The sequence below is a fragment of the Canis aureus genome, chromosome 3 (assembly GCF_053574225.1).
Source record: "Canis aureus isolate CA01 chromosome 3, VMU_Caureus_v.1.0, whole genome shotgun sequence".
NCBI classification, from domain to species: Eukaryota; Metazoa; Chordata; class Mammalia; order Carnivora; family Canidae; genus Canis; species Canis aureus.
Genome location: NC_135613.1, coordinates 82693198 through 82765286, shown reverse-complemented (window position 1 = coordinate 82765286; position 72089 = coordinate 82693198). Strand labels below are relative to the sequence as shown.

Here is a 72089-nt window from a genome sequence, read left to right as displayed (position 1 = left end):
TTGTGAACAAACCTTCTCCTGCTTCAACTTTTCAAGGAAAAAAAATTGTGTGGGTGCTTCTTGTGTTAATTTTTAAAAAGTAAATACAGCACCTGAACATTCATTGATAATTAATTCTTAATGTAGTCAATTCAGTTAACTAATTACATGGGCCAACTCAAATTTTTATGAAGGAAAAGGACTACTGAAAAATAATTAAACTAACGATCGGGTTTCTGTGTCAAGAGATTTAGTGTTTTCAGACCCAGAAAATGTGGGTGTTTTAAGGGGGCATAAGAGAAGGGAAAAGGATTGTTATGGAAAGAGGATCTCCCATTTTCCCACAGCCCTTTCTTTAACCCAGGCTGTTTATAAAGGCATTGAAGATAATTACTTGTCAAAACTTGGACTCAAGCAATAGCTAAGTGAGGCTGGGGAAGGTCAGGACCGCAAAGTGAGAAATAGCCTTGGGGACCGACAAAATTGTGTGGTCTGCAGAGGATCAGTGTTGGGGAGGGAACATTCTACAAATGGGCAGGGATTATTCAACAGAGGCCAACTGCTGTAACAAATAATGCCAACATTTCAAAGTACAGTGGAGCAAAGGTCTACTTCTTGTTCGTACTAATGTGCAGTGGATCCATGGCACTGAAGGGGGCTGTTCTGTCCACTGTCCCATACTGAGTTGTTCAGGACCTTGGATTCCTCCATCTGATGGCTCTTTAGACTTTGAAATTCTATTCTAGATCCCTCCTTCAGTTAGCGTCCTAACTGAAGAACAAAAAAAGAGGGCAGAGACTCATGTGAAAGATTTTAGAGGCCAGGCCAGAAACCGGTATACATAACTTTCATCCTTGTTCCATTCCAGAACTCAGCCATCCATGTAGCCCACCTAAGAGCAAAGGAAAGAAAGAAAGAGAATGACCTGCCACAGGACCTCAGGGGAGTGTGCCTAGAGGATCATCTTGAAGAACAGATACTTAGGGATTATTTTCACACATTTCAAGTTAAAATATGTCGATTAATACTTAGGAGATCACAGGTAACTGAACTTTCAACACAATTTAATGATCACATCTGAACTAAAAAATAAAGTCCACAATTTTTCTATACTCCTAAAAGGTCAAGGTAAAATAAACTTACTCCATACAAACTTAGGTAGAAAGTATTGACTAGCAGAGAGGTGAGGCTTTGGCGTCTGAGAGAACAAGCATCTGCTATGTGGGAGTCATGTGGATGGTGAGGGTCAGGACAAGGAGCTCACCTGTGGGGAAAATCCTAATGATGCCTATGCCCCTAATTCAAAGCCAAGTGATAAACAAAGGCTTAGAGTTCTTTCTATTATCACTCTTTGAGGGACAAGATTGAAGGTAAGATTTGAGGAGAGACTGAATCAGGATAGGGATGTTTCAATTTGTCCCAACTGCAGGAGTCAGAAAGTGTCTGAGGTCAGAAAGAGTAAAGGGGGTTTTTGTAGTTCCTTTATATCTTCAGATGACCTGGACTCTGTCACTTGGTAGTCAAATGGTCGTGCGGAGTGGCTGGAGCCACCTCACCTAGGACCTGGCCATAAGCGCTGTGCTTGCCCTTTGACTGTGGCAGGTGGTGGGAGGGAGTGTGGTTCAGAGCCTGTGTCCTCACCTGCTTTATGCTAGTGAGAAAACCACAGCTTGCCTTTTCTCAGAAGTGTGTACGGACAGGCCCCATTGTGATGTACTTTAGTATGGTTATGATCTCTTCTTATTGCAAGATGGGAAAATGCTTTCATAGTGTGATTTCCTGACTTTCCCCATAACGAAGAGTGTAATAGGTGTATGTGTGCATGTGCATGTGTGCGCAGGTGTATTTTTTAAGAGAATTGTAGGAAACTAACTTTAAAACAAAAAGAATTGTTGAACCATCATATTGCATACCTGAAACTAATATAACATTGTATGTTAATCATACTGGATAAAAGAAAGAATTCTCCAGTAAAAACAATGACAATGGCAACAACAAAAACATTTTTTTGCAAGGCAGCTGGTGTACATCCAAATATGGGTTATGAGGTTTTGCTCTAGTTACCCCAGTGTAGTTCTAAAATATTGTCCCAAATCTTGCCCCCCACTGACTTCTGGTTATTTGTAAAGCCCACTTTTCAAGTTGGAAGTAAAAACCCTGATTCATACCTGTTATGTCAGAAAAGCAGGAGTACAAGTGCTAGTTTAGTCTTTGTGCATATTTTTCCAATATGTCCTAGTACATTTTATTATGCTCAATCAGTCATATAAACAGGTTCTAAACTACAGGCTTACAGCCAAATAAATAATAAGATGCCAAAAAGAGTCTAAAAAGAAAGATTTAGGGCCTAAAATATATTAACACCTTTCTTTCTTTTCTTTCTTTCTTTCTTTCTTTCTTTCGTTCTTTCTTTCTTCTTTCTTTCTCTTTCTTTCCTTCCTTCCTTCCTTCCTTCCTTCCTTCCTTCCTTCCTTCCTTCCTTCCTTCCTTCCTTCTTTCCTTCCTTCCTTCCTCCTTCCTTCCTTCCTGCCTTCCTTCGTCTTAATATTATGTTCTAGATTTTCTTTGTTTAAAAGAGAACTTTGGGTGAATTTGCTTCAGATTCAAATTATTTTCTTGTATACTTTTGTTCTTGTGATAGGAGAATCTATTGTTTCTTTTTGCCCACTAGTCAGACAGTTAGCTAGCCAACCAACAAATATTTATGAAGATCCTACTATGCATAAAGGCATTCTGCTATGTACAGTAAAGTTTGAAGATAGCCAATTCAGTTTTTATATATGTAATCATATACCATACAGAATTATAATATTTGCCATATATTATATATATTTATGTATAACTATATAACAACATATATAGTTGTTATATGTGTATATATCCACACATATTTAGTACCTACTATATATACACATAGTACCTACATATATACACATATTTAGTACCTACTATATACAGTCATTCTGCAGGGTATCAGTTGAGGTGGGTTTGTCAATTAGAAATATGGGCACAGAGAATGAAAATTTTGAAAGTGAAGTGAAATATCTCAGTCAAATATTTTTCAACAATTGCTTGCAAGTCCTTTCCCCGGCAGTCATTTTCTATATGTACCAGAGTGACCCTGCTGAGAAAATGGACCATGCAGACAACTGGAATGACTTTCCCAGCAGGACCTGGGCTTTATGCCTGTCCCTAATAATATATAAAGGAGATGAAGCTGAGTTCAAAGATAGGGAACATCAATCCTTGATAATACACATGTGTTAGAATGGTGCAAGGAGTCAGGAATGTGTGACATGACGTTTTGGGCAAGAAAATGAAAGATGTGGCTGCTGAGCGACAGGGCTCACATTACGCCATATACACTCATTTTCTCTGGAGCTGGAAGTTTAATCCACAGCTAGAGCTGTTCTGAAGGATGGGTGAGGTTTCGTAACACGTTGGGACATCTTGGCCAGTGGCGTTCTGGGATTTATGAAAGCCTCAAATCAACAGAGCACAGTCAACACTGCAGCTGAGTTTTGAAGTTAGAAATTCTAAGTCGGATTTCTTTCATTCACAGCCCTAGAGACATGGCACATATTCCTTCTGTCTGCAGCAGCTGCCCTCCTCCAGTCATCCTGCCTGGTTTGCCTTCTTGACCTTAAAGCCTCAAAGATCACTTACTTTAATTTTTTTTTAAAGATTCATTTATTTATTTGGGAGGGGGTAGAAGGAGAGGGAGAGAATCTCCAGCAGACTCTCCACTGAGCACAAACCCCAACATGGGGCTCCATCCTATAACGTTGAGATCAAGACCTGAGCTGAAACCAAAAGTTGGTCACTTATCCTAGGTCCCCCAAAGATCATTTACTTCAGAAAGTGCTTTTTCATGACTCAGCGCTTAGTTAGATGCCATCCTATGCACTCAGATAGCGCTGCACACTTACTGTAGAAGTGCATTTCCATCGTGCATTTCTTGCTTGTCTGCCTCAATTTCTGAAACTTTCCCTACCTGGGTCTGTTTGGGTTGTGTTTCTTAAACCCAGCCCAGGGCCTGGCAATAGTACACCTTCACTAATGCTTGTTCACTATCAGATGAATCAACACCCAGCAGGTCTTCCAAAGCTCTGGTCTATGTTAGAATGTGAGGTCTTCTGGGAGCCCTTGTCTCTAGTTCCTATGGAAACAGGGTGCCGCATTTCACTTAATGTAGAACATCTGAAAACAGGCCTGTGTGGGAGGAACCCTGGAATGCAGGACAATGAATGGCTCATTAGTGGCAGGGAAACTTCTCTCCATGTGCAAATGCACACACCATTAGCATCTGGCCCCAAGTAATTGGGAGACTCCAACAGATGTTGGAAAGGCTCCGCGGCCAGCTTCTCATTCACAAAAATGTGTTTCTTGGTACTTTCTTATAAACGCTGAGAAAATGGGAGTGATCTCAGTAACTGCATCCCTTAAACTGAACTAAGTCCTTCTCCTCGTTGTGCCTTCTGGAAGGAAAGAATGGGAGAAAAGATGGGCTGATGGGCATCACTAATAACACTGTATGTGTTGAGGACAGAATGAGTGTGTGTGTGCGAGAGAGAGAGAGAGAGAGAGAGAGAGAGATATTGTACTAGTTTGTTAAGGCTGCTGTAACAAAGCACCACAAGAAAGTGGCTTATACAACAGAAATTTATTATCTGACCATTGTAGAGCCTGGAAGTCTGAGATCAAGGTGTTGTCAGGGTTGGTTCCTTCTGAGGACTCTGGGAGAGAAAATAGATTCCATGCTTCTCTCCCAGCATCTGGCTGTTTCAGACATTTGTGTGTAGATGCCTTGTCTTCCTTCTGTGTTTACATCATTTTCCCTGGTTATGTGTTTGTATCCAAATTTTCTCTTTTTATAAGGACATAGTCATAAGGGATTCAGGCTCATCTAATGACCTCATCTCAACTTGATCATTTGCGAAGACCATTTTCAAATAAAGTCATATTCACAGACATTGGGGATTAGGACTTCGATATCTTTTGGAGGGACACAACTCAATCCATGACATATGTGACATGACTTGAGGCCATTTTAAGGTGAAAAGAAACTGAGGCACAGAGAAAATAACAAATATTACATTGTATTGGTCTGAAACCAGGTTCACTTGATTCTGATTTTCTGCCTTCATCTGCCTATTTCATGATTTCATACTCTAAGGAAAGAAGCTTGCTCATTCACAAAAATAACAAAGCCAAAGTAAAGTCACATGAAGTGGGAAAAGTTATCATCCATTGTGCAATTTTTCTCTTTACTGATTTATTCCTTACTAAAGTTTTATTTCAAACTAAGATGGACACTACCGACTCTAGCCAAAACTTAATGTCAAACTTTCATTCTGAGTATTTATTGAGTATCTGCCATGAGCCTAGCAGTATTCCAAGAGGAAAAGATGCTGTAGTGAACAAGATGTGTCCCTGCCCTCATGGCATTTGTGTTTGAGTATGAAGAGATGGTTAATACAAATAAGCAAAACTTATTTCATTCATTTATATTTATATCATTGATATTTGTATCTCAGGAGGAAAACAAGTAATAAAGAATGGGTGGTATTTGAGAATGTTTACCCATTTGTATGTCTATATGCTTTTGCCTGCCACACTGGGGAATGCCCTAACTCACTCCCACTTCCCATCTATATTGATATAGCACTGGGCTCCTGGAAGCGATGTATGTGCAACGTGACCATGTTCCTCTGGCCACTGTTACACAGTCCAGTAAGTAGCAGTTGGCCACATTGAGCCAAGCGATATTTTTTATCTTGACAATTGAAGTCAAGAACTAGGGAGATTCCATTGCTGTTGTTGTTGTTAGCTGTGTTTTGTGCCCAGAGTGCAAAGCTTTCACATGTACATTTGGGATAGGTCATGTGTTCAATACTTAGGTTTGAACAATCAGAGGAAACCAGCAAAGGAGTACAGGGTGGAGAGAGAAAGATTCAGATGGAGATACACATGTTAAGTAGAGAGAGAGAGAGACAGATGTTAGGAATAGAGATAGGGAGAGGGAGGGGGAGAGAGAGTAAACAAAGAAATTCCTGACAGTATTTAAGCCAATAGTTTCATTCCCAAAGTTCAGTTGCTGCATTGTCCCTGGTTTTTGTGGGCCACCCTTTCCTACCTCCTCTTCATTTAATTTTTTTTTAAGATTTTATTTATGTATTCATGAGAGACACACAGAGAGAGGCAGAGACACAGGCAGAGGGAGAAGCAGGCTCCCTGCGGGGGAGCCCGAGGTGGGACTCTATTCCAGGACCCTGGCATTATGCCCTGAGCCAAAGGCAAATGCTTAACCACTGAGCCACCCAGGCGTCCCCTCTTCATTTAATTTGAATGTGTTTCTGTTAATGTATAATCAAGGGTTCAAGTGGCTCAGTCTTTCAATTTAGCTGGATTTTAATATCTGTCTTTGGACATTTCCTTGTGATAGGTAGGTAAGTCAGCTGACATCATGTCAATACTTGACAGGTGTGTCTACAGCATACATTATTTTGTCTGCTTCAAATACAATTTATATCATTCAAGTATCTACCACTGGCTGTCCCAAAAGAAAACAAAGGAAGTATTCTATTTTTAAGTTATGTCATTGTGTTTTGTTTTAGGAAATTTTGAATTTTCAATTTACAAAAGAATTCCTTCAGAACTGTTTATGAGGGCATTGGACATTTGACCAAAAAGATACAGAAAGGCCAAAGGTTGGTGCCTCATCATTACTTGCAACTGAAGAAACCACAAAATGAAAATAAGACACATCTGAAAATATAATTATCAGTGGAAAAGCAGGATCCCATCTGTAAGTCTGTAAGATAGACACATGACATGATGCAATGTGGGGTGAGAAGATTTGGGAGAGATGTAAAGGTGAGAAGTAAGGAAGCCAGTAGTATCTCATGCGTACAATGTGCCAAGCACTCAATATGTAGGTATTTAGCTCATGTTACATGATTTAATTTCTATAACAACTCTGTGACACAGATTCAGATGAGAAAAGTTACATTCAGATCGCTTAAACCACTTATCCCAGACCATGTGACTATTAGATCTGGGACAAAAACACAAACATATTTAATTCCAAAGTCTAGTGTTTTTCTCTTTCAAATTTCTGCCTTCCAGGTTCAAATTGTGCTGCCTTGGTCCTCATTTGGAGTCGTGTACAAAGAGTGGTCTGCAGGTTCCCAGCATTGTATAGTGATGATGGCAGAGTTCCATGTACAGGTACTTCAACTTCGATCTCAACCAGAGATCCTCCACCTAGCTATGTTTGATTCAGTGTATGGTGATTTCTGTGCAAGATCTCTTTTGGAAAAAAAATATATTCCATAGGCTTATTCTTTCTTTCTTTCTTTCTTTCTTTCTTTCTTTCTTTCTTTCTTTCTTTCTTTCTTTCTTTCTTTCTTTCCCTTCCTTCCTTCCTTCCTTCCTTCCTTCCTTCCTTCCTTCCTTCCTTTCGAGAGTGAAAGAGTTAGAGGGAGTACTCACAAGTGGTGGTGGGAAAGGCAGAGAGGGATAGAGAGAGAATGTTAAGCAGGCTCCATGCTCAGCATGACAAGGCTTGATCCCATATCACTGAGGACACTGGGTCATGACCTGTGCCGAAATCAAGAGTCGGACACTTAACAGACTGAATCACCCAGGTGCCCCAATATTCCATAACTTTTAAGAAATTTGAAAGCCATAATAATAATCTAATGCTAGATCACTTTTGCCCAAGAATGCCTGTTTCGTACCATTGAGTCAGACTTAGAAAAGATACAGGGCCACCTGGAGGCCTCAGTTGGTTGGGCGTGTGACTCTTGATTTTGGCTCAGGTCATGAACTCAGGGTCCTGGGATCAAGCCCAACGTTAGGCTCCCTGCTTGATGGGGAATCTACTTGAGATTTTCTCCCTCTCCCTTCACTCCTCTCCCTACTCATGCTCTCTCTAAAATAAATAAATATATATTTAAAAAACAAAAAGAAAGAAAAGACAAAAATTATGGCTTGTGAGAAGAAAAAGAAAGCTTGTTTTTTTTTTTAAGATTTAATTTATTCATGAGAGAGAGAAAGAGAGAGAGAGAGGCAGAGACACAGGCAGAGGGAGAAGCAGGCTCCATGCAGGGAGCCCAACGCGGGATTCAATCCTGGGACTCCAGGATCACACCCTGGGTCAAAGGCAGGCACTAAACCACTGAGCCACCCAGGGACCCCTGTTTTTGTTTTTAACACAAAGTGTGACTAGGGAAGTTTGGGTAAAGTAATATATATATATATATATATATATATATATATATATTCACAAAATCTTACCTGAAACGGGGACACTGACTCATATTCAACTATAGTGGTGGGGACAGAGAGGAGGTACTCTTTGTATGACCGTTAGCAAATGATAACTTTTAAAATAGATTCCATTCCTTCTGTTGAGTAAGGGTGCAAAATTACAATGACTCTGGCTTCATTCAAACTGCCAAGACTGTGTCTAAGGATAAACAATTTCCCATTCAAAAGATATGTGTAAACATGGAGGAAAAGCTGGATTTGGCAATGAGTTCTTAGAGATGACACCAAAAGCACAGGCAACAAAAGCAAAAATAGATAAATGGGACTACACCAACCTTAAAAACTTCAGCAGAGCAAATAAAACAATAAACAGAGGAAGAAGGCAGTCTACAGAATGGGAAACAAATATTTGCAGGCCACCTATCTGATTAGGGGCCAATATCCAGAATAAATATAGAAATCCTACATCTCAACAACAACAAAGAAACAAAGAAACTCATGCAATATGCATTTCCCCAAAGGCGATATACAAATGCCAACAAGCATATGAAAAGATGCTCAACATCACTCGTCATCAGGAAAACCCCAATGAGATATCACCTCACACTCATTAGGATGGCCATGATCAGAAAATAAATACCCAAGTGTTGCCAAAGATGTGGAGAAATCAGAACTCACATGGTCTGTTGCAAGCAACATAAAGTAGTGTGGCCACTGATAGAAAACAATATGAAGGGCAGCCCGGGTGGCTCAGCGGTTTAGCACCACCTTCAGCCCAGGGCCTGATCCTAGAGACCTGGGATCGAGTCCCACCTCGGACTCCCTGCGTGCAGCCTGCTTCTCCCTCTGCCTGTGTCTCTGCCTCTCTCTCTCTCTCTCTCTCTCATGAATAAATAAATAAAATCTTAAAAAAAAAAAAAAAACAATATGGAGGTTCTCCAAAAAAAAAAAAAATAGAATTGTTAATTGATCTAGGAATCTCACTTCTGGGTGTACATCCAAAAGAAATGAAAACATCATTTCTAAAGGTTTAATGCAACATTATTCACAATCACCAAGAGGTAGAAGTAGGCTAGATGTCCACTGGTGTGTGAATGGATAAAGAAAACATGGTATGTACATACCAAGGGATGCGGTTCATCCTTCAAAAAGGAGGAAATGCTATCATATACTACAACATGGATGAATCTTAAGGACATTATGCTAAATGAAATAAATCAGTCACAAAAGGGCAAAGACTATATGATTCCATTTACATGAGGTCCCTAAAATAGTGTCTTAGAAACAGAAAGTAGAATGGTGGTTGCCGGGGGTTGGTGGAGAGAAAAGACCAGTGGACCAAGGGGTACATAGTTTCAGTTTTGCAAGATGAGAAGTACTAGAGATGTCATGCAGCAAGTCACAGAGTTAACACTATGGTACCGTACACTTTAAAATGGTTTAGATGATAAATTTTATGTTACCTGTATTGTGTCACATTAAAAAAAGAAGAAAAAAAAGGTTAAAAAACAATTAGAGAAACAAGACTTGTGTATCCTGGAAGGAGTGAGATGTCAGCAAGCAAACAAGTTTGGGGTTTCAGTGAACCCACATCTGTAAAGATGGTTTGGACCTGACCCACTTTCATGGTTCTGGTTTTCTCTGTGGGCAGCTGTTCTCATTACACAAATTGCCACTGTTGACTCAGCTTGGGTCACTCTAGGTGTTGGATGTAGAAGCCAAAGGCCACGCTGCTGCCGAGCCTATTGCTTGTGCCAGGCCAGGAGGCTGAAGCACACCAGAATGGTGTTGAGAGTGAGGGAAGCTGACCTCGACCTCAGGCCAGAAGTGTGGGAGAAGCTGAGCTGACGGTGCTTTGAGGTAATGATTACAGAGTGGAAAGGGCACAGAAAAACTCAAAAACACACACATTAACGTCCTGGCTCCATCATTTAACTGTTGTGTGACCACATATGAAATGGCATTAATAACAAAGTTCATAATGAGCTTCATAATCAAAAAGATGTCTTTAAAAATAATTGAGATAATGCTGACGTTATAACATAATAATTGATATAAGAACATGTTCCTGCACTTTTCCTCCCACAATATTCCTCTCACTGTCCCTTTTTTTTTTTTTCTTTTTTAAGATTTTAGTTATTTATTCATGAGAGACACAGAGAGAGGCAGAGACATAGGCAGAGGGAGGACTCGATACCGGGACCTTGGGATTATGCCCTGAGTTGAAGGCAGACACCCAACCCCTGAGCCACCCAGGCACCCTGTCCTTCTTGTTCAGTGTCTGTGTTCCTCCCTAGACTGTGGGCTCAGGGGGTCAGGGATGTTGCTGTTCCATAGGCTGCTCATCTCCAACAATGAGCCCACAGCCTGGTGCAGAGATGCAGCAGGAAAATGCTCTGTTGACCGAAGGAGTGATGAATGAATGCATATGCTAGATTTTGGTCAAGAATCACTGAAGTGGGGATCCCTGGGTGGCTCAGTGGTTTAGCGCCTGCCGTTGGCCCAGGGCATGATCCTGAAGTCACAGGATCAAGTCCCACATCGAGCTCCCTGCATGGAGCCTACTTCTCCCTCTGCCTGTGTTTCTGCTTCTCTCTATCCCTCTGTGTGTCTCTCATGAATAAATAAATAAAATCTTAAAAAAAAAAAAAAGGAATCACTGAAGTGTAAGGACTGGTCCCTTGAGCTGCTTCCATTTCTCAAGTGTTAGCTGGTTAAATTGTTGTCTGGAGAGGACCCACCACCCCATCAAAAGCTGTTTACAGGGAATGATGCCTGCCCAGGAGGTACATCACTCCTGATTAGAGATCTACTTGACTCCCCCCTCACCCCCTGCCCCACCCAGCCTCCTGCCATCTCCAACTCGCCGATAGGATTATGACATCTAGGAAACAGCTCATGCCTTTAGAGAATAAAAAGCTCCCTCTGTTTCTCATTGCTCCTCAGCATAACCTTCCTTTCCCTGCCCATGGCCCTCATCCCCACCCTCTTCTATTCTCCACTCCCTCATCCTATCGTGTCCCTGGGCCAACTGCTTGAAGTGTGACCCACCTTCTGTGATTTATGGACAGAGTGACGCCAAGGTCAGAACACAGATTGTTTTCAGGCGTCCCTGAAGTCCCTGTGTGGTGCTGGAGATTTCCAGCCCGGAGGGACGGTTCACAGGCTATGGGGCTGAATTTGCAAGAAGCGGCACAAAGTGGCTCAGGGTATCTATCACCAGACAAGCAAAATAGTCATTGTTTTCTCCCCTCCCTGTGACCCAGGCCTGGGTGGATAGCCATGGCAGCTGTGGTCCAGACACCCTAGAAAAACACTGGATAAAGGACGACATACTCAAAGGAAGCAAAGGTGCTGTGTTGTGAGTATGGATGGTGATCAAGATTTCTGGGGTTCCCTCTCTGTCTGGGGGTTATGTTTAAGCAATTGAGTGAGGTAAAATTCCTTGTGGCATCTGAGCATGGAAATGATCAAATAGCAGATCACTCCCTCAAGTATTGAACCAGCAGCCTGGTCTAATAGGGTCCTTAACTGAGGGTCCTTAACTGAGGGTCTTCTCGAAGCTGAGCTCCAGGCTCGGGGCCCAGACGAGATGATGCTCTGCACGTGAGCCCTCAGGCCAGAATTAGCCTGCCTCAGCTCCACTTCCACTTCTCACTCTCTGAAAAACCTCAAACAGCTGTTCACCCATGTGGAGGGGACAAATTGTGAATAATAAACTGAGATAATGGATATTAACCCCTAGGGGTTTGATACGAGGCTATGTGTATATATTTTAACAGAAGACATGGTTCTTGCCTTTCAAAAGTTGGTTACAGATCTCAGCTCTTGACTCTGTGGCATCACAGAATTACCTGGGGAACTTTTTAAAAATGCCACTGCCTGGGCCCTACCAGAGGTCCCTGGGACATTCCTAAGTTTTAGAAGCTTCCCTGTGCCATTCTAATCCTTAGCCTGGATTGAGGACAATTGGTTGACAAGACAAAACTAACCCAGGGATAATTCGGGAAAGTTTATCACTAAATTTTTGAGACAACTTTCAAAGCACCTTGGTGGCCATATTCTCATCTAAATTATTCGGATGAGCTTTGCGAATTTCCTACCAACTCATTGAACATTTAAGAGTTTTATCTAGAAGCTTCTTCTGAAATTTGTGTTCACCTACTTTTTAAGACTCCTTTCTGGGGTGCCTGGGTAGCTCAGGAGTTGAGAGTCGGCCGGTAGATCAGGTCGTGATTCCGGGGTCCTGGGATCCCCACAGGGAGCCTGCTTCTTCTGCCTGTGTCTCTGCCTCTCTCTCTGTGTCTTTCATGAATAAATAAATAAAATGTTTTAAAAATAAAAATAATAAATGTAAAAACTTTCCCTTCTCACTGGTCTCTTTCCCTTGTCCACCCCCTCCTCTATGGGCTAAAAAAAACTTGAGACCTTTATCTCCTGAAGCACATTCAGATCTTTTCACTGTAGGCATAATTTCCATGAAAACCAAAATAAGGAGAGCAGGAAGGAGGAAAGAAGAATATGAAGTGCCTTGTACAACCTTCCCCACCTCTCTTTCCTCTCGGCTCCTAATCCCAGGCTCCCTCAATTCCTATTATGCCCACATTAGTGTCTCCCCAACCTTGGGCACCTGGGGACATTGTCAATTCCCCAGGTACCTTGTCACTTCACCTCCTCTTGATCCTGTCACCCTGGGACCAAGCAAAGGTGAGCTCTGACCTTGATTACTGACAAAAGCATGAACATCAAACACTTACAGGATTGTTTTATGTCAATAAGACTTTTTCATTGCCAACCTCCTCCAGCAATAGCCCACCTTCAAGCCAGGAAATTAAAACTCTTAACAAATATTAGTAAAGTAATCTTCCTGGAAACCTGGAGGAGAGGAGAGACAAACGAAATGTAAAGATGTAATTATCCAAGGCCACTGCAAGGAGAATCAGGTGTTCCCATTGCCCACTTCCCAACACAAGGCCTACTTCCCTATTTACAGAGTGCAGTGTTGCTGTAATAGCCTAATTGATTTATAATGTTTTTCTCCATATTGTACCATGTGTGCAATTAGTTACTGAAAAGGAAATGCAGCTCAGCTCACTCGCCGCATCTGCTGCTAGTCAGGGACGTACAATTTCATGCCCTATTTTCCAGATGGCTTGGTTAACATTCAGAGAAACCTAGTGACTTGGCCAGAGCTGCAAAAGAAGCTGGGGGAGCTCAGGTATAATTGGACCTGGGAGAACTACCCCAGATGGAAAGAAAACACAACACAATCTCAAAATGTAAGCCAAACATACAATACTGTGAGAACAGGTCCAAAAAAAAGGTGGAATGCTCTTTTTTCCTTTATTCAATCACACATTAGTTCATTCATATAGCAAACATTCACTGAATACTTAGGAGATGTCAGTTCTCTTTGATTATGGAGTAGTAAGCACATGGACACATCTTATGCTTTTATGGAGTCCGTGGTCAAGTGGAGGAGGCACCTACTAAATAAATAATCACATGAATGAGAATGTGAATGTGGAAGTGATACATGTTAAAAGGGAAGTACAGTGTTCTGAGTCACTGGAGTCTTCTCTAGGTAAAAGGTGTTAAATCTGAAACTGAAGAACCAGTAGAGATTAGCTCCAGAGAGGAGGGAAGGAGCTCCAGGCTGAGGGAACAGCAGATGGAAGATCTTTGGTGAATTCCAGGAATTGTGGGAAGGCTGGTGTGGCTAAAGCATAGGGAGATAGAGGAAGTAGTAAAGGTAAGTTTGGAGATTAAGAAAGAAGGAAGATTAAGAAGGAAGTAGACAGATTAAGTCTTTGAGGTTTCCTTTAAGAATTTTGTATGCAATCTTACATACATCTCGGTGGTTAGTCAGTTGATTAAGCATCTGACTTCAGCTCAGGTCATGATCTCAGGGTCCTGGGATCCAGCTCCATGTTGGACTCACATCCCGTGAAGTCTGCGGGATTTCAGGGGAGTCTGCGTCTCTCTCTCCCTTTGCTCCTCCCCTCCTCATGCTCTCTCTCTCAAATGAGTAATAAAATCTTTTGTTTTAAAAAAAGAATTTTATATGCAGAATAAAAAAAAAAAGAAAGCAAACTCAGAAATAGAGTAGAAAAGGTTGCCAGGAGCTGGAGGGTGAGGGGAATAGGGAGAGGTAGATAGAACAATACAAGCTGATCTAATGTATAACACGGTGACCATAGTTGAAAATACCACATTGCATAATTGAAATTTGCTAAGAGAATAGAACTTGAGTGTTCTCATATATATGAATGTCTGAGGTGATGGATGTATTAATTAGCTAGATGGGAAGAATCTTTTCACAATGTATCAGATAATTCCTATATATACCTTAAATATCTTACAATATTTTTAAAGATTTTATTTATTTATGCATGAGACACACACAAAGAGAGGCAGATATATATAGGCAGATGGAGAAGCAGGCCCCCCTAGGGAACTTGATGTGGGACTTGATACCAGGACCCCAGGATTAAGCCCTGAGACAAAGGCAGATGCTCAACCACTGAGCCACTCAGGCATCCCAATATCTTACAATTTTATTTATCAATCATGCATCAATAAATCTGGAAAAATATTTATATTTCTAAATGTCAAAAACCCCATTAAATTAAGGGGTAACTGGGGTTCTAACTCTTTATCTCAACTCAGGTTTTGATCTCAGGGTCGTGAGTTCACATGGGGCTCCATACGGTGTGCCTACTTAAAACAAACAAACAACAACAACAAAAACAAACCAACCTCTTAATTAAGTCTTTTATATAGAAGAGATAATATGATATAAAAATTTAAACATCTCCATGGAGAATGGAGATAAGATTAAGAGTATAAGGAGGGAAAGCAAAGATAGAAGTTGGAATCCAGGTGACTACTGTTTATGGCTTGGGCTTGGGGGAAAGTGGTGGAAATGGAGTAACTTAGGCAGTTTAGAGAGATATCCAGGAGGCAAAATCAGTAAGGTGTGATAGAGACTGGTGTGGAGAGGGGGAGAAAATGGTAAGAAGAATGTCCTGCTTCTCTCTTGAGCAACTGTATGTGGATGACATTTACTGAGCTGGGAAAGGGCAGAGTGGGAGATGCTACTTCTGAATCCTTATCATAGAGATGGAGTTTAAAACAAGAGGGTGGAATAAATCATTTTGAGGGGAAGAGTAGACCAGAAAGAAAAGAAGGTTCAAGACTAGACTTGAAAAATTCTAACTTTAGAGGTCAAATTGGAGGAAGACCCCAGGAGAAAGAAGGAGGAGTGTGTCTGGAAGGATGAGAGGTAGACCAGGAGAACATGATATCCCAGGAGCCTCAGAAGAAGACATAGATCAAGGGAGGGGTAACAGGTTTTGCTGAAAACAGCTGAATTGGCAGAAACCATGAGAACTGGGGTACCTGGATGGCTCAGTGTTTGAGTGTTTGCCTTTTGCTCGGGTCATGATCCTGGAGGGTCCTGGAATCAAGTACCACAGGGAACCTGCTTCTCCCTCTGCCTATGTCTCTGCCTTTCTCTGTGTCTTTCATGAATAAATAAATAAAATCTTAAACAAAACAAAACCATGAGAACTAAAAAAAAATGCCTATGAGGTTTAGGAGCATGGACGTTATTAATGACCTATGAAAGACCAGTTTTGATGGATCCATGACATATTTTTTATTTTTTATAAGATTTAAAAAATTTATTTGAGAGAGAGAGCACAAGTGGGTAGAGGGACAGAGGGAGAGGAAGAAGTAGACTCCCTGTTGAGCAGGGAGCCTGATGTGGGGCTGAATTCCATGACCCAGAGATCATGACTTGAGGTGAAGGTAGATGCTTAACTGACTGAGCCACCCAGGTGCCCCATGGCATATTTTCAAAGACCTAAACTCAATGCCAGACTGACACCTGAGACATTATTCATGGGCATCAGCATACTTAGGACTTTTAACTCTGAAAGTGCTGAAGGTTATAACTGATGTCTAAACAGGTAGGAGAATGCAGACTTGGACTGCATCTCAAACTTTTCTTTTTGTTTTCAAACTTTTTTTTAATTTTTTTTCATTTTCCTAAATCCTCTGGCTGGTAAGAATACAAGATGGTAGGAATGAAGGCACTAAACAGTGATGGAGTTGGGGATTGTGTCCTTTCCTTGCTAGGAGAGAAGATGATGGAGGAGGAACAACCACTGTACACATCTACTAGGTAAGACTTCAACATCTACCAGGAAGATCCATATTTATTCTCTGTCTAGACTGGCCGCTCTCAAACCTGGCTGACCATTAGGTTGACATCTATACCCTTACGTATTCTAATTCAGCAAGTATGTGGCTGATATGTTCTGAGAAGTCTAGAATTAGTATTCTGTAAGGTTGACAGGTGATTCTGCTCATCACTCAGTCAGAGGACCACTCCTTCAGTTAACTTAGTTTTAGCTTCTACCATAATGATTGATCCCTGAGAATTCCCACAAAGAGCTACGTAACCTTGCCCCCCTTTTCCTTCATTGTCTTATAAAACATGGAACGCAAAAAGAACATATTTTCGATTCACGAATAGTGCCAGAAAGTGTCAACGAGTTAATTATTTTCCTCTCATCAGAGAAAATCAGGCCTGAAAAATAAATGAAGCATAATTGTTTACCTACACAGAGCACTTGATTTGCAAAACTCTTCATAATATCCTAGAATAAATGTTGGGAGACTGTGATCAACCTCTTCAACTCTGTTTTCCTAATGAGGAAACTGAGTCAGGGAGTTTAAATGCACAGCCATTAATGGTAAAGTAGGGATTCCAATCCAGATGTTTTCTTTCCAAGCATATACTTTTATGGGGAGCTGATCACTGTACTGATTTTTGAGATGGAGACATATATAAAAGGAAGCATTTAGCCTGTATTCTGTGGAGGCCGAGAAAAATTAAGGCCATCCCACCTAAAGTTTAGCATTAGCACAAGTACAGCCATCTTAGGCCCCTGTGGATAAGAGTTGAACTTTATGGGAAAAACTGCAGAATCTCCTCAATGTCCTCGGCAGGTAATCCCATATCAGAAAGACAACAGAGCCCAAGCCCGTGGTAGAAAAGTCCCATATTAGAATGAGAACAGAGCTCAATGCCCATAAGCCCCATATCAGAATGTAAACAGAACTTGAGAAATTCCTCCACCCCTTCTGAAAATCCCCTAGACCAGCCTATAAAAAATCCAGTTGTAACCCACTTTGGGGTCCAAGTCCCTGCTCCGCTGTATGGAGTATACTTGGACCCAAGCTCGAGCTTGCTAATAAACCCTCGTGCGCTTGCATTGGTGTCAGTTCCTTGGTGGTTTCTCGGATTCACAATCTTGGGCACAGCATATTCCTTGATACACAAATATATTTATTATTACATGCACACATTATATATACATGTATCTACATGCATTTTTAAAATGATTGACTCTAGGGACACCTGGGTGGCTCAGAGTTTGAGTGTTTGCCTTTGGCTCAGGGCATGATCCCAGACTTCTGGGATCAAGTCTCACATTGGGGTCTCTGCGGGGAGCCTGCTTCTCCCTCTGCCTATGTCTCTGCCTCTCTCTCTCTCTGTGTCTCTCATGAATAAATGAATAAAATCTTAAAAAAAAAAAGATTGACTCTACGCTGAGTACAGAAAGAGAAATAATATCAGAAAGGGAGACAGAACGTAAAGACTCCTAACTCTGGGAAACGAACTAGGGGTGGTGGAAGGGGAGGAGGGCGGGGGGTGGGAGTGAATGGGTGACGGGCACTGGGTGTTATTCTGTATGTTAGTAAATTGAACACCAATTAAAAAAAAATGGGAAAAAAAATAAATAAATAAAAAAAATAAAACTATCAAATGTTATAATGAACAGCAAAAGAACAAAGGTCTCAAGAGCATGTAAACTCTTTGAAACATGTTGAAAATACTAATCTTTTTGCCTTTCCAAAAAAAAAAAAAAAGAAAGAGAAATAAAGTAGAAGTTATCATGATTCCTGCCCTCAAAAGAGCCTGCAATTTCAATGCAAAGATACCACAGGTATTGTACAATGGTCAGATAACTAAGAGCACAAGGCTGCTAAGCTAAATGCAAAATAAATACTGTGCTGATCATATGAACTGCTAAAGATCAGATGGAAGGAGATTTAATGTATCTCATGAAGCCCAATTTCAGGGCCCTTCACTTGTATGTGTAGGTTCTGGGACGGACTTCATCAGGACATTCACAATGTTATATATTTTTGTGAAACATGACAAAGGAAGGTATTTTAATTGTAAGATATTTTAACTTTATCTCTCTACTTTGACTTCAACTGCATTTCCTTCCTCCTCGTGCCCATTGGTGCAGGAGTGTGTCCCTGGATATTTTAGAGTTCTGGCTGAGGGGGATTAGAGTCGGGTTTAGTGGAATATATTTAGACATCTCACACTCCTGTATGTTGTCAAAACAAGTGATGAGCAGTCCTGCTACATGAATGACTTTCAGGATTACTTCTGTTGCCTGCTCTTCCCGTTCAGCAGCATCGCACACAGTGCTTCTGGGCTACAGGTCTTCTCCCACATGACCAGGCCCTAGGGTTCCTGCCAGAAGAAGCGTCCATGTGGCAGTTGTTAATGAGCATTTCAATTCAAAGATTACGTATAACTAAGCACTACATAAGAAACCTGAAAATTCCTTGAAATCTTACAGGTCATATATGAAAAAAACCTAACAGATGGTTCTTCAAACTTGACAGCCATCTTCAACTATCATTTTTTTTTTAAAGATTTATTTATTTGAAAGAGAGAGAAAGTGCACATACCCACAAGCAGGGAGGGGAAGAAGGAAAGGGAGAGATAATCTTAAGCAGGCTCCCTGTCTATCGAGGAGCCTGACACAGGGGCTCCATCTCACAACCCTGAAATCATGACCTGAGCTGAAATCAAGAGTCAGTTGCTTAACCAACTGAGTCACCCAGGAGCCCCTCATTTTTTTTAAAATTATTTATTTATTTGAGAGAGAGAGAAAGCATGGTATGCACGTGTGCATGAGTGGGGGGTGGGGAGAGGCAGAGGGAGAGGGAGAAGCAGACACCCTGCTGAGCTTGGAGCTCCATGTGGGGTTCAATCCCAGGACCCTGAGATCATGACCTGAGCCCAAGTCAGATGCTTAACTGACTGAGCCACCCACGCACTCCTCAATTTTTTTTTTTAAAGTCAATTATTCATACTGGAGGAAAGACTGGTGTTTCTTTCTAGTCTCTATATAGAAAACAATTGTGCAAAATTACCCTCTGAAAAGGTGATCAAAGAGGACAGCCAAAAAATGTATTAGAGTCTCTTTAGACAGTTTACGAATACACTTGGTTATTATAATGCTTGTGGCATTTGTCAACTTTTAAAAATTTTCTAAATAAATACTTCTTATTCTGAGGACTTATTTACTTTGGAATTTAATTTAATTTTTATTCATTTATTTGTTTGTTTGTTTGCTTTTTCTTAAAGAGCATCCTCCTCACACTGTATAAGCTTCAGGTCCCACAGAGAAACGGATCTGCCCCCGAGTTTAGGGAAACAATAACCACAGCAGAGGTTAGACAAAACTTCACCACTTCTAGAAAGTGGGAGAAACATTTCAGGGGGAAGCATTACAATGATTTTGGAGTGTGGAGGCAACATGAAGCAAGAGCCCCGTCTGGGAGCTCTGTGTCTCTCATGAATAAGTAAATTAAAAAATCTTAAAAAAAAAAAAAAGAGGCCACTCTGGAAGGGACACTTGGAAACTGTTCCTAGTGTCTTTGAAAGTTTCTTTGTTGATATTGTTTTTGTTTTTGTCTTGGTTTGGTTTGGTTTGGTTTTGATTTAGTCATTTAGGATTTTTTGCATCTCACAGTTGAAGAATGAAAGCATCTCCCAGTGTTCTGGGTAGGGTCACCACATAAAACACAGAGGGCCACTTAAAATGTTAACTTTAGAGGAAAAAGGAAGAATGTTTAAGTATAAATGTGTCCCATGCAATACATGAGGCATATTTATACTAAAACATTATTTGCCGTTTGTCTGAAATTCAGGTTTGACTGGGAGTCCTGTATTTTCATTTGCTAAATCTAGCAACTTAATCCCCAGGACAAAGTTGGAAATTCTGAAGGAAGGAAAACCAGTTTTACTTTTGGAAGTCTCTGATTTCAGGTCAGGGAGCTTCCCAAACACTCTCTACTTCACCAGCCACTAAGTTTTGTCCAAAGTACAGCTTTAGGATTTATGGAACCTCCTTGGTCCACACAGAGCGGAGCGAGTTAACAATGGGACAGCACTGGTGGAGGATAAACCACCATGTAACGTCGACAGCAAAGCTTTCTTCTGGGAAACACATATTAGATACTGAAATAAAGGCATTCCCCAGTGAGGTCACTATTATTAATAACTGGATGAAATTCAGGAGGGCTTCACTCAGATCCAAGAGTTGGAAACCTGAATTTGTATAAATCCAGGGGTGATTTGGTTTGGTTAATTACTAATAAACCTTATACAAAGTATTTCTTTCTTTCTTTTTTTTTTTAAGATTTATTTATTTATTTTAGGGGGGAGGGGCAAAGGGAAAGAATCCCCAACAGACTCCCCCCCCTGGTTGTGGAGCTCAACATGGGGCTCGATCTCACAACCCTGAGATCATGACCTGAGCCAAACCCAAGAGTAGGATGCTTAACTGACTGTGACACCCAGAAGCCTCTGAAAAGCTTTTAAACAATGTTTAGAACATAGCTTGAATTCCTTGACTCAAAAATAGTTTAGTGCAATTTTTTATTTTCCAAACTGATTTATATGCAATCTTGTGCTCATTGATATCCTAATCAAATATGGGTGCGCTGTTGTGTAGATAAGGTTCACTAGATTTAGGAAATAAAAGTACAGAATGATGAGTTAAATTTGAATTGCCGATAGATAACAAATAACCTTTCTGCATAAGGATGGGATCTCGTTTGTTATCCATCAGCAATTCAAATTTCAATGTGCATCCTGTGGTTTACTTGTAATCCTCTATGGGATACAATCTGATATTCCTGATTTTGAAGGCACACAAAGATGAAAAAAGAAGGGAGCATATTGTAATATTGTAAGTACACAATATACTGCATTTTATCACAGATTTCTGGCCATGGGAAGGTTTGAAGTCTCCCTAGGAGATTGATAGAATTATATTCCTACCTAGTCTCAAGCCATTCTTGGTTTTGTGACACAGTCACCATCTGTGAAAAATCAGGTATTTGCAGAGCAACTGAGAGACTACTATTCTGCACAGGGTGTGCTGCATACTAGACTTCCAATCCAGTCCTCACACCAAGGATAACTGCCCCCTGTGGGATTTCTAGCAGAAGGATAGAGAGTTCAGAAAGGAATATCTTCCAAAGTGCCATCTGTTGCAACTTCAAGGCTTCACAGATCACCTAGAGGAGCTAATATATTCAGGGGAATCTGAGTGGAAGACCGTGTGAGGTATAACGCCTAATGTTTCTGGACTACTACTTCAAGATTTAGCCTCTCTTAGAAAATGTGACTAAGTTTTATAATAGTGGGAACCGTTCAAAAATAAAATAAATTGCTTCAGAAGGGAGTGCAGTTCCTTGTGTTTGGAAGACTGGGTGAGCATTTGGTGGGCATGTTATAGAGGTGATGTGTATTTGGAGGAACATGTTTGTTCAGTGTTTTGAGTTGATCTCATGATTTTTCAGGTCTTAGTACAGGATCTAGAATCGTATAGACTTAGAATAAAACTCACAACTTTCCTTTTACCAATTTTGAGTAAATTACTGAATTTTTTAAGCCTCCATTTTTTTATTTGTAAAATGGGGGCAAGCCTAATGAGTTGTTATAAAGATTTAAAAAATAATGCATATAAAGCACATAACCCTTTATAGACCCACGTAAAATTCCGCAGTGAAATTAATTTTAGCTATTATTCAAGTCCCTTCAAGTTCTGAGATTATATACTTCCATGAACTTTGGCCAGAAAACTAACTATGGGGATTTAAAGACACCAGGATTTAGTTTAAATCCTATCATCGTAACGATCAAAAGGGTTCATAGAGTCTTTTGGTGTATTTTTTGAGAACGGGCTCGAGGAAAATGAATTTAGTTCTACTTTTCTTGTTTTTTTTTTTTTTCTCCAGCACTTCACACAATATCAGTTTGATGCTCAAGAAATAATGTTTTATGGGTAATATGATCTTCTTTGCCATAAATGAAAAATAGGGACTTTGGTATTTATTCCATAAAATGCCAGGCTAAAAATAAAAAAATAAATTCAATATATATGGACAATTAATTTACAACAGAGAAGTCAATAACATACAATGGATAAAGGATGGTCTCTCCAAAAATGGTGCAATAAACAGCCATGCAAAACAATGAAACTAAACCACTAACATCATACATAAAAAATTAACTAAAAATGGATTAAAATTTGAATATAGCACCTGAAACTATAAAATTCCTATAAGAAAATATAGGCAGTATGCTCATGGACATGAGTTTTAACAATTTGTTTGTGGACCTGACTTCAAATCCAACAGAAACAAATATATAAACAAATGGGACTACATTAAACAAACAAAAACAAAAAAGGTTCTGCATAATGAAGGAAACCATCATCAAAATGAAAAAGCAATATACTCAGAGAATATATTTGCAAATCATATATAAGGGTTTAATATCTAAAATATATCAAGAACTCATACAACTAAACAATAAAAAAAAAAACCTACACGACCTGATTAAAAAATGAGCAGAGGATTTGAATACAAATTTTTCCAAAGAATACATACAGATGGCCAACAGGCAAATGAAAAGATGTTCAATGCCACTAATTATTAGGGAAATGCAAATCAAAACCACAATGGCCTATCACTTCACATCTGTTAGAATGGCTATTATGAGAAAGACAAGAAATAACTAGTGTTGGAGAGGATATGGAGGAAGGAACCCCTATACAAGATTGGAGGAATCTAAACTGGTGCAACCACTATGGAAAACCATATGGATGTTTCTCAAAAAATTGAAAATAGATCTACCATATGATTCAGCTATTCTACTTTTGTGTATATCTAAACAACATAAAAACACGAATTCTAAAAGATACATGCTCTCTTATGTTCATTGAGGTATTATCTACAATAGGCAGGATGTGGAAGCAAACCAAGTGTCCATCAAAGGATGAATTGTTAAAGGGGGTGTAGCATATATATGTATATAATGGAGTATTACTCAGCCATAAAAATGGAAGAGATCTTATCTTTTGTGACAACATGGATAGACTAGAAGGTATTACTCTAAGTGAAGGAAGTTTGACGGAGAAGGATAAAAATCATATAATCCCACTCACAGAATTAAAAAAAAAAAAAAGAACAAACAAAACAATACAAAAAACAAACAGATTAATGGTTTCCAGAGGGGACAGGGGTTGGCCTGTGGACAAAATGGATGGAGGACGTCAGTTGGATGGTGATGGACGGCAACTAGGCTTTTGGTGGTGATAATTTTGTAGAGTATACAGATGTGGAAGGAAGGAAGGAAGGAAGGAAGGAAGGAAGGAAGGAAGGAAGGAAGGAAGGAAAAGAAGGGAGGGAGGCAGGCAGGCATTCAGTAATGAGGAAACAATGATACTTTTCTGTTTTTCAGTTTCTCTGCAAACCTGAAGAAGAAGAAGAAGGAGAAGGAGAAGGAGAAGGAGAAGGAGAAGGAGAAGGAGAAGGAGAAGAAGGTGGTTTGTGAGCTTCCCTGTAGACAAAAAATGCCTAATTTGCATTTTAAGCAACTCATAGCAATGGGATCTCACTTTTTAAAAGATACAATCTCAAACATTCTAGGTGGAAGTTGTATGATTATTATTTAGTTTTATGTACGTATTACCCAGATTAATATTTCTAACTGCCTGATAAGCTGTTTCTCAGTAATTTGCAGAAAGCTTGTCTTTTTTTTTTTTTTTTTGGATAGGTCATCTTGATTTGATCCATTTTTTTTTCTAAAATAAATAGCACTATCACACGGGTCAGCTATAATGAATATATTTGACACAGAGGCTTTATAAAAATTAGTTTGTTTCCTGCCCACATCAGGAATGTGTTGTGTATGCAAAATAAACCGGGAAGATTAGTTTATGAGAACTGTAGGTCCACCCTGAGTGCACAGAGATAAGTTCTAAAAATAAAACTGACTTCTACTCTCTTCTTCCCGCCGCACCCCTTCCCTGCACCCACCCTCCCCACCAGAAGGGCTAAATGCTGAGCAAAATTCTTGCAAAGGGGCAAGCGCTGCAGTGTCTCATCATTCCACAGTCTCCCACTGCCCCCTGTTGGTATATGGTCTCCGGTTTCCTAAAGGTGAATTCCAGACAGCTGGTTCCTTGGGTGATTTTTACAATCCTACTTCCTTGGTTATGGCTTGACATAATTTCCCTGGAGAGTTCTGGCTTAGGGTATGATAATATACCTTGGATCTGCAAAGCATTAAAAGGGAGGATATTGTCAGATATATGATCTAGCCATGGACACAGGCCAGATGCGTTTGTAACTAAAAGAGAAGGCCCTCTTGTCCTCATGTACTCCTAACTGGTTTGGCTTTGCAGTTATCTATCAGCACCTTCCCTACTTTTGCAGAAAGGCTCAGGTAATTTCTTTCTTTGGCCTTACAGTTACATTGTTGGGAGCTTGCTTATGGTCATATATAACAGGTGACAACAATGTCTTTCAGAGAAAAAAGGCCAAGAGAGCAATAGCAAGCACTCTAAGTTCTTCTCAAGATTGTTTCCTTGGAATAATTACCCACAGTATAGAGTGGGCTGCAATGAATTATTTATAGCTGGGGGCAGGCTTTGATTTATTTATTTATTTTTTATTTGTTCATTCATTTGTTCCTTTGTTCCTTCATTCTTATAATCTGGGTTGCGTTTATGGCATTACTGAAATTAAACTTGAGTTAAAAATATAATAACTCTATCTAGGCCAATCTGTGGGAGGGAACTTCAAAGCAGCCAGAGACAATGAGATTGTGCCTTATGCTTTGGCTTCTAGTTGGAAACCTTGAGGGAAAAACTGGTTGAGTTCTCTACAATTAGGGTTAGTGAATGCCAAGGCCTTAGAATTCCAAGGCAACCATTTGGTGGAGGTTCTGCACTGCCCCAACAGCTAGCTAGTCAACTCAACAAAAGCATAACTTGCATTGCTATTATGTATCTCACTCCCCCCCCCCAAAAAAAGAAACAGTTGAATTTTTTCTCCTTTAGTTATCAACAATAAATGTTGGCTTGTTAGGGACTTAGTGTGGATTGGTAGCATTGGAGAGCACTTGTTATTCTGAGTTCCAAGAAGGAAGTGGTGGACAGAGGTTAGAATTAGAAACTCTGGTCTTTGCATTTAGACTGAATTTTATTTATCTATCTATCTATCTATCTATCTATCTATCTATCTATTTATTTATTTATTTATTAAATTTTTATTTATTTATGATAGTCACACAGAGAGAGAGAGAGAGAGGCAGAGACATAGACAGAGGGAGAAGCAGGCTCCATGCACCAGGAGCCTGACGTGGGATTCGATCCCGGGTCTCCAAGATCGCGCCTCAGGCCAAAGGCAGGCGGTAAACGACTGCACCACCCAGGGATCCCTAGACTGAATTTTAATAGACAAGAGAAGGAGAGCATTTTGGTCAGGATATCTGGGCTTCTTTACTGATAAAAGGCCTACCTGTCCATCACATTTAGGCCAAATCTTATTCACTCCAAAAGACCATTCTAATCCCTCTCTCTACTCTGAATCTCTTTCACTCTTTTACTTCGTAACGGTGTGCTGTGCAATAAATATGGAAAATTCCTAGAGGTCCCAGGCCATGTCTTACTGACATTGGTGCTTTGTGCCTAGTAAGTTCTCAGGAGGTGAGTTTGAATAAAATTGTGAAGGTACACATAGCAGAAGCACAAGAACACTTCCAAAAATGCAATAGCATTGCTCAGTATGATACAAATATTTCTATGAATATGTAGCCACCACATATCAGTAGCTTTTTTTCTGCTCAATGTAATTTCTGTTGCCAGAAAAAAAAAAGCCAAAAAAAAAAAAAAAAAAGAAAAGAAAAAGAAAATTAAATCCAAGCATGTTTTTCTCCTACTCTAAAGCTCCATGCCTCTTTTTGGCCTGCTGGATAGATTACAGACTCCTTGGATGTGCCTACCATGTTTGCACTGTCTATAGCAAATTCACCTCCATTACCTCAATAGTCACGATTCCAACTCCTCCACACTTTGGTCTACTGTGAATTTCTCTACTGTTACTCATTTCTGAAGTAGCTTTCCTCTAATTTTTTTTTGCCTGGACAACTTTTCTTTATTACTCAAAACTCTACATAAAAGTTTTTTTTTTTTTTTACCCCCCCTACATAAAAGTTTTTAACTCTGTTTAAGGTCTTTCAAATCTCAAGAGGTATTAGGGTTGAGCAACTGACTCTTGATTTTGGTTCAGGTCATGATCTCAGGGTCATAGGATTGAGCCCCATGTCCAGCTCTGCACTTAGCATGGAGTCTGTCTGAGACTCTCTCTCTCCTTTTCCTTCTATCCCTCCCTCAACTTGTGCTCTAAATAAATAAATACACACATACATAAATACATAAATCTTCAAGAGAAAAAAAAAAGACTTTTCAAAGCTCCAGGGCAAAGTCTCAATTTCCTCTGGGAGTGTACATAATTTGGTTCATTATTTCATTATAACATCTACTGTGCCTTGTATCAAAATTTCCCTACTTATTTTAGTTACTTATTAGATTTAAATGACTTGAAGATAGTGACAATATTGATTTATTTGGATTTTCAAGCAGCTAGCTCAGTGTATAATATGTAGAATTATATGATGAATTAATGAATCAATAATCCTGAAGGGTAATGATAATAGCACTGGACTGAGAATTGGTAGATCCGAGTTCTAGACTCAGCTATTACTTACTATTGTGAGACACCAGGCAATTTAACACTACTGGTGTCAGATTACTAGCATGCACAAAAAGCGTTTCAAATTAGGCGACCTCAAAGGTCCCTTCTGATACAGGAGCTTGGGCTCCTGAGCAAAGTTCATCAAGGCAGGCACTCTGGAAATTCTATTTGTTTTTGTTGTTGTGTTTAAGATGTGGGGCTCGATCCCAGGACCCCAGGGATCATGACCTGAGCCCAAGGCAGACACTCAACCGCTGAGCCACCCAGGTGTCCCTGGAAATTCTATTTAAATTTCTCTTTCTGGAGATTCAATAAACTTCAATTGAGTAGTTATGAAAACTTCTTCCAAATTTATTAGCTCAGGATATATTGAGGGTAAATACCAAGTTAGTAATAAAAAGATTGGAATTTCTGGAAAGGAATGGATTCTAATCTTGACCTTCTGGCCAAGTTAGAGAGACTAAAATATTAGAAATATTGTCTATTTCTATTTACTTAAGGTTAATTAGTGGACATTGGAGAATAAAGGGACACGTCATGCTGACATATGAATAACTGAGTTGAGTCTTTTATAAACATCCATATTCAGTGTCAGATTGAATTCCACAAAAAGTCAACCTCACACATACTTTTCATAGAATTTAATCCAGAGAAATTAATTTTTTTCTTTTCAAAGATTGTATTTATTCATTTGAGAGAGAGAGAGAGAGCATGAGCAGGAGGAGGGGCAGAGGAAGATGGAGAAGCAGACTCCCCGTGCTGAGCAGGGACTCCCCCGCGATGTGGGGCTTGATACTAGGACTCTGGGATCATGGCTTGAGCTGAAGGCAGACGCTTAACTGACTAAGCCACCCAGGTACCCCAATCCAGAGAAATTTCTTAGACATTTGAACCAAGGGTCCCCAGAACAGTTAGCTAAGTTGCAAGCTTCCACTTTTGTCATATGTTATTTTTACAATGCTTCATTTGAAAGGGACCAGAAATTTAAGAAACAGAGGACTGTGGTCCCCTGCATAATCAACTTTCTATTCAATATCTAATGATGTCAAATAGGTGTATCAAACTTAGCATGACATAAACAGAACTCTTGATTGTCCCAAAGGCCCAGCATTCACTTCTCCAATAATTACTTATTTAAGCAAATGCTGTCATTGTTCACTTAGTTCCTTAGAAGAAAAACTTAGAAGTCCTTCTAAATTCTTGTCTTTCCCTCAATCCCATCATCCAATACATCAATCAGCTATAGCTTTAAATTTATTCTGGGGCATCTGAGGTGCTCAATCAGTTAAGTATCTGATTCTTGGTTTTGGTTCAGGTCATGATCTCAAGGTCTTGGGATCCAGCCCCACCTCAGGCTCCATGCTAAGTGGAGTCTGCTTATGGATTCTCTCTCTCTCTCTCTCTCTCTCTCTCCTTCTGCCTCTCTCCCATTCATGCCCTCTATTTCTCTCTCTTACATAAATAGGTAACCTTTAAAAATAACAAAAATAAATACACTTTGAATTTGAACCATTTCTTGGTTCACTTGAACCATTTCCCCCATCTCCATTGTAACCACCTTTTCCCCAGGCACCCTGATTTCTTCCCCGGATTATTGAAATAACCTGTGAAGTAGTTTTTCTGCTCCCGCATTTACTTCCTTACTCAGGGCCCTGTCTACATGTAGCAGCCAGAGTGATCTTTCTGAAGCATAAATCAGATCATCATACTCCTCCACCGAAGAGTTGCTGGTGGCTTCCAAATATACTTTGAATAAAATCCAAACTTCTTCCCATGACCTACTCATCCCAGTATTATCTGGCCTTGCAATGACCCAACCTAATCTTCTCTTCTTACTATGGTTTATTTTGCCTCATCCATGGCTTTTTTTGGTGTCTTAAATATACCCATTTCTACTTAGGTTTCATTTTACATTGAAGTCTTTCCCCACATGGCTGGCTTATTCCTATCAGTTCATCTCCATTCATGTCTTCTCCTCATGGAGCACTTCTCTGATATTCCTATGTAGAACCACCTCTTCTGCTATAGTTACTCTCTGTTAAATTACCCTCTTTTATCTCCTTTATAGTACTTACCACTTTAACAATCTTATTTAATCGGCTTATTTACTTATATGTTGTCTGATTGTCTTTGTTATAATGCAATCTCCTCGTGGGTGAAGATTTTGCCCTTTTCATTGCTGGGTGCCACACTCTTAGAACATGGTGGCATGTCATAAAACGTTGATAAATATTTGTCAATTGGCTAGCCAACCAAACCTTCCTATTATCATAATATATGAACATTAGGGAAACATAAAACAAATAGCTTATTAATAAGGATCTAGATATTCCCCCTCCCAATATATAAACCTGTAGGATTATAAAGGAAACTTGCAATATATGGATATAAACTAAATATACATGAGGCTTTTTCAAATTCTTTTTTTCCCACTCTTTTATCAAAATGATACCATAATATATATATATATATGTTTAGTAGGTAGATGGATGGATAGATAGAACCTAATAATTACTCAGGATTCACAATTAGGGTCATAAAAGGAAATAGCACACTAAAACTGAGTCAAGAGAAGTTTAATTAAGAGATCATTTATAAGAATGTGAACAGGATTTAGGAAAAGTAGGAAGGAGGGACCCCAGTGCTAGTAACACAGGGGCCATTATTATCCCTATGCCTGAAGGGTGAAGAAACAATTACCTGAACCCAGGAAGAAGTATATTGAGAGAGCCTTCCTGACAGCAGCTGCAGCTTTTCTGGAAAGATGGAGCTAACTGAATATGATCTGCCAGAAATTAAATTAGGGAAATAACGATCCCAACTGTACTCTCTTCCTGCTTGCTACTCTCCCCTGGGCAGAGCTCCACCAGAAGCCTGGAGACCTTGGATGCTCACACCTGGGTCAGCCTTGTGAGGCACAGACAAGGGTGCAGAGCATGCCAGAATGGCTCTACAGGAGCAAATAGAAGATATCTGGCATGTAGCGAATTCAAAGAGAAGAATAAAATATTGTCTCATCGAAAAGTCAACAGGCCAGGTGGGATGGAACAGCAACCTAGTATTAAGCAAGATTTGACAACCTTCTAAACATTTTCTGCCAAAGTTCGGATCCATTTTCTTATCTTCTGCAAGGGAAGGAAAGATGATGCTTGATGCTTGACTCACAAAGAAGGAAAGAGAGAGAGAAAGGAAAGAAGGAAGAAGGAAGAAAGAAGGAAGGAAGGAAGGAAGGAAGGAAGGAAGGAAGGAAGGAAGGAAGGAAGGAAGGAAGGAAGGAAGGAAATGGTAGGAGAATACCTCAACACAGGACTGAGTAAGTTATTACTTACTTTGTGGGTAAGTTATTACCCTCCCCCCACCCTTTACCTTTTATAAGCCTAAGCTGGTGAAACTGACTCACCTAGAAGGATTCCAAGGGATTCCTAGAGGGAACAATGCTGTCCAAGTGCCACAGCTGTCATGAGAAGTGGGGAGACACTTTGCCAAATTTATTGAGCTCAGCAGTTCTACCTTTTTCACAGAAATTCACATGAAAGAAATAAATAAATTTCAATAATTGCTGAAGGTAAATTTAGGAAAATAAAAATGTCAAAGGACTTTATATAACTGTTAGATATTATTAATCTGTGAGTTTCCAAACATTATAATTAAGAATCAATATCAAATTGCCCACAGCTTCACACTCTTCCTCTGATAGCATGGAACTGATTTTCAACATCTTTCCCAAGTAGTTTTTTTAAGAGACATCACAACCACTCAGAAGGAATTACTGATATGGTCTTCTCAGCATGATAAAAGAAAGCAGCAGAAAGTTTATTTGGTGATTCTTTCCTTGGCCCTAAACAGTTGGTCTCTGAAAGAAAACAAATCATGAAATTGTTAAAAATATTTGTCTGCTTTTTTTTCCCCTTGAATCTTTTCCGTTGTATTTATCTGACCCAAAGACAGTTGGGAAAGAAGATTCCAGAATAGTTTATGCAAATTTATGGACATAGGCAAGGAAGAGAAAGAGTTGAGAAGAATGAAGATCTACAAAAAGATATGGAGGGGAATCACAGGACCCAGAAAACTGGGAATCAGATTGTGGAAACAGTGTTTCCCAAGACATGTCCAGATTGAACTTGGACCAGGATTCTCAATCATGGATTTGTCTATAGAGCACCAAAAGAGAGGAGGAAGGAAAAGAAAAAGAAAATGGAGAGAAGCTTCAAAGAAAATTAAAAAGGGGAAAGCCTAGGATAGACAAAGAAAGAAGAGAAAAAGAGCGAAGAGAATTGTGTGAAAAAATCAGTCTCATGGAAGCCAGCCTGCTCAGAAGGCAGAAAGGCTATACTGGTTTTATATGTTCTGGCATTAGAAGCCAATTGCAAATAATTTTCTGTAGTGGAAATTTTATTTTTCTCTTAGAAATTTAGTTCAGCAAGGGAAATGCAAATTTATTTTGATGAATGTGTCCTTAAAACTAAAAAAAAGATACTAAAAATACATTGAACATCTGAATTATTAGCATATCCAATGGAAAAGTCTTCAGTTCCCAGTCCTAAGTTATGAAATGATCAATCTAATAATTTGCAGTTGTAAAGAATGCCATTTTTAGGAAAATCCATATATAAAAAGCTAACGGCATAAATCAAAGCCAGTCGATTGTACATAAGAATGAAGGGAAGGATATTTTTCTCTGCTTTATTTCCTCCTTCAAACCTTTTGTCTATCTATTAGTAAGAACCAAACACACACACATACACACACACAGACTTCACTGAGCATGTGCACACACACAGCTACTTCAAAATGAAGGGAGTTTTTAAGGAACTAATGTAAATTGATGGCTCAGTTAGTATGTGGGAGCTTTTGTCACATTTTCTCCACCTTGTGACTGATGAAAGTGTGTGTATGTTTGTGTGTGTGTGTGTGTGCACGTGCGGGCAGGATCTTACAACTTAATGCGCTAGAACACAACTTTGAGGTCCAAAACAAGAAGCAGATTCCTTAGACTAGTGTCTTTGAGGGGCTTTCTTTTGTGAAAGAGGAAGAAACATAGTATTCACCACCAAAGTCTCAGCCTCTCACAGCAAGGAATTGTTCTTACAAACTAGTTGCGATTGTCCTAAGAAGTAAGATTTCCTTTGCTCTGTTTGGGGAGTTGTACATGCAAGGAAGTATTTTCTGACATTCAGGCTTAAAGTCTTTTCCTTTGTTTTATTTACTTATTTCCAATTATATCTTTAGAACACTCTGAAAAATTATTTTTTATCTAGCTGGCTAGGTATGATAACAATTAATGGACAACCAAAGACTTTACTATTTTAGTATGTGTTTCCTGGGGGAATACAAAGGGATTCTGAAAGGTAATCAGCTTGATTAGGTGGAAATGCATTGCAAATATGGAACATGCTCTTTTTCAGGCTTCACACATAAAAGCCCTGTGCAAGCACTAGCTGAATTCACTGTAGGAAGACCCTTGGGTTAGCCCCAGAGGTCATATCCTATGGAGCAGCTTTCAGATGGATCCTGGGTTTGAGTAAATGTATTCAGGGACAGCGAGGTCCTGATAATTAGAAGTCACAATGGCTTGCACTTTTAAAATTATTAGGGCTAAGATACATTGATAATTTGGGTAAGCTAAATTCAGTACACATGCAGATATCTTTCCAATTATCTAAATCATTTTTCACACTAATAAATACATATGAGAGTGAAGATGGAAATTGTTATACTTTTCTGGAAAGAAATTTAGTAACATTTATCAGGAACTTTTTAAAACAGATTTTATTTATTTATTCATGAGAGACACAGAGAGAGAGGCAGAGACAAGCAGAGGGAGAAGCAGGCTTCCCGCAGGGATCCCAATGCAGGACTCGATCCCAGGACTCCGGGATCACGACCTGAGTTGAAAGCAGATGCTCAACCACTGAGCCACCCAGGTGCCCTATCAGGAACTTTTAATGATGTCCTTAGCCTTACACCAAAAATTCTTTCTATAGGAAGTTGCTGCAAAAAATGACAATCATAAACGGACCCTAAATTTGACATATTTTGTATATAATTTATAAATGAAAAATATTGAAATTAAACCAATCAACATAAAAAGATCAATTAAGTAAACTGTAGTCTATCACTTAATGGAATATTATGCAATCTTCAAAGGAATGATATTTAATGATATGACAATGCTCATAATACAGTCTTAATTTTTAGAAAGCAAGATGGGAAGGCCTTTTGAATATAATTTTAATTTTAGAAAATGTATGACCTATATCTTCATGCTAAAACAGCTGAAATCCCAACGCAGGTCCCATCTGTGACCAGAAAAGCAAACAAATTTACATTTACACAAGTGCCACATGTATCCAGAGCCCAGAAGATTATATAAATCATTGATTTTCTTTAAAATAAAGGTCCCCTTTCAAATGATACTGATTCTACTTTGGAGAGTATCTAATAGTTCCTTCATATTTGATAATCCTTTTGTCTTTAAATCTCTCCTCTTACCAAAGTCCTGCTTCATCCAAGAGGAAAAGCATGTGGTTCTTGATTTTCTGGGTGTGATAACAGGCTCATCCTGAAGGGGTAGCGCTGCATTGCTTGTGGACATTTTAGCATGGGCTTTAAAAAAAAAAAAGAATAAATTATTCATATGCAAATAAGCACTTATTTTTGCCGATTTGACCACCTCTAGGTATCATAGTCAAAACCTCCGCACACTGGGTAGGAGATGCATGAGAAAAGAGAGAAGGAGTTAGAAAAATTCTACACAAACAGACACACAAATGATTAAAGAGATAAAACTCAAAATATTATCTGTGGTTATTCCTGGGTTTGGGGATTCTGGATGACTTTAATTTTCTTTTTTTTTTTTTTAAATTTTTTTTTTTATTTATTTATGATAGTCACATCAGAGAGAGAGAGAGAGGCAGAGACACAGGCAGAGGGAGAAGCAGGCTCCATGCACCGGGAGCCCGATGTGGGATTCGATCCCGGGTCTCCAGGATCACGCCCTGGGCCAAAGGCAGGCGCCAAACCGCTGCGCCACCCAGGGATCCCCGACTTTAATTTTCTAAGTTCTACTTTCCTTTATCTTCAGGATTTTCTAAAAAAAAATTTCTTCGTAACCATAAAATATTTTTTCTTTCAAAAATACCTTTGAAAAAAGAATATCTAAATCTCCAAACTGCAAAATATTGGTAAAATTAGCCTTCAATTGAAGGCTAGTGTTCTTATACCTAACTGCATTAGCCCTATTATGGATACAAAAAAGCTTGGCGACTAGCAATTAAAATTAAAAAGAACGTGAACAAAAATATTCATCCCAGAGAGAAACTAATAGTGTTCAATATTAGCTGTGAAATTAAATATGCATGAGATATTCTCCCTTGATTCACGTCAGTCATTAAATCATTCATTCAATCATTCATTTATTTGATTTACAGCTGAGTAATATCACACTATGTTTATCAAGAAATTTAATTGGGACATATATTACATTAGGATCAAAGTCGACCTTTTGGCAACAATTCAAATTTCAGTCACCTGAGACAATTGGGTTTTAGAGAGGCAATCACGTTATTATCCTGCTAGTTAATATGGGTCTTTCTTGGAGGTGGTACAGGAGTGGTTTCTCAGAACCAACAACCTCTGATCCAAACTGTCTCCAGTAACACCAAAGACAGCCATGGCCAGCAATTCTAGACAGATCATTTTATCATCATTTATAGGCACATATTATATGGAATTCAACAGATTACATTCAATCGACCAACCCTCTTCAGAAAGTATTTTAAAGTTTAGGTAACAATGTGAAGCTTCTGGGTACAGACCTTTTAAAGTCTCTCATCACAGCTGAGGCTAAGACAGAAAAATGTCAGCTTTGCTAATTAATTGTTGCTGTTTCATCTATTTTCCAACTGACCTGGCAAATCCATGCTCCAGAAGGTGGTAAACTCTGACCATACTTGGGATGCACTCATTTTTGTTTTGTTTTGTCTTACTTCTAGCAAATTCAGGCAGTGTGAATTCAAGCTCATGATGAATGTGTCTTTCCTCTTCCAAAGCATCATCTGTACCCAACTACGTTTTGGCATCTGCCTTGACAACTCTAACAAGCAATCATTTTGACAGGAGACCATCTGTGTCGAACAATATACACAGTGTCTACATGAAACTGAAAGGCAAAGAACAGTGCCTAGGAAGAAATTATTGTCTCAAATGACCCTGGAGGTTGGTATTTAAAATCTCAGGGGAGACTCTATGCCAAAAGTTGAACATTTGAGACAAATTCCTGTCTTGAATGGTTTCAGGGACTAAGACTCTCCCTTGAGGTTTGAAACGATGAGAAAGAAACATTTAATAAACAACTGCCAGCACTGGATTAAGAAGTTGACTCTAATCCTTTCTCTTCTATTAACTGACTCTATTTCCTGGAGTAAGGCACTTGACCTTTTGGTATTCTGTCCTTTTTCTGTCTTAACTAGTTGTGTGTTTCCTTGCATAAGTCACTTGGCATTGGCCTGTCTATCCCATAAGCCTCACCCTCTCTCTCTCTTCCATGAATTTCCCCAGCTCCATTCAAACAATGGGCCTGCTCCCTCCCACACAAAATTCACTGCTCCAATCGAATTCTTTCCCTTATGTTTGGAATGGGCACTAAAAAGATTCCAAATCAAAATAACCTGTCTATTCTCTTGAATTCAGACATGAGATCTCTTGGTGGCAGCCATTTCCCATCACATGTACAAGAAAGTTAAGAAAACTATTCTGGACAAAATGGAAGAATAAAGTAGATAAATAAACAGGGAAAAAAATGTCTCAGATGATTTTTAGGTGGAATTCTAGTATCTTATTCATTCCTTCTTTTTTTTTTTCTTTAGCTAGTTTGTCATTTAGAAAAAAGGGAAGGCTAAATAATTTAATATTTTATAGGAGTTTGTCTCTGATTTGTTCCCATCTTTATATAGACTTATCACTTATAAATCTTTGGTTATCAATAAGGAAAATGAATGACCTTCTACATAATCAGATGCAGAGTTGTATGTGCTTTGTCACCCCATCCTGTTCTTTCTATTTATAATTCTGTATCTCTTCAGGCCAACGTTTTGGTTGCAGTTAAAGGAGGATACGAAGACAATAATATGTCGTCTCTGTCCTCATGGAACAGTGGTAAGACATCCATACATAAGCCAGCTCTAAGGGAAGCTAGAACAGGAAGCAGCTGTTCTATCCCAGTGATTCTGAGTTCTTGTACTTAGGTGTGATTGTGACTGCAGTGATATCAGAAATTGCAAATGAAAAATGCAATTTAAACAAGTGCTTCATGCACTATGCAGCTGACAAGACCTGACACTTTCAGATCCAAAGCAGGAAAATGAAATGTTTAATTGTTGTAATAAGAGACCTACTTGAGGTGGATCCCATTGCCTACAGCCCAAAATACATTGAAGACAATAGCAAGCTAAAGACTTGAATGGGTAATCAAGTGACAGCCTTCGGAGTCAGAACAGTGCTGGTGTTCTGGAACATCTATCTGCTCACTGTATTTTCTGTATGTGTTCAGTCTCTACCTGGCCTCTTCTATAAGTCTCTATAGAATGGTCCCTCCTCTATAAGTCTCAATTCCAATGTCATCTCTTGAAAGAAGCCTTTAGCCTACTTGATCCCACAGCGATTGTTTCCTCCTCTGAATCCAAAGGATTTGATATTAACCCTATTCATCTGAAAATCATGTGGCAGGTACCTTGTTAGGAGAATGAAAGCTACTTTAACGAATTCCAAACTTTCAGTGGCTTAACCCAAAATATTCCTACTTCTTATTTATGATGTATTGTAGATTTCTAGCCATTTGATGTCTTTCCTCTAAATAGTGATCCAGGAACCATCTACAACATGCCCCAAGGCATTAGAGTCTTCTGTGTCCATCTAACAGACCAGAGACTCCGTACCATCTCAGGCTAGAAGTGACAAACTTGTATTTTTTCTTTTATCCCATTGGAAAATAACTAATCACATGGCATCACCTGCAAATGTGATAAGAATATGTAGTGTGTGGATGGATAACTCCTTCTGAATGCTGCTCCGAATCATAGAAGTGGGAATTTGAATTTTGGTTGATAGTTGGGTTTCTTTTTCACATATTTCTTGTACTTAAATCTCTTTCTGTGCAATATTTCCCATTTCATTCATTAAAATTCTCTTTAAAAAATTTAAAAAAGATTTTATTATTCCTGAGACACACACTGAAAGAGGCAGAGACATAGGCAGAGGGAGAAGCAGGCTCCCTACAGGGAGCCCAATGTGGAACTCAGTCCCGGGATCCCAGGATCACGACCTGAGCTGAAGGCAGATGCTCAACCACTGAGCCACCCAGACATGTCTCTTTTTAATTTTTTAAAAAAGTTTCTATTTATTTATTTGAGAGAGAGCAAGAGAGACAGTGAGCCAGAGCAGAAGGAGGGGCAGAGGGAGAAGCAGACTCTCTGAGGCAGAGCCTGATGCAGGGCTTGGTTTCCAGGATCCCAATAATATGACCTAAGCCAGAGGCAAATACTTAACCAACTGAGCCACCCAGGTGCCCTCAGTCATTAAAATTCTTGATGATAACTCAATTATGTAACATAATATACTATCTCAAAAATAGTAAATGAGCACAAAACATGTTCTCATTTAAAGTGTCTTGATTGATTTGCACTCAATTGAGAAAGTACCTAAGAATTGCAGTGATGCCAAAGTGCCCCAAAGTGCCTGGAAGTTATCCTGTTATCTGATTTGAAGACTACTAAGAATAAATAGATAAATGGAATGAAAAAATTCTCTTAAAAATGTGGTATTGTGTTTTATTCAACAATATATATTTCACAAACATGTATGCAGCCACTGCAATGCACTAAACAACATGCCAGATGTTTTGGCAAACCAGATGAGCATCTTGAAGTCCCTGACCACAAGAGTTCACAGTTAGGACTAACAAGAAAAATCAGTGATAAACATACTGACTGAGAGAACCACATAAATATAGGTACAAAATGAGATTAAGTTTACAAGCAGACCAGAGAAGGAGGGTCTCTCACTTTACAGTTTAATCCGCTGTGGTGAGCCCTAGGCAGAAGTCAGGAGGCCATTCCTCATCATAATAAAGTCAGTATTACTAAGGAAAAAAAAATAAAATTGGTATGGCACAGTATCAGACACTGTCATGTACATCAGATTGTTTTCCCCCAACTAGAATCCTTTGAAACAGGTGTAATAATCATTTCGCTTTGGGAAGATTAAAAAACTGAAGCTCAGGGAAGCAAAATGAATTTCCTAAGATTATAAAGTTCATAAAAGCTGGAGCTTGAAATTATTCCATTGACTGTTGCAAATTTTGTCTTTCTCTGTTAGACACTTTCTTGGATTCCTTCAAGCTTTATACTTATTAGTATATGGAAGTGAAGTCACAATGGCAGTCATAGGGGCATCTCACCCTGTAGGTACTGAAGAATGAATGAGTCCCAAGGAATGAGTGGATGGCATGTTAGGAAGCTGCTTGTACCAGTTTAGATCACTAGGGGGCCATCAGCAAATGCTCTTTCTAGGAGTTGTGCTAACTAGTAATTTGATTATATGGTTCCCTAGAGGTCCCAAAATATGAGGAATTGAATTAAAGTCCTAATGTACTAGCTTTTCTTTGAAGCTGGGAACAGCTCTGATAGAACAGAGTTCTTTCAGAAAGAATAGAGTTCAGAAAGGACAGAGTTTACAAAGCACCCTGGAGTCCACATTTACTCCAACCATCTTGCTGATAAAAGAGCTATGCTGGATTGAGCAGTATTACAGCTACCCCTACTGGACCTTCCTTAAACTGCAGCTGGAGTTTCAATAGAAATCGACTGAAGATCTAAGAAAATTTAAAATTTTAATACCAATCCATCTTTCTCTTTAAAAGAGATATGGGAAATACACATGTGGGAAATAAGATAACTTCACATGGACAATAAGGGACAAAAAGTTATCTCTCCTTCCATTCTTTTAAGGTTGTTAGCTTTTTTATGTGGTGGAGAGATGACATTAAATGTTTAACCTTAGACTAAAAGACATTAAGGGATGTCTCTATTTTACCACTCAAAGTAAAAGTGGAATCATTGATGATATAGAAATGTAACAAATCTTAGCATCTATAAATCTGACTATTTTTATAAAATGCACTGATCTTCAAAGTAATCTGTATGTCTTTTCTTCTGGCTCAAAAATAAAGGTCAATTTTAGTCTTCAATAAGGTTGCCAGGAAAGGCTCCCTTTTTAAAAGTCCACATGCCACCCCTAGCCAGAACTCAGTTTGTGCTTCTTTTGTCTCCCCCACCCTTTTCCCTTCCAGATACTTCCACCCCAATGTTCTCTCTGTCCTCCCATAAACCTCGGGCAAACTATAGTCCATAAGCAGCAATACCAGCCACAGCATCTTGGATTTGTTAAAAGCTTTGCAGATGAGCTCAAACTCATATTTCATCTCATTCCTGAAGTCATCAGATTCAAGCTTGTCACATTCTCTGGACACAAAGCTCCAGGCATGTTTTATTCATTATCTGTTCTCATCTTTGAGACAAACACCTGCAACCCATTTTGAGGTCTGGAGACATCCATGAAGTTTCAGTCTACCATGCATAGGTTTCTGTATCTTTTTTAGGGCCAGAACCCAGCTGTGGTATGGTTCACTGCTGCCACTTGGTGGCCCATCTAAGTTCTAGGGTCAAGTGTTCATGAGGGTGTTCATGCTGCTGGGATTTGAGGAAAAAGTTGAAGCTAAAATAGGAATAATTCTTTACTAGCATTTTACATCACATGACTTAAGCTCTAAACCATCTTCTTGAAATTCTTGAGGATGATGAAGAGAAACAAGGGTAAGTGATATTGAATTGAGGGCTGCTGGCCTGATTACTCTTTTAGAGGCCTGCATACAACCTTATGATTCACTGACAGTGACCATTAGGGAGCAAAACACAGAATTGAGGTATGAAGCCTGGTTTTGTCCATACTTTCAGGTAACTGTGGACAGCTGTTCCATTTCTCTGCTTTGGTGTACCTACATTTGAGGGAGGGTAATTATAACTGATTAGTCACTTGCAAATCAATACTTTCTTTGTCAGACACTCAAAAGCAAGTATGAGATATAGATTGCATAACCTTTTTAGATCCTTAAGAACATGAGAAAAAACACTCTAAAATTAGGTGATATGGCAAATTAGTGGTAAAAATAAATGTACCTCAAGTATTCTGATTCTTAGTCTACTGGTCTGAGGGGAAAACACTGTCCTATAGAGTCTTTTTTGATGATAAAGAATTCAATATTTTGAAATAATTGAAAATTTTAGAAGAAAAATCAGAATTGGTTTAAAGTTTAGAGAGAATAATCAGCATACATTAACAAATTTTACCCCAGCTTTCCATATATGCTTACCTTTGTGTAGCATGACAAAGCTTTTTTATAACTAACTAGCTAGCTAACTAACAAACTAAACATATAAATGAAAAAGAAAAGGCCCCACAAGGTTAAATGAAAAATAACTTGCACAGAGAATCCTATGAGGAGGCAATATCAGAAGACATCATTCTCTTTTCTTCAATTCTCAGAAAAGCAAATAGCAGTGCTAGGTCAGAAATCAGTTGGTCAGTCAGAAATAACTCGGACACCAGGCCCTCGACCTTTTAGAGGGTCAATCCAGTTCAGAAAGGGATAGAGTATTGGGTTGACACAAGAATAAGACCTGAGCCAACTGACCACAAAGGATTTTCACTCTATCCCAGTCTCATATTCTACTGATCCCATGCTAGACAACATTAATTTCCTCCTCCTCACCTGTTGAAGGAGATGGACATTATACCCTAATATAGACAATAACTTCCCGCCAATAGCCAACATAAAAAGAAATATTCACAGGAGTCCAACGACTTCACAGATGTTTATTAAGAAGAGCATGTATTGGTATTTTAAGACATATAAATATGTATGAGATACGATCTCTATTGTATAGGCATTTACAATCTGCTTGCATTGTACAACTCATGCGAAGCCTAAGCCAGTAAGATCAGTCAGGCTGCCGGTTAGCTGCAGAAATCTGCACTTATTCCTCACCGCTTCTTTTTTATTTATTGTTCTAATCATTGGGCATAATAGCAGCCAAGTCATCGAAGGATGGTGCTGTGACAGGATAATGGTCTCCGGCTTTGAAAATAACGTCTCGGTTTCTCTGAGGCCTCTTCTTTGGCAGAAGGAGACCATTAGCTTGTCACATTGTCCAGCTCTATTGACATTATCTTTTAATTACCCCCAAAGACCCATCTCCTAGCAATATGTATGAGATTTTCAGAACATGGGGCTTTTTGGACTGACATCCCGATCCATTTTATCATTTAACTTCAGAAAATCTAAGAGGGGGAAGAAGATTAAAGGCTTTTAAAAATGAGGAAGAGCATTATGGGAAGACATGGGGGAAGGCTATATTCATGACAACAATTAAAGTGAAAGTGAAGTAGCAAGGGAAGCAAGTTACTCTGCAAGAATTCTAGGAACAGATGTGAGCGTGGCTATATGGACAACTCTACCATGTTGAATAGGATATCCAAGACAAAAGTCAAGCTCTGAATTGAGTGTTTTTGTAGTTTGGTATAGGGCATAATTAGAGAAGCAGAATGCTGCCAAGGCCTGGAATATTTGCTCTGCCCTCAACTGTTCTTGTGAGACAGATCCATATGACTGGGTGGTCCTTTCTGTTGGCTCCATTGTTTCTGTCAAGTGTCTAAAGTGTTATTATGCCCACGAGGTTGGCCAGCTGGTCCCTATCTCCACTGAGGACAAATAAAGTAAATAAGCTTAAACTTAAATAAGGCAAGGTAAGACATGAGAAAGCATTTTGGGGCCTTGGAAAGTTTGAGATCTGAGAGTAAGAAAAAAAAAAAGTGGGAATTCCTCTTTGTTAGTAGTGAGTTCTGTTGTGGGAAGGTTTAGGTGTCACATGGTCAGGAGGCCCCAGGCATGTGTGAGAGTTTTTTTTTTTTTTAATTTTTTATTGGTGTTCAATTTACTAACATACAGAATAACCCCCAGTGCCCGTCACCCATTCACTCCCACCCCCCGCCCTCCTCCCCTTCTACCACCCCTAGTTCGTTTCCCAGAGTTAGCAGTCTTTACGTTCTGTCTCCCTTTCTGATATTTCCCACACATTTCTTCTCCCTTCCCTTATATTCCCTTTCACTATTATTTATATTCCCCAAATGAATGAGAACATATAATGTTTGTCCTTCTCCGACTGACTTACTTCACTCAGCATAATACCCTCCAGTTCCATCCACATTGAAGCAAATGGTGGGTATTTGTCATTTCTAATAGCTGAGTAATATTCCATTGTATACATAAACCACATCTTCTTTATCCATTCATCTTTCGTTGGACACCGAGGCTCCTTCCACAGTTTGGCTATCGTGGCCATTGCTGCTATAAACATCGGGGTACATGTGTGAGAGTTTAGAAAAGAGGCACAGGTACAGTTTGTGACAGTTGAGTCAGTCTACAGGCGGATGGCTGTCTCTGGGTTTGTGATAGAAAGGGATGGATGCATGCAATAGGGGAGTCAAGCATGGGAGGTGAACTCTATGTCCTACAAGGTCACTCCTCTCTTGCTTCAGGACTGGGATTCATTCTGCTTTCATAATTTTAGTGGCTATGTGGTTCCCCTAGAGGTCTTTAGTGAGGAAAATGAGCTCTGCACAAGTGTCTTTGTCTTGGAATAGCCCTGTGACCCAGTTAGCAGTGACACCAAGGCAGCTATGTGGGGATGTGCACTCCTCCTTGTCCCAGCTCTGGGAAAGATGGCTCCCTGCCCGCGTTTCCAGCTCACAATAATATCATGGTTGCCAGTCCCTGATTAGAGGCCTCCCTGGGGCTTCACTTGTAGCCTGTCTTCTTTCACTACAGCCCCACCCTCTTCTACATTCCAGAATCCCCTCCCTCTTCCTGTTATTGTCCTGCTCCTTTCTGATAAGATTACATTTGTCCCTATGAAGAGGAATTTTTCTTTCCTGTACATTAATGTTTTTCAAAGGCACACTAATGAAAAGATCTCTATCCTAATGCCAGATAATTTATACTAAGTGTTCAGGGATCTGAGAGAGGAATAGGCGGGCCCAGAGGGTGGGGGAGCCCTGATACTCCTTTAATCACTTATGAAACATTTGACAAACTATCACCAAGCTTCAGATTCTTGTTTCCAAGTGTAATTTTGTTTTGGCTACAGGGAAAGGAATTGCATTTTACAAGCTAGAATTAATAGTTCAGCTGTGAAGGAAAGTCATGAGTTCCAATGTTAACTTTGCTACTGTGATTAGTTGCTAACACATGGTTTGCAGGCAAAGTCAGTTCAAATCTACCTCGGCTTCCTCATTGGTGAGATGGGGCCATTAATTTACCTCAGGGCGCTTATGAGGGTTAGTGAAATATCATGTCAACCGTGCTCTATAAGTGGGAAACATATAAGGCACTTTGATTACCTGGACATATAAATTGTGACTTGAGGTGAGTTGTATGAAACAGGCCCTATAAAGGGTTTTGGAAAGTTCAGACATTGCCTTCATCCTCAAATTCAGCGCCCAGCCAGATATCACTCGAGCTTTGTTTACAAATACTGTAGAACTCTGTTAGAGCTTTACTAAATGGAAAATTCTCCTTAGCAATTATTTTATAGATGGTGAAATTGAGGTCCCAAAAGGACAAGATAATTATTTAAGTTGGTGCATCTTTTAATAGCAAAGCCAGCACTCAAATTGAGCCCAGACATGAGACACCTGAGCTGGGTCCTTTCCAGTCAAACATGTAGTTCCTTCTTCCAGGAACATGATTATTGTGATTCTCCTTTAGAGTTCAGGCTGGATCTAAACCAAACAGACCTTGGACCTACTGTGGGCTCCCTAGCATGAAAGAAAGGAGCTTAGATTTAAATTTACAGCTCTTGTATTTCAAGGCTGTTGCTGATCTGCTGAGCTGACTGTCTTCTGGCCTATCTTCCTGTTTCTGTTGGCTCTGCTGATTTATACCTCTCTTGGCCCTGACTGAGCCACTTGGCGTGCTAGTTTACCAGAAGTTGTGGCTGCAGGGCAGTTGGCTTTGGTCCATTTATCAGTGGTTCAGAGAATTTGACATCCCTTAGTGCAATGGCAAACCTTGCCACCCCACCTGGAAATAATAGAAAACTGTTTCCACCAAAAACAGAAGAACACAGGGAAAATCCATTTAATTCATATGAAAGTAAAGCTAGAGACTCAAACACCCAGGAATCTTCAGGGAGAAAAAAAAGCAGTTATTCTCAAACCAGGAGGCATATAAGAATCATCTGAGGAGTTTGTGAAACATTTGGATGCCCCAGACCCAGCCTTAGGCCAATCGATGGTTCACCAACTAGAACATTTGTCAGAAACATCTGGAGGGCTTATTAAAACAGATTGCTAGGTCCCTCACCAAGTTTCTGATTCAGTAGGTCTGTGGTAGCGTCTGGGATTTTCAATCCTAACATGTTCCTGGATGAGGTTGATGCTACTGGTCTGGGGATCTCATTTTGAGAAATACTTCCCTATATTAAATATTTTGACATTTCTGAGGACAATATCCAGACATCAGTACTTTTGTAAAGTCCCCTTGGAGACTGCAATATGTCACCTAACTTGAGAACTACTGACAATAGAGAGGAACACAGATACCAGAGCAAGGAGCTATGATGGCTCATTCATACTTCCAGTCTACTCAAGACGATGAGTCCTAAATCTTTGCAATTATCCTTCTGATAATTAGATGACTAGGCCTATGCTTCTGTGGAACATGCAATTTAATTGAAGGACACTAAGAATGCGCCAAAATATTCTTTCCTTTTTTCTTTTCATCCCTTTCCCTTTCCTTAACAAGTTACCTAAACTTCATGGGGCACATAAGCTTACTCCCTGTGTTTTAAAGACATGAGACAGGCTAGCCTGAATTTCCTTATGGATGCTGGAAGAAGTTAGACTTAACCACAGATGCCCGCCTCACCTCTGTAGTCTGAAGACATTTCTAACTGAAAGAACAGCCTAGCAGGACACTGTAACTGTGAAATGCCAGAGGTCACTAAGTTGACCTCATCATGGCTATCGGTAGGCCCATTCAGTCAGAGAAGATGGGTCATGAGGGCACTTTGCATGAATTTCTCATCATCTGCAGTCAGTGGGATGATACCTGCTAAACTGGAAGGGGTGGATATTAACCTGATAGTCATTAATTAAGGATAGCTACTAATCAATTAATATTGACCTGTTGTATGATCAAGTTCATTTTATACATTTTATTATTTAATTTAATCATGACAATGGTATGAGACAGACATTAGGTTTGTTTTACAGAGCAGAGAGAGAAAATAGTTTGACAAAGATCAGAAAGAAAGCTGGATTTCTACTTATTTGAGTCTGACCTGGTACACCAGTGAATGCTGGAGATTTCTGTCTAAAGGCAGACCAAGAGAGGAGGCAGGCAGCAACACGGAGCTAAAGTATGGCATGTACTGAGACTACAAATGTTTTTAAACAACAACAAAAAAAGTGCTAATGAGGTTCAAGAGCAAGGCTAAGATGGTTCAGAAGACCATGATACCAACTTCACTGGCATAAGGCCTCCTTCTTGGACTAGAATAATACTTCGTCGATGAAAAAACAAACACAACAAAAACTTGGAAACCTGATTCTCATTAGCCAAAGATATTGTTAACACGATGTAGTAATTTATGCACATACAGTTGACCCTTGAAAAACTTCGGAACTGGAGTTACTGATCCCCACACAGTCAAAAATTCATGTGTAACTTTTGACCCCTTCAAAAAACTTAGCTACTACTACTTACCTACTGCTGACTGGGAGTCTCCCCAATAACATCAACAGTAAATTAACACAGGTTTTGTATATTATATATATTACATACTGCAATCATATAATAAAATAAGCTACAGAAAAGAAAATGTTAAGAAAACCATAAGGAAGAGAAAATACATTTACTGTACTATATTTATTTAAAAAAAAAATCTCTGTGAGGCAGCCCAAGTGGCTCAGCAGTTTAGCACTGCCTTCAGCCCAGGGTGTGATCCGGGAGACCCAGGATCGAGTCCCACGTTGGGCTCCCTGCACGGAGCCTGCTTCTCCCTCTGCCTGGGTCTCTGGCTCTCTCTTTCTTTGTGTCTCTCATGAATAAATAAATAAAATCTTAAAAAAAAAATCTTTGTGTAAGTGAATTTTCTCAGTTCAAAGCTGTGTTGTCTAAGGGTCAACAGTATATGCATAATGAATTTGCAAAATCTGAAGACATGCAGCAAATACTGATTTGCAGCTTTTTTTTTTCTGTTAGCAATCCAACGAGGCAATTTTATTTACATCTAAAATATGATTTTTAACAAGTGCATTTTATTATGGTATGTGTGTGCATGTGCCATATTTAACCTATGGTAGGACTAGCAGTTCTCTTTATAAAATAAAGTTTTGGTAAAGATTATAATAAATGCTACATCTTTACTCATTTTTAATGTAAAATTCCTACAAGTTGAAATGCTGGGTCTTATGTAGGCTTATTTTTAAGGTCTCTGACACCTCTTACTAAATCGCTAGTTCACAGCACATCATGTCAGTGTGCCGCCCCATGGAAGGGGCCATTTGTTCCAGTCTGGGTGTATCCCTGGAGTGGCATGCTGCCCAGAATGGCCTGCTTCTGCAGGGGGCGCTGCTCTGGGATTTAGCTGCTGTCTCCAGCCTTTGGCTTGAGAATAACTAAAAAGACTTCATTCTCATTAAACCCCCTACTCTCCATAAAGTTGTTGATCCTCTTATTTTTTTTAAAGGTTAGGATTGTCTTTATTCTTTACAAATTGAGACTATATACATGTTGTATATTTCTGAATCAAAAACACCTTTGTCTTCATAGCTGGGTTAGCAAACACACAAGGAACTAGAAAAAAATGTGATACTTATAGTGATCACTGTATTAAAAACCTGTTGGGCATTTTTCCTAAAGTAGTTTTTTTTTTTTTAATATCTTGTCATTCTAAGCAACTGTTTCTAAAGAAAAACACATTTATCCCAAGCAAAAAGGGCACAAGGGGCAGAGTTTGGCTTCAAGAGATATAGCTCAGATTCTCAGGCCTAGTGAAGAACTCACAAAATATTCTACAAAAAGCTTTATTTTGTTAAATGAGCATTCCACCTGCATTGTCAAAGGGTGCCTACATCTGCTAACCCCGAGGATACACTGGATATTAATGCTTTTAAATACCAATTTAATAGGTAGAAATTAGTGTCCATAGAAATTGTTTTATTAGCATCACATCCTACTACAAAGTAATAAAAAAAAACTTAATTAAGCAAATAGGATTTCTGCACCAGTCACAGGTTTATCAACACTATTGTAATGAGAAATGTTGGCTTAAATCATAATTTAGGCTTATGAACACACTTAGCTACATTTCCTCTTCATGTTTCTAATAGCCTTGTCCTTCACTAACTCTGGACTTTCTGACTTAGAACTCTCAGATTCAGTGTGTGTGAGTGTGTGTGTAGGGGGTGGTTATTTCCCCAAACCCTTTGTGTTTTGGAACTAATGAAAGAAATATTTTCTCTTTAGGAAAACCAGCATTTCTATTTGTGTCTTCATTTTTCTACCATACTCCACCCCCTTGTTAACCACCTCATTTCCCAATTAACCTAGGGATCCCCGATTCTGGGGGTGAAAGGCAAAACAAAGAGTTGTGCAGACAATATATAATACCCCCACGAGGGCGTCAGAATTTGACAGCCTTCAATAGGTTAATTTTTCAAAGTGGTAAGCTGATATTTCTGTATAAAATGCACATCTGCAGGGTAAATGGTATTAAGTGTTGGTGAATTATGGTCCCAGCCTAGGGGTCACTTGAGCTTCGGTGCTACAAGCACCTTAATGCTTTTTTGAATGAAGGCTCCACTAATTGCTTCCATATGATTCTCCCCTTGTCCCTCCTCCCAACCTCCATCACCGTTCCCACCCCCTCCCCAATTGCGCTTTGGCACACACAGGAATAATGAGCTATGAAATTGTACCATGTTGATTGGAGGCTGATGTTGGAACAGAACCTGCCATTCTCCCCTGGATTTGCTTTGACTCTTGAAGTTCAGACAGCTTTGGGGTCAAGTCCCAGAAGCCATAAGTCCACCCCCCTGCTCCCTACTCCCCCATTCCTTTAAACCACTGGGAGTGCACACTTAGACTGTGAAGAGGCAGGCAGACCATTAATTAGCTTGACTGTTATGCTGTCTGGTGGAAGCGGGATCTGAGGGCATTTTAAAGGGTGTGTTGGCATGTTGATGGGAAGGAGGGAGGCGAAAGGGGTTGTAAGCATTTCCAAAATGGGCCACTGCAGGATCCCTTGGGTGAGTCATGCTGGCCTTGAAATTAGCCTTCTGAACCTTGCCTACTCCCCACCCAGATCACCCCACAAAGTCTGGACCCTGGCACACTGGAAGGGGCAACAGGAGACAACTCAAGCTGGCCTCCTGGATGGAGGTTAAATTTTAAAATATTATCGATTTAGCTGAAAGAGGACGAGCAGGAGACCCGGCAACAGACAAATATGATGAAGAAGAAACCGTGTATGGATCTGGCACCTCTTGCTCGCCAGGCGCTTTCCTAAGCATGGTGTGTGGGCTCTAACTCCCCTGGCTTGGGTGGGAGGCGGGTATGAACATGCCCACGTCTACTAGGAAGGAAAGAAGGCTCATCACATCAAGCTGCTTGCCTAAGATGACAGCTCTAAGCTCACAGATGGTGGATCTAGATCCAGTCTCAGGAGGGCCTGACTTTAAAGCCTGTGCTCTCTGGCAGCATCATCTAGTGGTACTCGGGTGTGTGTTCTGGAGTTATGCAGAGTAACAAGCTGAGGACCCCAGAAACACTCAGTTTTCACATCTGTAAAGTAAGCATGGTCTTTCTATATACCCTATATAGCTATTGTGAGATAAGATAGGATAAGAATGCATGTATAGCAATTAGCGTAGAGCACCTCTTAGCATTCAGAAGATGTTAGCTGTGGGTGCCTCAGTGGCTCGGGTGGTTAAATCGGACTCGTGCTTTGGCTTGGGTCATGAGATCGAGTCACACCTCTGGCTCTGCACTCAGCAGAGAGGGTACTTGAAGATTCTCTCCATCTTCCCCTACCTCCCACTCTCCCTCTCTCAAATAAATAAATTTTAAAAAAGAAGATATTAGTTGTATTTATACTAGTTTTTGTTATTAGTATTTATATTTCCTCCTAGAAACCATCAATCACCACTACCTCCTAATCCTTGATCCTCAGGAAGGCCTAGAGCTCCTTATGCCAAGCTACCTTTGACCTTAAGCTGGCTTCTTTTCCTGATTGGTCCAGTTTTGCCTTCTCTTGAGTTTCTCTAGTGCTACCTGTCCTGTTCTCCTGGCAGTAGCACACACCGCTCTTCACATTAATTGTATTATTTAACTAGTATTTTCATTTAATAACTATTTATTGCCCTCCCCATCCTGTGTTTATGGCTTATTCTTCCTCAAGCCATGAGTCTCTTCAAGAGCCTGTGTCTCTCCGTAGAGTCGGGGCCTCACATTTTTCTGAGTTTCTTAGGGCACCTGGTTTGAAGCCATGCTAGTATTGCTGCTCCAAGAAAGTTTGAGAATTCTATCTTATAGCATTTTATTTAAAAAAATTAAAGATTTTATTTATTTGAGAGAGGGGGAAAGAGAGAGAGAGAGAGAGAGAGAGAGAGAGAGAGAGAAACTACAGACCAGACCAGAGATATGGAGAATAAAACCAAATTCTACCAAATTTCCCCATATCTCTGGTTTGGTCTGTAGTCTGTACCTGGCTAGCCACTCAGAACCACCTGCATGTCTCAGGCCACTGTGATTGATGCTGGCACCTAGATGTGAGCCAGCATTAGGAATTAGATGTAGTTGGGGGAAAGCAGAAACAAAAACACCTAAGCAAGAAAAATAGTTCCAAAAAAAATTTAACCAAACAAAATTTTATTTGTTTTTAAAAGCTCTATTTTCCCACTATGAATTTGACATGGTAGCCACACAGATGGTTGACATTTATTTATCTTTACCCAGCACAAATTCATGCTGAATGTATTTAGAGTCAGGATTCTTTCAGACACATTTTATAAAAGCTCAACACAAACTAGCTTAAGTGAAAAGGTTGCTAGGGATAAATTGAAAAACCAAAACAGCTTTCAGGGATCTTAAAAACTGGAATCCAAACCATTTTCTCTATCTGCCCCCCGCCACACACCTCTATTTTTTTCCCCTTTCCTCTAGAACCACTGATCTATTCTTTGTCTTTTTTTTTCAGCTCTGGGATTACTTGCTCAAAGCTCCATAATCAAATAAGAGATTTTCTCCAGCAGCCCCACTTAGAAAACCACTAGGGGAATTCTGATAGAAACAAGAATAGGGAATATTATAATTAGCATAGTCTGGGGCCCATGCATCCCTACCCCAATCCCTGAGATAGTCAGAAAGGCCATGTAATTTTTCTTTAATATTTATTTTGAGAGAGAAAGAGAGAGAGCAAGCTCGCGGCAGTAGCTGGGGGGGCCGAGGGGGAAAGACAATCTTAAGCAGGCTCCATGTCCAGCACAGAGCCCATCTTGGGGCTCAATCTCACAACCTTGAGATCATGACCTGAGCTGAAATCAAGAGTTGGATGCTCAACCAACTGAGCTACCAAGGCTCCCCATACTTAATCACTCTCAACTATCTTAAGATAGTTGGAATAAAAAGGTTAAACAGTTGAATATTATTCGGTTATTTTGTTTTGTGCTTATTTGTTATGTGTCTATATAATACATATTTACTGAGCACTAAGGAGAGAATAAACATTAGATGTGGTTACTACCCTTGTGTAGCTAATACTCCAATGGAGAGGTATGACAAAGTGAGGTGTCATGGAAGGAAAAGTTCAGGGTGCTCCGGAAGTATTCCCCAGGAGCTCCTAACTCAGAGAAGGGATGGATTCCAGGAGAAAATCCAAGCTGAGATGTGAGAAGTGAATTAGAGTTGACCTGGTGAAGAGGAGGGGAGAGAACATTGGTGCCTGTGAGAATGCCTAATGTTACATTTACTTGTGTTCATGTCTTCTCTACTCTACTGCTCCCTAAGAACAAGATCAATGAGTTGTTTTTCTCTGTGTCTTTCATGTCTTCTTCACCTACTCTGGGGGTCCATGGCGATATTAATATTTATGTGGTAATTAAAGTATGCCAGGTACCCTTCTAAGTCCTTTACATTTTTAATTGATTTAATCCTCCTAACAATTCTATGAGGTAAGCAAATTTATCAACATCTTTTAAATGAGTAAACCAAGGTACAGAGAGCTGGGGTAATTAGTACAAGGTTACAGAGTTGATAAATTCTGCAGCCCAAATTTGAATCCAAGAAATCTGATGTTGGAGTCCAAGAACTTCTCCATGATGCTATATTGTCTATTGAATGATGGATGGACAGATGAATAAGAATAAAACTGGAGGTATATGACCCGCAAAACAGAGCATCCAGGGATAATGTCCAACAGAAATATACACAGGGCTGAATGTATCTGTCTTAAAAACCAGAGATATAACTTGTCGGTTAACCGTGGACATGGTAATGTCTGGTTGGAAAGCTACGAGGTACTTTCCCAGGGTTGCAAATCAGTTCTTCAAAACTATACTGACTCCCTTTGCAATAGAGACCTTACCAAAGTGCAAACAGGGGTCTTGTCATGTTTGAGAGTAATCTTGAATTCCAATGTTCTGAACTCCAAATAGCTTTGTAATTCCATTTTTTTTCTTGATTTCCCCAGATTCCTCCAATTATTGTCCAGCACCTCACCTTTGCCATTTAAGAATCCTAAAATAGGGATCCCTGAGTGGCGCAGCGGTTTGGCGCCTGCCTTTGGCCCAGGGCGCGATCCTGGAGACCTGGGATCGAATCCCACGTCAGGTTCCCGGTGCATGGAGCCTGCTTCTCCCTCTGCCTATGTCTCTCCCTCTCTCTCTCTCTCTCTCTCTCTCTCTCTCTCTCTCTCTGTATGACTATCATAAATAAATAAATAAATAAAATTTAAAAAAAAAAGAATCCTAAAATAAACGTAAGTCCTTGTAAGACATCCTAGAAGGTCAAGTAAGAAGTCTTTTCCATTTTGGTGAAAATCAATGATGCTTCTGAAGAGTTTATAGCTTAGCATTCCAGTATCTGTTTAATAACTATTCAGCTGGTAAAGGATGAGTTCCATAGAGTTGACGGCTATTTTATTTGAGGTATAATAGTACAGGATAGTCCCAGAGATTGACCTTTGCTCCAAAAATCTCAGATATTGTCTTTGAAATTTCTCCAACTCCAAATCTGAGTATTCTAGTTTCTGAACTCTGCAATGAGGGACATATGTACCTTCCCAAAGTTCTTATGGAGGCTGGAACACTGTTTCTGGAAATGGTACCACTTCTCCTTGTCATTGGGAAGCTACTAGAATCAGACTATCTATCAAATCTATTACCATACTTTGTACCTAGGCCCAGGACTATCTCACCAAGTCTGTACACCTGCTCTCGACAGACTGGCAAAGGAATTGATAATGTTCCTAACCAGAGAGAATGGGAGGAAATATGAAATTTTAACTAAAATAAAGCATTTTCACTGAAAGCTACTGACTCTTTAAAAAAAAATCTGGTGAAAGAATTTGAGCAGCCAACTTTAAGAAAATGGCATATTAGAATAAAGCAGAAGCAGGAGCAAGGGGAGGCTGTTAGGGCTACAGCTACTGACACAGTTTTGTAGTGTCTGCATTTTACTGCAAGGCCTTAAAGGGTTCTAGTTAAATGCAGCAGAGCTGCAGAATTGCAAACCCTCCTACCCAATTTATGACCCGGTAAATTGCACTCGTTTGATTGAAAAAAAAATACTTGCATGGTTGAGCAATTTATATCTTTTTATGGTTTAACATGTATCATAAGCTTATAAACCATTGGCTTTTATTTACTTCTTTATTCATTGACTTGTTTACTTTTATTTGCCTTTTCATGTATAATGTCCATTTTGCTATTGGAATATTGACCTTTATTTTACTGATTTGTAAGCACTTTTTATGGTTATTGTTTATTAACTACACACCTATTATGTTTATAGTTTCCTGTGCCCCCAAAATGCCAGTCACATAGTATCATGCTTGATAAATGTTTACTAACTAAAGAAAAAATTTAAAGCTTATCTTTTGGGAGTATGGCAGAGATTGCTAGTTAACAATGGAAGAGTCTCAGCATAATGTAGCTCATCTAACTTTGCTGCAGAAACAAATGACCTCCACATCTCTGGAGTTTATAATAAAATGATTAATTTCCTAGTCACACACACATCAGCTCTGGTGTGTTTGGTTCCGTACCATGTCTTTTTTGCCTTAGGACGCACGCTAAAAAAGTAGTCCCTATAGACAGCAGAGACTTCACATGTTAGGGAAACATCTTACACCATGTGCTTAAGTGTCTTAGACCATCTGCTCAAAGAAAACATATGTCAAGTTAGCCATAAGTGGTACAGGGATAAGCTCCATAGGGTTGAGTCCAGGGAAGGGGGACAGTGAGTATTTGGAACAAATAAATACAGTGTATTACAACTAGGATCCATTCTCCCCGTCTTTAGGCAGTAAATAGAACCCTGAGTTTTAGTTCTGCATATGGCGGCCTGGCCAACGACTGTATTTCTAAATCACACTTGCAGCTAAGTGTGAACATTTGTGTTTTATGAATGGAATCCCAGCAGAACTGTAACCTTCAAGTTAAGGTGTTCTCCCTCCATTCCTCTGCCCTCCTTATGACTAGAATATAATTAATTTTGGCAAATTATAACCTGTTTTTCTAAATGGATCTTGCTTTTGATGTCTTTGCTTAACTTAAAGGGACAAAGGTTTTTTAATCTGTGTTCCTATAAAAGTTTTAACTTTTAAATCTTGCGTTTAAGTCTGTGATACATAGTTTGTATATATGTATAGTATGAGGCAAGGATCTAAACTCATCCTTTGTCTGTGGATATCCATTTGTCCCAGTATCATTTGTTAAAAAGACTACTCTTTACTTCAGGACACTTGTTAAAAAAAATCAGCTGACCATAAGTGTAAGGGTTTGTTTACACACCCTTAGTTCTGTTCCATCGGGGGTATATCTATATTATTAATATAACTGTATATCTTTATGCCAGTATTACTCTATCTTAATTGCAGTGACTTTATAGGATGTGTTGGAATTGAAAATTATAGATTCCTCTGCTTAGTTCTTTTTATTTTTTTTTAATTTTTATTTATTTATGATAGTCACACAGAGAGAGAGAGAGAGAGGCAGAGACACAAGCAGGCTCCATGCACTGGGAGCCCGACGTGGGACTCGATCCCGGGTTTCCAGCATCGCACCCTGGGCCAAAGGCAGGCGCCAAACCGCTGCGCCACCCAGGGATCCCCCTAGGAGAGTTTTTTAAAACCATAAATGCATATTAGATTTTCTTAAGAGGTTTTCCAGCAGATATTATTATTATTATCATGTGTTTTTATCTATCAATATGCTGCATCACATTAGTATGCTATTTATTATTCTATTATTATTTTATTGATATGCTATATTACATTAATTAACTTTCTAATGCTATCCCAACCTTGCATTCCAGTCATGTTGTATAATTCTTTTTCTATATTATTGAAATTGATTTGCTAATATTTTCTTGAAATTATTGTGTCTATATTTATGAAGGATTGTGATTTGTAATTTTCTTTTCTTTATGATGTTTCACTGTATTTGGTATTAGGGACTCGTATCCTCAAAGATGGAATTGAAAAGTCATTCCTTCTCCTTAATTGTCCGTGATAGTTTATGAAAGCTTTGTATTTTTTCCCTAAATATCCTATAAAATTCACCAGCCATCTGGCCCTGAACTTTTATCTGTGAGAAGATACTAGCTTAATTTCTTTACTTGACATAGGTTTGGAAAGAACTGACATCTTAATAATATTATGACTTCCTACCCATGAATATGGAGTATCTCCCCATTTATTTAGATCTTTTTTTAAAATTTATTTCAATAGAGTTTTGTGGTTTTCCTCATATAAATCTTGTGCATATTTTGTTGGAGATATACACAAAAATTTCACTTTTTGGTGTTAATATAAATGGTTTTTAATTTCAAATCCCAATTACTTATTGCAGGTATAGGAAAACAATTGACTTCTGCATATTGACTTTGTATCCTACAACCTTGCTATAATCTCTTATAGTTTCCAGTATTTTTTTTTTAATTGGGGACTTTCTAAATAAACAGGTATGTCATCTGTGAACAAATATAGTTTTATGACTTCCTTCCCAATAGTTATACTGTTTAATAATTTTTCTTGTCTTATTTTATGAGCTAGGACTTCAAGTAACATGTTGAATAGAAGTAGTAAAAGGGCATAGCTTTGTCTTGTTCCTGATCTATTGCATCTATTTTCTCACCTTAACATATGATGTTATTTTGTAGATGTTCTTTATCAAATTAAAGATTTTCCTTTTCTTTCTAGTGTAGTTGTCAAATGCTTTTTATGCCTACATAAGTATGATCACATGATGTTATATTTATTAGTTTGTTTCTCTAATGGATTGAATTGATTTTTCTTTTTCTTTTTCTTTTTTTTCCTTTTTTTTTTTTTTTTTTTTTTTTGTAAATTTGGACCAGGCTTGCATACCTAGAATAAATCCCACTTGGTCATAGTGTGTAATTTTTTTATATATATTGTTGCATTCAATTTGCTGATATTTTGTTGAAGATTTTTCCATGACCCATCTATGGGTCAAGAGAAGTTGTATTTTCATTTCTTATAATATCTTTGCTACTGATAATAAGATAATGATGTACTTATAGAATGAGATAGGAAGTATTCCCTCTGCTTCTATTTTCTGGGAGAGAATTGGTATATATATATATATATATATATATATATATATATATATATATTTTTTTTTTTTTTTTTTTACTTAAATGTTTAGCACAATTCACCAGCAAAGCCATTTGGGTTTAGTACTTTCTATTTGGAAGGTTATTATTATTGTTTCAATTTCTTTAATAAATATATGTCTATTCCAATTCCAATTCCAATTATCTATGTCTCCTTTTATATGACTTGGTGGATTCTGTCCTTCAGTAAATTGATGTATTTCATTTATGTTACCAAAGTAGATGAAGCATAGTATTCATCTGGGCACAGTGAGTCATATCTGTGAGTTTTCATTTCTGATGTTAGCAATATGTCTTTTCTTTTTTTTTATTAGCCTACCTCGAAGTTTATCAACTTTACCTTTTTAAAAAATTAGCTTCTGGTTCTGTTGATTTTCTCCTTGATTTTATGTTTTTAAATATAATTAATTTTGCTCTTTTTTCAAGTTTTTAAAAATTTCTTTTAGCTTTAATTTGCTCCTTTTTTCTAATTTATTAGGGTAGAAAGAAAATTTGAGCATTAATTTTTATTTTCTAAATACATGCAGCCAATGCTATGAATTTCCCTCTAAGACTGCTCTTGCTACACCCCACAGGTATCAAATTGTATTTTAATTTTCATTTAGTTAAAATATTTTAAAATTTCTTTTGAGACTTCATTGACCCATGTATTTTTTAGAAGTGTGTTTTTTATTTCCAAATATTTTGGAATTTTCCAGCTTTCTATTGTTGATTTCTAGTTTTATGCAATAGAATTAAGAGAGCAGCTAGAAACATCGGGGTGCAGGTGTCCCGGCGTTTCATTGCATTTGTATCTTTGGGGTAAATCCCCAACAGTGCAATTGCTGGGTCGTAGGGCAGGTATATTTTTAACTGTTTGAGGAACCTCCACTCGGTGTCCAACGAAAGATGAATGGATAAAGAAGATGTGGTTTATGTATACAATGGAATATTACTCAGCTATTAGAAATGACAAATACCCACCATTTGCTTCAACGTGGATGGAACTGGAGGGTATTATGCTGAGTGAAGTAAGTCAGTCGGAGAAGGACAAACATTATATGTTCTCATTCATTTGGGGAATATAAATAATAGTGAAAGGGAAAATAAGGGAAGGGAGAAGAAATGTGTGGGAAATATCAGAAAGGGAGACAGAACGTAAAGACTGCTAACTCTGGGAAACGAACTAGGGGTGGTAGAAGGGGAGGGGGGCGGGGGGTGGGAGTGAATGGGTGACGGGCACTGGGTGTTATTCTGTATGTTAGTAAATTGAACACCAATAAAAAATAAAAAAAAAAAAAGAATTAAGAGAGCAAACTTTATATGATTTCTATTATTTTAAATTTATTAAAGTGTGTTTTAGGGTCTAGAATGTGGTCTATCTTGCTGAATGTTCCATATGAACTGAGAAGAAAGTGTGTTCTGCTATTATTGGATGAAATATTCCATAAATGTCAATAAGACCCCATTGATTAATGCTATTTTTATGTTTATCTATAACCTTTTTAATTTTTTGCTTATGGATCTGTTGACTACTTACAGAGAGGTGTTGAAGTCTCTACCTCTAGTAGTGGCTTGTCCTTTCTTCAATTAGTTTTGTCAGTTTTGTCTCAAATAGTCTGATTTTATATTGTTAGGTGAATGCAAGCTAAAGTCTATTATATCTTTTTAGAGGATAATCTAATCTAATCTAATTAGTTACTCTAGGTTTCTATTGATTAGTGTTATGGTACATCTTTTTCTATCCTTTTACTTTAAACATATCTATATTTTATAGTTAAAGTGGGTTTATTATAAACATATAATCTGGTATTGATTTTGTATCCATTCTATCTCTATATATTTTTTTTAATTTTATTTATTTATGATAGTCACACAGAGAGAGAGAGAGAGAGAGGCAGAGACACAGGCAGAGGGAGAAGCAGGCTCCATGCATCGGGAACCCGACGTGGGATTCGATCCCGGGTCTCCAGGATCAGGCCCTGGGCCAAAGGCAGGCGCTAAACCGCTGTGCCACCCAGGGATCCCTATCTCTATATTTTTTCACTGGTATATTTAAAACACCCACATAAAAAGTGATCATGATATGTGATTGTGATTTTTTCAATTTTTACACTTATTCTGTTTATTTTTTAACTTCCCTCTTTTTCTTTTTTTTCTAGTTAATTTGGTTTTTTAAAATAAATTTATTTTTTATTGGTGTTCAATTTACCAACATACAGAATAACACCCAGTGCTCCTCCCGTAAAGTGCCCCCCTCAGTACCCTTCACCCATTCACCCCCACCCCCCGCCCTCCTCCCCTTTCACCACCCCTAGTTCGTTTCCCAGAGTTAGGAATCTTTATGTTCTGTCTCCCTTTCTGATATTTCCCACACATTTCTTCCCTCTTTTCCTGATTCTTCTGATTTTATTTGAAAATTTTTTATTATTCTACCTCTGCCCTTTCAGTGTATCAATTACATATATTTTAAAAAATACAAATCTAAGTTGCCCTAGAGTTTTCAATAAGCATTTATGAGTAGTCTAAGTCCATCTTTTTAAAATGATTTTATTTATTTATTCAGGAAAGAAAGTTCAAGTGAGAGAGAGAGAGAGAGTATGAGCAAGTGGGATGGGGAGAGGCAGAAGCAGACTCCCCATTGAGCAGGAAGCCCAATGTGGGCTTGATCCTAGGACCTCAGGATTATGATCTGAGCCAAAGGTAGATGCTTAACTGACTGAGCAACTCAGGTGACCTTAAGTTCATTTTCTAATACCACTGTTCCCCTTAATTTATAGTGTAGGTATAACTGAGCATTTATAATTTTCCTATTTATAATTGAATATTCCTACTCTTTCTTCTTATCACATGGACACTGCTACTCATTTATTCAACTTGTCCATATGTTAAATCATCCAATAAATTGTTACTATGAACTTGAACAAGTGTTTATTAAATCAAAAAAGAATAAGCTAGATAGAAGATTTTTCTTTTACCTTCATTTTCCTATAATCTCCTTTATGCAAATTTTAAATTTCTGATTTATTTCATTTTCATTCTCTCTGAAGAACATTTTTTTTGAGAGAGAGAGAGAAAAAGAGAGAGTGAGCTTGTGCCTGAGGGGAGGAGGGGGAGAAGAAGAGGGAAAGAATGAACTTGGGGCTTGATCTCTTGATCCTGAGATAATGACCAGAATGGAAATCAAGAGTTGAACTGAGACACCCCAGTGCCCCTGAGGAACTTTTAATCATTCATGCAAAGTAGGTCTACTAACAATGTTTTGCCTAAGTTTGTTTGTCTTAGAGAGTTTTTTGTTCCTCATTCGCTTTTGAAGGATAATTTCACTCTATAATGAATCTTAGGTTGACTTTCTTTTTTCTTTCAACAGTTCAAGTATTTTACTCTATGTTCTTCTTGCTAGCATGGTTTCTGACAAGACGTCAAATGTAATGTTTATCCTTCTTCCTCTTTAGGGAGCATGTCCCTATCACCACCATCTCTGGCTTTTTTGATGATTTTTCTTTGTTTTTGGTTCTTACAATTTGAATATGGTATGTCTAGATATACATATTTATTATTATCTGGGTTGGTGTTCTCTGAGTTTCCTACAACTGTGGTTTTGTGCCTATCATTAATTTGGGAAAATTCTCAGCCATTATAACACCAATTATTTTCTCAATTCTCTTTCTTCTCCACCTGGTATCCCCATTACACATACGTTACATATTTTAAGTTGCCCCAGTGTTCTCGCATATATGGCTGCCACCATCATTGTCGTCATCTTCTCCTTCTTCTCTTCTTCTTCTTTTCTTTTTCTTTATTCCTTTTTTCTTAGTGATTTTCAGTTCAGGAAGTTTCTACTAGCATAGCTTCAAGCCCACTGATTATTTCCTAGGCCTTGTCTAGTCTATTTATCAAAGGCATCGTTCATTTGTGTCACAGTGTTTTTGACTTCTAATATTTCCTTTTAATACTCTCTTAGCTTGTTCATCTGTCTTCTTGCATTACTCATTTACTGTTATATGTTAGTCTCCTTTTTCTTTAGAGTCCTTAACATATTAATCCTCATTATTTTAAATTGTCTATCTGATAATTCCAAAATCTCTGCTATATTGATGTCTGGTTCTGTCCTAACTCTTCAAACTTTTTTGTTTTTGTTTTTATTTTTTTCTATTAATTTTTTTTTTTTGCTTTTTAGTATGCCTTATATTTTTTGTTTAGTGCTGGATATGATGTATTGGGTAAAAGGAGCTGAGGTGAATAGACTTTTATTGTGAGTTTTTATTTTTGTGGCTAGAAATTAGGCTAAAATTTCTTGTAGTGCTCTTGTTTTTGTCTTCTCTGTTGTCTTTGAAAACTTTTCCTTAAATATATCCTGAGAGTTTCACTTCTTTTATTTTTAATGCCTGTCATTATGTGGGAACCCTTTTGATGTAGTAGTAAGTGTGGGAACGGAGTTTTCTATAGTCCTATGACTAGGCCTCAGTCTTTTAGTGAGCTTGTGACCCTATCATGACCATCACAATGCTTCTCAGTCCTTCTGTCTCCCTTCAGTGACACAGGAAAGCTAGAGAGGAACGGAGTTGGGTTATTTCCATTCCTCCATATGGAAGGTGAAAGCTGACTGGAGTTAGGTATTTCCCTCTCACTAGGTTCGTCAGGCTCTTATAAAACCCAAGGTGATTGGGCTCTGATGAAATAATTTTCCCTTAAAGGCAAGTTTTTGTTAAAGACAAAAGAATATTCTGTATATTTCAAAGTAGTTACCTTTCCCTTCCCCCTGAAAGAAGGATGAAGGAATTTTTCTCTGATATTCACCCTAACAACCTGGGTGGAGAGCTCTTGGAGGTAAAACTGATGGAAGTGTGGGGAGTTCCTATGACTAATAGCCCCTGGAATTTTAACTCTCAAGCTTGTCCACAAAGAAGTTCTAGAAACTCAATAATTGGTTTAAGTTCTACCGTGGTACTAGCTCCAGAGGATGGCTTCTGTTCCTGAGATGTTGTTCTGGTATCCTGTAATTATCTGTGTCTCCAGTTTTGGGGGGCAGTACCTTGCCTAAAACTTGTCCAGAAGTGCTCAGACTGATTCTGAGAAGTCTCTTTTCTGAAGGTATAAAAATTAGAAGAATTCTAGGTCCAGAGTATAACCATTTAGTCAAAGTACCTTCATTAAGTGGAGAGAGAGCAGCTCTTCCCTGAAGATTTAGTACTGCAGGGTGGCAGTGAGGTAGCACATGTCTTGTATGGGTACAAAGGTAAACCCAGTGTTATCATGGCCACTTTCTGCTCAGCAGCCAGTGTTCTCCTGTCTACAAAGAGATCATGAAAAAAGAACTGAATCTGATTGAATTTCCAAACTTAAAACATCTATAAGCATTATGCAAACTCTAAGTATATAATGTGGGATGAGATTGGGGATCTTATAATTGAATATATTAGACTTTTAGGCTTCTTAGTATTAGGGTCATGTGGGTATTTGATTACTCAGTCAGTGGAGCATTCTGTTTTAACCCAGGAGCTGGTAGAGGGCTATTCCACTTAAGTAAATATGCTGAAAGGAATTGAATTAAAAAAATTCCCCTAAAGTCAAATCACACAGTTATGCTTTCAACAGATGAGGGTCAGGCATACACAAAAACAAATAAGACATAGGCAGAAACCAGACTATGTGTTTAGCTGAGTCAAGACTCAAACTGAGGGCAATGCTGGCTTAATCATAGGATAAGGGATCCCTGGGTGATGCAGCCGTTTGGCGCCTGCCTTTGGCCCAGGGCGCGATCCTGGAGACCCGGGATTGAATCCCACGTCGGGCTCCCGGTACATGGAGCCTGCTTCTCCCTCTGCCTGTGTCTGCCCTCTCTCTCTCTCTCTCTCTGTGAATATCATAAATAAATAAAAATTTTAAAAAATCATAGGATAATAATCCCATGGGTCAGGAGATATCATTTGGGTGAAGTTTTAGAACACCAGATGGCATGAATAAGTGTGTAAAACTAAAACATCTGCAGATTTTTCTATAGGAATGTAAAGCAAATTAAATTTTAAAAAATACAATAAAACTTATAAAGTTTATGGTTTGGCTTTGAAACAGGACAAGCAAGATATATAGAGAGACACTGGAGACGTTAAAAATGAGCACTTCAAAGAGATCAGCAAGTGTTGTTTGGAACTTTATTTTCCTCTTTTTAAATAATTTTTTTCTATTTTAAAATAGTTATAGAAAATCCTGAAAACACAGAAAATAATAAAGAGAGAAACATACATCCCACTTCATCCTAAAGCCCAAGGTGATATCTGTTCCCATTTCAGTGTATATTATTACATCCTTGCAGGATTTTTTCCCCTGATAATAAGTCTTAAGCCGGGAGTATCAAGCAAGACCTCTCTGTGGATTTAAATATTTGAGCTAAGACCTGAATGACATTTGAGTGCTAGTGATGGAGATGGCACCAGCAAAGAGAATGTGATAATGTGGGAGGTTTGACTGAGGAGGGTTCAGAGGAAAGGGATAAATTTGGGACTTGATAGCCTCGGAGACTGTCTTCCATTGTGACATGCACTTGAAATCTGGGAGCAGGGAAAGCTCTTATACAAAACAAAGAACTCCCTTCTCTGGCATTTAGGAAAGTATGTTCCACAAATAACTAGCTCTAGAAGATGTTAATTAGTGTTGACTGGAAAACACAGTTCTATGGCCAAATAAATTAATTATTAACTGGGTTAAATAAAATCAAATAGGTTTCTGTACTGCAGAATTTCTCATAAAGTTTAATGTGCTCATATGCCGTACAGAATCTCTGAGACAGGAAGTGGAGAGTGCTGTATTTCTCAAATACTGATTAAGAGGGTAACCATAGAAGAGGCTAGTATTCCAAAGTATGCATTTCAGCAAATTCTCCCCTATATCTATTTGAAACACTGCTTTGCTCATGTTTCCAGAGAAACAGGAGAGAGAATTCAAATGTTCTGTAAAGACAAGTTCAGAGACAGCTATGAAGAGCTACCATTTGTTAGGCATAGAACAGGGTACCTCCCAGTGTTCACCATCAGACTCTCAAGACTTACTGAGAGGATCATCTGGGTAGGAAAGCAGACCAGAGACTACTGTCCTGGGGCATGAAAAGAGCTGGATAAAGAAGGGGTGAGCCAGGCACAAGTCAAAGAGAACCAGGGAACTCAGGCAAAGCAGGCACTAGCCCATTCTAGCTCTGCTTGTGCCCATTGCACAGAGGATACAGAGGAAGCCAGCTCATCAAAGCTTCTGGAAAGCTAATTGCCCCGGGGGTTATCTCACTGTGGTTAGAAGCATCTTTTTGCAGCTGAAAGCACTCCCAATGGAAGTTTCTTCCTTGCTTTTAAAGAAAGCCGTCTTGGGGAAATTACTTTCTAAATTGGGCTGTGATGATCTAATTCACTATACTACAGAGAACTGTGTTGATTTTGACATCTACCTATCTAACACTGTAATACTCATGTGGGAAATAAAGCAAATTATGCAGGGTTTATAGGGAAGTTAAATGAATCAGTCAAGACTATAGCAGTAATCAGACCATGTGTCTTCCAGAGGGTTGTAACTATCTTTTTATGAATATATATTATCTGGGAGATCTTGAAAGCCTTGCAAAATAACCCTTGTGACTCTTATTCAGAGAAGAAGGAGCGTTAGGTCAGAAATAATCTTCACTGCGCAGGGACTGGGCAGTAGAAGGAAGGGTGTAGACTTTGTAGAGTAGGACACGGGAGGGTTTTAATTCTGCTTGTTGATTCCCTTAGGCCCTGCACTGGGCCAGTTCCTAAATCAAGCCATAAATATCTACAAGGTCCCAAATCACTTGCAGCATGCTCTACCTTGAGTCACTAGCAATGTGACTCAAGCAGTTGCATGTTCTCCCAAAGCCCCAGTTCCTCAGCTGAAAAATTGGATTAGTAATATTTAACTCTCAGAGTTCGAATGAGGTAAATTTAAAATATACGAAAAGGATCCCACAAGGTTCTCAAGTACATAGTAAGTGACACACACACACACACACACACACACACAAGTACTCACTGAGCAAGTTATTGGCAGGCGAGGCTTATTTTTTGCTTCTTTGGTGTTCAAGTTATGAGCCATCAGCACTGATGTTTTCTTTAAATGGCAGTAAAAGGCCTTGATTATCAGGCATTCAGGTTGCAGGGAAAAGTTATGTAATCTGAGATGGCTGTATAACTGTAGATAAATTATTTAATATCTCTGTTTTCTGTCATGTATCATTTAACATAATTCCATCCCATTCTAATACAGAGTTTTCGGGTTCAGGGGGGCTCAGAGGCCTGGGTAAGGAGGCCCAGCTCCCTGTGACTTTAGACCAAGCCCCTTCACATTTCCAAGTCTCTGTTTCCTTGTGAGTAGAGTATCAGTGATGCTTGTCCAATTTAATTCCCAGTAATAGAATCAGGAAAAATTGAGGTAAAGTGGAGGTACTAGGTGGGCTTTGTAGAGAGGGATACCTCTCTAAGTCAATAGAAACAGCAAATGGGGAAAGAGAATTCACAGGCCTCTTCTTGTTCGAGTCTTCATCAAGATGCAAGGAGACCGTGCACTGCGGGCCAGGAGATCATGTTTTCCGATTTAACTGTGTCTGTCTGTGTTATCTTAGCCATGCAGTTCGATCTCTTTGCTCTCCATCTTACCATCTGATAGAAAATTGGAGGAGGGGACAGGCGGTGGAGGGTGGGAGGGCGAGATTGCAATGAAATGCAAAGATTTCTCACTGCTCTCCATTCTATGAGTCTATGAGTATGATAACTTCCCTTTTTTGTTGCCACTTCAAGTGATGGAGTCAACATTTATGTCGACTTGGATTCGGTTGTTGTAGAGAGATATTTGCCAGAGGCATATACAGTAGTGGAGTTCGATAAACTGCCGTGTTCTGCAAAAGTGCATCTTTTACATTTTCTTGCAGAGGAAACAAATGCACAGCTTGGCTGCTCTTTAAAGAACTTTCTGTCCCACATTCTTGCTGGTCAGATACCAGGTGCCAAGTAGCAAGTGATCCCACAAGAATTTGGCTTTGGCACTGCTGAAGACAAAGGGGTCATTTAAAAATTTCACAGTTGTGGGCAGGCTCAACACCTAGCTTGAAGCACAGAGCCTGATTAATTGGGTTGTCACTTCCAACAATTCTGAGCTTTGGCCTTTCCATTTGCCAGAAGAAAAAAGAAAGCAACATTCCTATACTTAATTTTCACAACCTTGAGTCAACAGAATGTGACAAAGGCTGGCTGTTTCTCAGCCATGAATTTCTTCTCCCTATAATACTTAACCTCCCTGCTTCTTTTCAGTTGTCAAATTGAGGTAACATGTAACACTAAAACTTGGATGCAAGAAACCACTCCCATACACATGCCGTCAACACAAAACATACGCACACATTCAGAGTTAGATGCTCAGACACACCTGTGTACACTCACATATCACATCTACATGTCCTTGTTGAATAATTAATATTGTTAATCTCTTTGGAGCTTTTTAAGAGACAGACTTTTGTTTCCATTATGTGCCTGTATTTGTCTCATTTCATAATTAACTATTAGTAGTAATACTTATGCTGATGGTCATAAGAGCTGACAGCTAACAAGTGCTTAATATATATAAGGCTTTTTGTTAAGTGCTTTATGTACAACACCCCTCCCATAAATGCTATAAGATCAATATCGTGGTTATTATTTGAACTTGTATAGATGAAAGAACCACTGTGTGAAGAGATTTAATCACTTGCCCAAGGACATAAGGTGTTTGAACTGGTTCTCAAATTAAAGTGTTTCTGATTCTAAATTCCAAAATTTGGCCACTTTCTTCTACTCAATCCCACACATATGCCCAAACTTAAAATTTCAAACAATTAAAAGAAGACTTCGATGCACCTTCTGTGAGTCTTGAACTGAGCCCCTCCCTGGTTATGAAGCAAGGAGGAGTTTCCTTCCTAATCTCGAAGCAGGAATGAACGGTGTACTGGAGGTTGAACTATGCACAGTGGAGGATTGTTGATCATTTTTAAAACAAAATGGCAATTTAATATGGTTTATAGGCCCAAAGTATTATATGTTTGGCACCTACCAGGATATCTCAAACGAGAGTGGGGCAGGGGATGTAAGGATGTGAAACATCAGGTAGAGGGCTCTGGAGTATCTGAGCGAGGGAAGAACTGGAGAGGACGGGCCTTACAAAAGACATCCGCATAAAATAAACATACGAGTAGAAACAGAAACTGATCTGTGAGCCAAAAAATACATGTCACCAGTTTTCAACTCTAGCTTAGAAAACAGATTTACTAGTAATTAGAAGAGGGAAAACTAAGACTAGAATTTTCAGAAAGCTGCACAGAAATATAGAATCTCTTTTTTTTTATTTTTTTATTGGAGTTCAATTTGCCATCATATAGTATAACACCCAGTGCTCATCCCGCCAAGTGCCCCCCTCAGTGCCCTTCACCCAGTCACCCTATCCCCCCCACCACCTCCCCTTCCACTACCCCTTGTTCATTTCCCAGAGTTAGGTGTCTCTCATGTTTTGTCATCCTCACTGATATTTTCACTCATTTTCTCTCCTTTCCCTTTTATATGGTCTCATTCATTTGGGGAATATAAAAATTAGTGAAAGGGAATAAAGGGAAAGGAGAAATGTAGAATCTCTATGAGCTCTTTAGAAGGGGTACAATTGAAATAAACAGAATTACAGTGAAAGAACCAGGGACCGTTTATTTTAAAAGTATCTGGTCTTGGGGCACTTGGGTGGCTCAATTGGGTGAGCGCCCAACTCTCGATTGGGTTAGGATCTCAGGGTCATGGGATCAGGATCAGATGGGATTCAGACCTATGTCATCAGTGGGGAGTCTGCTTGTCCCTCTTTCTCTGCTCCACCCCCCTCCTCGCTCAGGCTCCTGTTCTCTCTCTCTCAAATAAATGAATCAAGTCTTTAAAAAAAATTAAAAATAAAATTTTTACTGCATATTTTACTGCAGTACAAGAAAATCCAGTAATCTCACAATTTAGGTAATAATATTTTGGGGACAGTTGTAACACCACCCACAATTCCATCTCACTAGAACAGGTGACCTAGTCTGACAATAAATTAACAAATACCGATCAAACACCTGTACGTGCTCAGTGCTGTGCCAGATGTTTGAGAATAAAAAAGATAAATAAATAGAAATGTATAACCCAGGGTTCTTCTGTTCACAAAATCACCAATTTGATTTTTAATTATCCCTGACTTTTATTTTCTGTCTTAGCTGGTGTCGATGTCAAGGGAAAAAGCCCAAATCCGTCCTGGTGGGGAATGCGCTGCCTGGGTCTTTTTTGTTAAACTAGCATTCCGTTTCTGTCAAACAGTGTCAGGCATTCCGCATCCAAGGCCGGATGACCGCCCGTCTTCTTGCAGCTCTTCCCCAGGGGAGTTTGAGTCCAGTCTCGGAATCCATCCTGGGGGGCAGGGGGAGGTGCAGCTCAACCCAAATTAAGGCAGTGTGGAGAGTGACAAGTAAATGAGTACAGGGCTACTCCAGCTCTGTCTGCCCTTTCAGAAAGTAATCAAGTCAAATTATCTACTAGAAGAAGCTAGGCTCATGGCTGTGGGGCGTGCAAATGAAAACCAGATTCAGATACAGGCTGCCTTGAGAAAGCCCAGGACCCTTTATTTAAAGACAGAGAGAGTGAGAGAGAGACACACAGGGAGAGAGACAGAGAGACAGAGAGGGAGAGGGTACAGGGGAGAGAGACAGAGAGAGAAGGAAAAGGAATCATGTTTTCTCCCCATGTCCAGATTCTGCTTACTTTTAATCCTTTGCTCTTATTCTTGTTATTTCTTCCCCCTTTCTGTTTGTTTCCTTCTCACAATCTTCTCCAAGGAAGCCGAGGACTCCAAGAGCAGACTGAGGGCAACCTCTTGGTGTAGGCATGGGGCAGAGAGATGGGAGAGGGAGTCAGTGCCCTGGCAGGAATGCGCCCAGGCTCTGGGATGGCCCTCAAGCAGCAAGATGGGAAGAGGCGAGAAGCTGTTTTAGTCTAAAGCTTCGGGTCTTTGGGCCACTGGTTCTTTGCCTGGCGATTTTACTCCTGGGGGGACATTTGGACAGTATCTGGGGACATTCTTGATTGTCAGCGTTGAAAGGATTATTACTGGCATCTATTGGAGAGGTGATCTTAAATACCCTACAGTGTACAGGGCACACGTAGAATTATCTGGCCCAACATGTCAATAGTGCCCAGATTGAGAAAACCAAGTGACAGACGGTCTAGAAGAAAAGGGAGATGGAGTCCCCTTTCTAGAAGAAAAGGGGGATGGAGTCCCCTTCCCAGCTCATTTGAAACTGGAGCCTGAAGTCACATTAGAAACGATCTTTCCAATAATGATCTCATCTCCTTGGGATGAGAGGATTAGCAATGGAAACACTCACGTATGGGCTCTCTCACTGGACCACAGCCCTCATGCTGCCATCTACTCCCAAGAACCATGGTTCCCTTTCTGAACAGAGCCACCTTCAAGAAGCTCCGCTGTAGCAGGGTTCTGGTCACCCACCACACCACCTGCTTCTCTCCCACACTTAGATGTGTGTCTGGGTAAAATCAGGAGGATCTCAAAGAGGAGAAGAAGCCTCAAATGGATAGTTTCTGTGAGCTGTGTGGATGGAAAAGGGACAAAGCCAATCATTTTGTCTTAAGGCCACACACACCCCTTAGCAAATAGGTCTCTCAAGCCCAGGCATTGCAAGATAGGTTAGTGATAGTAAACAAATTTTCATTTGGGGTGATATTGGATCAGGGAGTTCAGCAGAGGGAACGAGGGAGCTAGCATGGTGATGGTTCACTTTATCTCCTGGCAAGTCTCCTCAGCTCCCTCACCTTTTGTGGCGATCAGCCCCCAGATGGTTTTCGGTTTATCTAATGCAATTCACAGAGTCAATCTCCACTCCCAACTCTGTATTCTGTTTTTATTTCTAACAGAAAAAAATCCAGTTCCAGGGGGTTGATTGTTTCTAAGTTCCAGAATGACAGAGGAACCTGCTTATCCCTGGAGCCCACTCGGGGTTTGTTATGATAAGGAGTGAATTCAGAGGGAAGAAGTGAGGATATGAGCCCGGGGCCTAAGGGGAAGGATTTCACAGGTGGCTGTGGCTACATCAACAGATTCTATTGATCAGAAGACCAATTACCTGTACCTGATCAGGTGTCTCTGGGAATGTGAGTTCCAGGTCTTAGAGCTGTCCCTTCTTCAAACCATGCTGGAAAGCACCACCTCCCATCCCAGGCTTTACTGGGGGGCACTGGGAATGAGGAAACACGACTTCAACTTAAAAACATATAATATTTATGTGCTAATTCTTATTTTCTCCCTTCTGTTCTTTTTTCCTTAGCTAGTGCTTTTCTCTGTCTTCCTCTCTCAGTACAAAAGCCCTAGTTCAAAGAGATTTTTACATTGCCATGGCAAAAATACCACATCACGTTTCCAAAAGTCTTAAGTGCTTGCAAAGAGGCTCAGAGGGTGGCTTGAGCACTGACAGGCTTGAACAAAATGATTTCTGGATGCAGTGAATGTAACTCAATCAGAGGCATGTGGATTATATTTCTCTTAAAATCCACACCATTTTAAATGAAAGGAAGAAGCATTAGATCAAAGAGATGCTAAATTTTGTTCAGCCTCAAAAGACCGTGGGCAAATTGCTCACCTCACTTGTTTTCAGCTTCTACTCTATGGGGAAAGGAGGCTACACTTAGTAATCTTTCATGCCCCTTTCTAACTACAGAAGTCTGTAGCTTTCTGAGCCAGAATTCATCCCACGCAGTACCCGTTGAGCTTGGCTTTTTTGGGGAGACCAGGGTTCCTGACAGGTCAATCAGGTGGAGCTCTGAGGCTAGATTGTCCAGTGACCAAGTCCCCTTGGTCTTTGCTCACCGTGAAAACGACAAGAGAAGTGACACTAAATGAAATTCTCACCCACCATCTGGAATCACAATACTTGTTTTGTTGTTTTCAAGGGGGCAGAGGAGCAGCAATGATGAGATTGTACCCAACAGCCTCTGCCAATTCTGATGGAGCATCAGGAAATTGCATTGTTTTAAAGGCCTGAATTATGTTTAGTTGAATGAGAAGCACAAGGGGTTGAGGAATTCACACCACATACCACCCTGCAGCCTTTTGTTCAGTTAGCCTCTGCTTGCTTGAAAGGAATAGTGGTGAGAGTGATTGCAAACAGATGCAGCAAGAATAACATGTGGTCTGAATAGACGAGCAGCTAATATATGAAACTGCACTTTTATGGGGCCACTCCTCTGGCCTCAGGACATGGGAAGATGATGGGGTTCCAGTCTGCTACAGCCATTCCAGCCTGGTGTAGCAAATGCTGCTCTGTCCCCATGGCCTCTAGTAACAAATATAACCTCAAAACAAGTAGCTGGAATGAGGGAAACAGTTGCCAACTCTGGTTTAACAGCAATACTATCAAGATTTCCTTCATATCTTCAAAAACATTTATTGAGTGCCTCCATGTGTCAGGCTGTGTGCTAATGCTGGGGATGCAACAGAGAATAAAGTGATCCCTGCCCTCAAGGAACTTGTAAAGAAGGAATCAAAACACAAACTCTCAAGGGCATAATGTGTCAGCTCTGTGCTAGGTGCATGACCACACTTACTTAATCCTCCCGGCAAACTGCTGTTTTTTGTTTTGTTTTGTTTTTATAGTTGAAGAAGTACATGCCAGGAGAGGTGAAATAGTTGTTTTAATTCCACTTGACTTGCCAATAGATTGCAAATCCTTCAAATCCTTGCAAGCTGTCACGTTCTCACTCACAACAGCTTAACTCTTCTGGCACTTACCTTATTGATCGTTATTTCTGAAGAGACTGGAGATGTTAATTTATTTTTTGAAAATATTTTATTTATTCATGAGAGAGACAGAGAGACAGAGACAGAGACAGAGACACAGGCAGAGGGAGGAGAAGCAGGCTCCATGCAGGGAACCCGATGCGGGACTCAACCCCAGGACTCCAAGATCACACCCTGGGCCAAAGGCAGGCCAAAGGCTAAACCACTTAGCTACCCAGATCTACCCTGGAGATGTTAATTTAGAAGGTGTCTTCTACATACAACATTCTATGTGGCCACTAGTAAATTCCATGGGTTCTTCTTCCATATTTGAATTCCTTAAATTTTTTTTTTCATTTTTGGGATTCTTTGGCTTTTTTTTTTTTCAGGGTTCCTTTCTAATATTTCTGAATGCTCTTCTTCAACCCCCCTTGCTGGTTCATTTTCTCTGGCTTCCTTGAAGTGTCAGTATTACTTACCCAAGATCTCACTCTGGGGCCACTTCTCCCCACCATCTCCTACTTGTCTTTGGTGAAATAATCAGTTCTGATATCTGTCCTCCCATTTTCATATGGCCCCAAGGGTGTGTGTGTGTGTGTGTGTGTGTGTGTGTGTATATATATATATATATATATATATATATATATATATGTATATATATATATATATATATCCAGACATCACTGCTATTTTGAGTTCAAGTCTGATGTCTGACTTCCTTGGTAACGTGTCCATGTGTTGTACAACCACCTCCCTCTTTGTGGTGGGTATGATGGATTGGCACTCAGCATCCATTCTGACCCTGTTTAGATGTGCTTCCCAGTACATCAGAGGCTGGGACCCATATGCAGTGTTTTCCTGGGTGTGAATCATGTCCCACCCATTAGAAGAATTTGCACAATATTGGAAGGTGGGAGAGAGGGGAGGACAACTTGCTGTTTTTTCTGCTGTTACTGGTATCAAGGAGGCAACATTGAGAAGGTTTTGTTTTAGTTTTGATTGTTTTTTTTTTTTTTTTTTTTTTTCTGTAATAGCCTGAAGTAATAGCAACTTCACAGGGTTGAAA

The 72089-nt window shown here is 39.4% G+C and overlaps 1 long non-coding RNA gene across 3 annotated transcripts; it reads right to left on the bottom strand.

The window, feature by feature from the left end:
- Window positions 1-33479: 33479 nt before the first annotated feature.
- LOC144306024 (uncharacterized) lies at window positions 33480-69487 on the bottom strand. 3 transcript variants are annotated; one of them, XR_013373053.1, is made up of 4 exons: window positions 69381-69487; window positions 67996-68106; window positions 61346-61490; window positions 33480-33792 (listed from the first exon to the last, which is right to left on the bottom strand). It is a non-coding gene; the product is annotated as an uncharacterized LOC144306024 (long non-coding RNA). The 3 variants fall into 3 exon arrangements; XR_013373057.1 differs by lacking the exons at window positions 33480-33792; window positions 61346-61490 and adding an exon at window positions 67438-67644 and having other exon boundaries at window positions 69375-69487; XR_013373050.1 differs by lacking the exons at window positions 33480-33792; window positions 61346-61490 and adding an exon at window positions 67438-67644.
- Between the last annotated feature and the right edge of the window lie 2602 nt (window positions 69488-72089).